The sequence below is a fragment of the Pomacea canaliculata genome, linkage group LG6 (genome assembly GCF_003073045.1).
Source record: "Pomacea canaliculata isolate SZHN2017 linkage group LG6, ASM307304v1, whole genome shotgun sequence".
In the NCBI taxonomy this organism is placed as follows: domain Eukaryota; kingdom Metazoa; phylum Mollusca; class Gastropoda; order Architaenioglossa; family Ampullariidae; genus Pomacea; species Pomacea canaliculata.
This window is the reverse complement of record NC_037595.1, coordinates 21,976,061-22,048,149: the sequence shown is the minus strand read 5'-3', so window position 1 is coordinate 22,048,149 and position 72,089 is coordinate 21,976,061. Positions and strand designations below refer to the sequence as shown.

At 38.8% G+C, this 72,089-nt stretch overlaps 5 protein-coding genes and 1 pseudogene across 5 annotated transcripts; 2 read left to right on the top strand and 4 right to left on the bottom strand.

Annotated features, from left to right (window-relative positions):
* The first annotated feature begins 15,243 nt into the window (after positions 1–15,243).
* Positions 15,244–15,723, top strand: LOC112566949. Its single transcript, XM_025243379.1, has one exon. It carries the CDS (start codon positions 15,244–15,246, stop codon positions 15,721–15,723), a length of 480 nt encoding a protein of 159 aa, XP_025099164.1.
* Positions 15,724–30,873: 15,150 nt separating this feature from the next.
* On the bottom strand, positions 30,874–33,185 carry LOC112567331 (annotated as a pseudogene).
* A 1,773-nt stretch (positions 33,186–34,958) lies between these two features.
* On the top strand, positions 34,959–41,528 carry LOC112566948 (zinc finger protein 239-like). The gene is made up of 5 exons (XM_025243378.1): positions 34,959–35,827; positions 36,323–36,422; positions 36,743–36,767; positions 36,946–37,019; positions 41,448–41,528. Exons 1-5 carry the CDS (start codon positions 35,004–35,006, stop codon positions 41,526–41,528), a joined length of 1,104 nt encoding a protein of 367 aa, XP_025099163.1. The 5' UTR covers positions 34,959–35,003.
* A 1,199-nt stretch (positions 41,529–42,727) lies between these two features.
* On the bottom strand, positions 42,728–44,830 carry LOC112567232. The gene is made up of 4 exons (XM_025243847.1): positions 44,707–44,830; positions 44,022–44,271; positions 43,516–43,761; positions 42,728–43,251 (listed from the first exon to the last, which is right to left on the bottom strand). The coding sequence occupies exons 3-4, from the start codon at positions 43,602–43,604 to the stop codon at positions 42,774–42,776; spliced, it is 567 nt and encodes a 188-aa protein (XP_025099632.1). The 5' UTR covers positions 43,605–43,761; positions 44,022–44,271; positions 44,707–44,830; the 3' UTR covers positions 42,728–42,773.
* A 6,897-nt stretch (positions 44,831–51,727) lies between these two features.
* Positions 51,728–53,896, bottom strand: LOC112566947. Its single transcript, XM_025243377.1, has 4 exons — positions 53,720–53,896; positions 53,025–53,274; positions 52,488–52,734; positions 51,728–52,205 (listed from the first exon to the last, which is right to left on the bottom strand). The coding sequence occupies exons 1-4, from the start codon at positions 53,894–53,896 to the stop codon at positions 51,728–51,730; spliced, it is 1,152 nt and encodes a 383-aa protein (XP_025099162.1).
* A 6,831-nt stretch (positions 53,897–60,727) lies between these two features.
* On the bottom strand, positions 60,728–63,189 carry LOC112567201 (probable G-protein coupled receptor frpr-1). Its single transcript, XM_025243802.1, has 4 exons — positions 63,000–63,189; positions 62,306–62,555; positions 61,783–62,029; positions 60,728–61,237 (listed from the first exon to the last, which is right to left on the bottom strand). The coding sequence occupies exons 1-4, from the start codon at positions 63,171–63,173 to the stop codon at positions 60,760–60,762; spliced, it is 1,149 nt and encodes a 382-aa protein (XP_025099587.1). The 5' UTR covers positions 63,174–63,189; the 3' UTR covers positions 60,728–60,759.
* Between the last annotated feature and the right edge of the window lie 8,900 nt (positions 63,190–72,089).

The window sequence follows — 72,089 nt, the reverse complement described above, 5'->3', positions numbered from 1 at the left end:
CGATATAATCGCTTACTTAAAGACTCAAACATGAAAAGTAAAAAGCTTAGTGCTAACCTATATAATAATAATAATGATAATATAATGCAAAGTTTGTAAAGCGAAACTCCATATAATATTTTCTCTTTAATGAATATAAATAATAATACCAAGTGGTCACAGCTTGCACCCTGATTTCACGTATTTAGAGAAATTTAAGACAAAGTAATTTTTCATATAATGTGTGTGTTTTTATTGTGGCTCGAATTCCATATCCACTGCTATACTCAGTACATGCTTTCCTTTACAATTATACGCCTTTTCCACATTTCTGTGAACAGAGAATTACAAATTCTTAAATATTACAGGATTATGCCATGGGATCACTATTCCAGAGTGCCTGTTGTCAACTCTCAATGTGGAAAACCATCAGTCATCTCTTTTGTAATCGCTGATTGTGTCTTTTACCTCCCCGTCTGGACGAGGCGACCTTTGCCCTTTAGAGTGTAAATATGTGCTTGTCGTCGTTGTATTGAGATGTAGTCGCAACAAATGTTGATGCTTCATTCTCATCAAATAATCGTAAGCTATAAAAGTATTTATATTTGATATTATGCTGGACGAATCCATATCAGTCAGTAACAGTAACCTCCAAAGAATTGAGAATATGAAGGTTTCTGTGCTGATAAGACATGATGAATGGTCTGGACTTTATCGTTCGAGGATGCATGTTTGCGTGAATTGAAGATATCGTGTACATGAAAGACATTACCACTTTGTTCATAAGCTAGACGAGATAAAAGCTGGACAAGGCAATTTTTTTTCTGGAAACGGAGCTAAACCCCCAAAAATGCTGTTGATAAGAACAAAAAAAAAAGAGTAACAGAGGACATTATGGAGCGGTTTTTTCTAACTTTAACCAGCTCAGTAAAACTATCAGCAACACTGTCGACATCTGATGGTGTCCTTTGGTTGACTGTGTTAGTGGCAGCATGTCGGTCTCTGTCCTCCAATGTCGAACGCATCACCATGATGAACGTTATATTTGCTAGACAGATGTGTCTACTAAAACAACAATTAGTAGATGTAACAGAATAAAATTATTTGAAAAAATGTAAATACTAAATCACGTGTCCGCACACTCCAATGGCCATATATATATATACTTTTAGACATAAGTACTTTTAAAATATTCTCATAAGGGGTTTCGGATAATCGTAGTCCTTTTCCAGACTATCTACACCTAATTTCTGCGACAGCACCAGATGGAGTTGAACATTTTAACTAAGCGAGGCAGGAGGAAGCCTCAGTATATTTGTACTTAGCAACTTGTATTGCTGCTATTAGACTAGGTCAAAAACATCAACAAAGTATTCAAATTTCCTTTTACAGTAGCCTAGCTTGGAAGGGTGTCTGAACTCAGACAAGGGTAAGGGCAGGGATACGATGACGACGGGGACCACAACTAACCTGCAGTCCTAGATTAATAATTGTAGGTGTGTGCTTGGAGCACTTACTTCTTCACACATGACAGAATGTCCTTTAACGTAGTGCGAAACCGTGACCCCATGTGGTAATAGATGACAAAGTGCAAGGATGCGGTCACCATCCGTAACATGGAAACGATTCTCCACAGTACGGAGAAGAGGTTGTAGTAAGGGCCTGAGTTGCTGAGCTCCTTCACCAAGTACAGCGACAACTGCAGCACTACCTCGGGCGAGAAGCAGACGATGAACAAGAGAGACGACGCCAGCAACATTTTGGTGGTCGCCACTTCTTTCTTTCGAAATTCGCGAGGAATCTTGTGACTGTTGTGGTTTGTGGGAACTTCCCACGGCTCCGTGTAGGTGGCGCCACGAAGAGGCTTGGTACAGCTTGATGACTGTGAGGATGGAGGTGATGATGATAACAAACTGAAGGACGATTGTGAAGACAACAGTGTAGACAAATACGTCCATAATATCGAATACATATTTGTGGTCCAAGTAAAAACTGAAATACAAAAAAATATCTTAACAATAAAACAACATTTATATACTTCTTTATCAAAAAGTTTTCATTAATCGTCCTTGTACCTTCTCAATGTAGTACGTATTCTATTACTTGGTATATCTCTTTTGTTCTCTCTTCTTTTTTATCACTACCGTTATTTTGTCTCGTTTTTTTTAAATCGGTTTCCTTCTCTTGGTTGTTTGTGGTTTTGTGTAAAGATTTTTTTGGTTGTTGTTTATTGATATATTTGTTACCAATTAATTCATCCGATGGGTTTTTTCTTTTTTTGTTTCTTTTTCTTTATCATGAGCAGCCAAAAAAGCCGTAAAAGAGATCACAGACACAGTGAGAGAGGGCGCAGAAACATCAGGGCATAAAAGAAAATATAAGAAAAGACAAGCAAAAAAATGGAGCTGGCAAAAGAAAATAAAGAATAGATAGTTAGAAGTTATAGAGTTAAATAATTAATATTAATAGTATTCAGAGTTTGAAGTCCTCACCTGGTGTAGCTGCTGGCCAAGTCCGTCTCGTTAGTGAGAGGATCAAAGACACAGGTAAAGGTGTGCTTGTGACCGGCGATGAGGTTCATGCCGCCTACAAGAAACACTCCCACCACCCCGATAACGGCCGCCATGCTGGAAGTCTTGAGGTATTTCTGAGCCTTGAAAGGGAGGAACACACACAAGCACCGCTCGCACGCGATGACACACGTGATAAACTGAGAAGTTTTGCTGAAGCCAATGAAGCCTGTGTTCGAATGACACACACACACAAAAAATATTGATGGTCATTTGTCTGTTGTCATGTGGTTGTCAGGAAGATTTTGTTTAGCCGACGGTGTATTTAAGGTTTGATTATGAACGAGAATCTTCAGTATAATTAAATTAGTTTTTTGTTCTTGAGGAATACGTAATACATCCCAAAAAGAAACTACAGGAAGAGAAATGTTTCAGTACTGACCTACAATGTTTTCCTCGAAGACACCTGGAATTTTAATTAAAGCCCTGTACATTTGTTCAAAATTTCGTAGGAACTGCGCAGTGAGGGCCACGAGGTCTATCAAAGACAACACAAACAAACACATGTTGATCCTCTCCCCTATTCCCTGTCTGTAGAAGACAGCGGCGTTGAGGATGTTGGCTGGGAATCCGAAGAGGAACAGAAGGGGCGTGGCCGTGGCGTTGAGGATGATTCGAACCAAGACCTCAGCCTGCTCCAGAAACATATAAGAGAGGAACTTGTTAAGATAAATTGTCAATCTTATTGAATTGCTGGTACTGTTTTCATCAGGTTTAGTGTTTTGTGGGCGAGTGTGGCGAGAGTGGAAATTAAATGATGACTGAAGTGGGGGTTGACTAATGTTTGATAGCGTGCAAGTCACGGTCTTTGGTATCACGTTCATGTCTTGGGAAAAGAAGATGAGGGTGAGTAGTAAGCATACTAAACTTTAGGTGTATAATACTTCAGTATGTATATCCTGTCAACTAACAACACTATCAGTTGGTCACATTCTCAATACAGTACAAATCGAATTATTTCATGTGTAATTAAACGTACTAAACGTACTCACGTAATTGACATTTACAATTTTATTTGGGAAATAAATTTGTTCTTTTATTAGACAAAGTAAAGCTTTTTTCTAACCTCCAAATCTGCTTACCTTACGGTTGACGAGGTCGTATGGGTTTTCCCAAGGTTTGTTGCTATCTGACCGGACCACGATGCAACCTTCTGGGACGTAAGACAGAGATCCGCCGCTAGAGGACAGAGTGACTGAGGTTCCGTCTCCTGGCCCCACAGAGGTAGTCACGTGATACCAGCTGGCCTCTAGCATCGTAGTTATCTGCACAAAACTCATTCATTCTGATCAAGTTTATTACAAACTGTCACCCAATTATACGGCTTTATTGTGAAGTGTCGGTATCACCGTCAACATATGTTTATTTAGTTGACTGTCCCGGTCTATCGTGTCTTAGATTATGTTGAAGATGATATACAATCGTCTCACACAGATAACGAAAAATCTCTTCGTGGAAAAACAGGTTACTGTTAGAGCTGGCAGGAATACTGTTGAAAAAATCTTCAACAACTGAATCTTTATTATACAACCCCATATACAGGGTCAAGATCTGTATAACTACTTTATTGACTTTAAGGAAGAATTAGAAAGATTTTGGCACGAGGAAATGTTGCATGTGATGCGGAAATTCAACAATAAAAAGGACATAGTCCGAACCATACAACCGCTGTTCACCACGTCTCGGAACATTAAGAGAGAGAGAGAGCTTTCATAAGACGGTGTCTTTGAACACCTACACTAAGAAAATTATGCAAGACTGCACATTAAGAGCACCACACCTCTGTACATATCGGAGGAAAACAGCCAAGTAGCCTTGCTAATGAGATGTATGCTATACCAGGCAGCAATAGTGAGTTGCAGGCTCTCACAGGTAGACTCAGCTCCACTACCATAATCTTACTTGACACGACACCCGACCACATACAGTCCAAAAGGGAAGGAGGCCATCAGAGGAGGACATCGACGGGAGCTGAATACATTTAATTAGTAGACTGGCTGAAAGTCTGTTGAGATGGTCGCAGGATGGGTCACTGTAGCCCATTCACCATAGCTGTGAGTCATCGTGTTCCTCAACAACTGGTTGCAGTTAGGAGAGAGAGTAGTAATAATAGTCGGAATACCTTTCTACTTTTCCAGACCTACTTGTACACAACCTTCAAGATAAACACAATATATTATGACCTGTGCCAGATTTGTAACACTTCAAGTAGTTTAGAGTTTGATGGCTAACTCTTAGCTGTCTACTAAATTATTTGAAATAATGAGCATCGTTTGTTGATTATAACACGCTAATAAACAGCTCTCGCTGAGCAAATCTTTCTCCACTTTCCAGAGGTACTGATAACATTTAAAGATGGTGCAGTAGGAAGTCGAACCATATAAATGTGAGCATTATGGTTGACATGGATGCTGGAGTGGGAAATGATAACATCAACAAAAAACTCAACATGGGAAGACATGGAGTCGGCGTCTTCACCAAAGGTCGGGAGCTCTTCACAGACTTTCTTCACTTTCAATGACCATGTCATGGGTAGCACTGTGCTCCCACGCAAAATTAATACACATGACAACTTGGACTTCCCCTGATGGCTAGACAGAAAAACAGATTGGCCATATAACAGTTGCTCGAAGGTGAAAAAGGAGTCTTCAAGATGTCTGATTGAGGAGAGGTGCAGATGTTGCTTCAGACCAGCAGCTCCTAGTGGAAACTTCAAGATTAAGCTGGTCATTCATTGATCCAGCATGCAGACCACACCGCAGCTTCAGTGCTCAATGCCTCGAGGCCAATAAGATAGGGGACATTTGTGGCTGTGGGGTCAGGAGTGGGTGTTTGGCCCTTTCAGGATTGAGGAGTCGGAGGAGGAACGCTGTTTGACGCTCGGGAGCATTTGGAGGACGGCCTGTGCAGATGTTCTGAGAGTGAGGCAACCGACATTCGCGTCCGCTGGTGAGGTGTTGTTACGGCACTATGCTCCTCGAGGAGTAACAAGGAATAAACTAAGCTTTTAACCAATGTTATAAGATTCTGACAACGTTAGCTGATAAATAAGTTTTCACTCTTTCCGGATATGTTAATAATCAAATTTAGACTTAGATGCAGAAACAATTTGACTAAGATGCAGAGAGAAATTGAAACTTACTTTCAAATTGAAAAATTTTTCCCCCTTGTTGAACCAATAACTCTTTATGCCTAACGACTGAGGCCGACGTCAAGTAGTCGACAGTAAGTAAAGCTTACATGATGACATCAAAAGAAAACCACTATTTATAGGTTGTTGTGAGTCAATATTGTGCCGCGCCTCTGATAATGAGTGGCAACAGGGGACAAATGATGGAGTGTACACTAGATGTAAAAATATTTTTATTGTGAGATTATTTGCTTTTTTATGATTCCTCTGTCATAAACACTCCTCCCTGCACTCTCATTAGTGAAGTTAAAAACTGTGCGTGTTTCTGAATATATTCTTCAAATACAGTTGAGGACAACTTTTCTCGAAGTAAGGTAATTGTCAAATGGTTTTCGGCTGTAACAATTGCCTTAGTTTACAGTTTGTCTTGAAAATAATTTTTCCAAGATATAATAATATTTTAAGTTTTTGTATCTGGCGGCAGCAAAATTCTCTATGGCATACTTATCTCTGAGTCACAAAATTTTTGATCAACACTTGCCTGTAACCACTGCTGCTTTAGAAATATTACTCGTAATTTACCGCATAAGTATTTATCTTATAATGTCTCTTATCAGAAGGAAAACAATTTTCAAAAATACCCACAGCTAACAGACCTGATTTTATTCCTTATTTGAAAGCAATTGTATCCTCTTGATGTTAGCTTTCATTTCTTTACCAGTTGACAGAATTGATGTCCGTGTTGGCTGAGGTTTTCTTGTTGGTGAAAAGTTTAAGTTGATCTAAATAAGCCATGTTCAGGCTTCATGTTAACATGTATGCGCATTGACCAGTTTAACTCCATTAAAACAATTATTTTTATTTTTATACTTTTGGATTCTTATGTAGTGGTTGTATAACAGCTTCTGACAATGTCTGTAGCTACTGTCCATATATGATAGAATATATGTAACCGAGTGGTAGGGGGTTATATATCTACTGACCAATTCATCAACATAATAGTAACAGTTTTTCTTAATTGCTTTTATCGGGGTCCTCACCTACATCACCAATGTCGACTGCAGATGAGTGGAATTGTTAATTTTCAAATATTTGATTGAATATGTTGCTAACGTTTGCTTCAAGAATAACTTTTAATTCCTTTCCTAATTAATGTAGGGAGAAAGAATTTTCAGGCGCTGTGCTAAAGGGTATCAAAACACAAGATTCTTAGTTTTTCTGTCACGGATCAGTTTTTTGTTTTGTTTTTTGTTCGTTTGTTGTTGTTGTTTGTTTGTTTTTTGTTTTGTTTTTTTTGGTTTTTTTTTGCTGCGCAATGAGCATTCTTCTTAATGGATACCTGCACATTATAAATAGACATCATCATCATCCGTGCCTAAATTTTTTTTAAGTTATATTAACCCCTTATCTGTTTGTGAACTGCAAGGGTAAATAACACGTAATGGAGAATGAGTGAGAATGTCAAAGAGAAAGGGGAGATCACTCTAGCGAAAAATAGAGAAGAAGCAGACGGCATCGGCGGACAATAATAGAAGAACTTTGTGTGTGAGCTAAGAGGAAAAGAGTAGATGCCAGCTCTTTCGAAGAACTTCCTTGCCTATCCAAGGTTTTCTCGTGTACTGGCAAATTGTGTTGGAGCCCGTCTGAAGGAGGATTAGATGTAGACGAGTCATCGATCACGTTCGGTGAAACACCGAGTACATGTAGTGTGTGGGCTCTGTGTACTGTTAGCTTCGTATTGCCATCTTGGTACCGCTACTGTGACTGTGTGAACCCCTCCCCGACACGGCCATTGTGTACAGCCTCGGACTGTCATCTGTCGCCGATCTACATGAAATTTGCTACCCTCTCGGGAAAGGAAAATCCGCCTCTAGTAGATTACCAGTGTGATTTGTGTTATTCGTAGTCTGACTGTATTGCAAAGGGCGGCCACCCTACAAACTGTGAGTATGGTTTGCAACTGATACACCGCGGACTAAAACATTGGAAACTGTTTTTAATTTATATGAACTGAGAGATTGATATACCTATCTAATTAAAAATGCAGACTTTTGCATTATTAGATGGTTACTTGTCATACATGGTTTTGACCATCTTTTCCAAAGAACTGAGCGTTGACACGTTGTTATAAATAGATCTTTATTCTACCTCGTACAATCTTGACCAACTTATTAACATCATGTGCACAGCCTCAGGCAATGGTTGTATTTTGTGTTGCAAGAACGCGTACGGATGTCGTGTGTGTGTTGCTAGTGTGAATGCCGACGTCCGTAACATTCTCTCAGAAGTAAAACAATGTTGTTTTTTTTAGCTAAATATTGTTTAAACTTTCTCTGCGTTATCTACATTATTCGTTTGAGTCGTTCTGACATTGGATTTGTGTAGAAGTTTATTCACATCTTAATGTGAGTTAAACAATGGTTATTATAACTACATATCACAGGATTTGCTTCTATTTCTTTGTTTCTTTCTTTTTCCACTTTCTTGTCTATTGTTGTTACTTTTTTTCTGACAGTTTAAAGAAAAATTCCTTTCGTGAAGTATGGTCAATCCCGTTTTCAATCAATTTTCAAGAAAACAGTTATGAAACGTGAACTCATTATTTACATGTTCTGCTGGAGAGAGGCACCTTTCCTCTAATGAAAGTGTGCCTGACTATTTCACAAACTTGACGAGCAATAATCTGGCATTATAATAAACATTATTAAACTCTCTTTTCCTTTACCAAATGACCGCCTCCAGGTATTACAAAATATTTTGATAGCAGATTGCTGAAAACATGTGAGATATCCCTTGATGACAAGCAGATCAAGTTGACAGCGCCATCCTAACATCTATACTAGCGGTTCTCAACCTTTTACTAGTGACACCACCCTGACGAACAAATGTAAGTCCTCGCGACCCCCTTAGCCAGCAATGTAAGCTAATTTCACTAATACCGGTATAAGAAACGCGCCCCACAGGTTAAGAATCGTACAATCTATTGTACAATCGTACAATCTATACATTGTAATCCAGATACAGAACTCCGGATACCCGGATACTAATTGACACAAAGTGTACTTCCTCTCTTTTTCTTATATCTCACACACACACACACTGGATATAAACACACACAAACACACACAAATCGTAAACCTTTTAATCAGTACAATGACTACTAAAAAAAAGCACTTGATTGTAATAAGGATCACAGGCACACTGTTTAATTATAATCACTTCAAATATACAAATATGTTGCCTTTAATTTTATTCAGTGTAAAACATTTTAATATTTGCTCTTTAATCTCTATTTCGACTGCAGCTGGCACATTCTCTTATTTCTCGTCCTTCAAATTTATTAAGGTTTTATAATTTGATAAAAAAAAAGAGTTTAATTTTGATCAAAATGCTTAATGTTTAATTTAAATCAGTTGAGGATATAGTGACACCTGACCATCAAATGTAACTAAATATATTTCTCTTTAATAAGTATAAAGAATGAAACCTAGTGATCACAGCTTGCACCCTGATTTCCTCCAATTTAGGGAAATTTAAGACGAAGTAATTTTTTTTTCATATAATGTGTGTGTTTTTATTGTGGCTCGAATTCCGTCTCCACTGCTATACTCAGTACATGCTTTCCTTAAAATAATACACCTTTTCCACACTTCTGTGAACAAAGAATTACAAATTCTTAAATATTACAGGATTATGCCATGGGATCACCATCTCAAGAGTGCCTGTTGTCGACTCTCAAAGTGGAAACCCATCAGTCATCTCTTTTGTAGTCGCTGATTGTGTCTTTTCCCTCCCCTACTGTACGAGGCGACCTTTGCCCTCTGGAGTGTAAATATTGGATTATAATCATTGTGTTAAAATATAATCGCAACAAAGGTTAATGTTTCATGAAATCACTGTAAGATATAAAAGTATTTAAGTTTGATGTTATGTTGGACGAATCAACATCCATCAGTAACAGTAGCCTCGAAGGAATTGAGAATATGAAGGTTTCTGTGCTGTTATGACATGATGAAGCTTCCAGACCTTATTATTCTGGAAGGTATGTTTGAATGAATTGAAGATATTAGGTGTTGGAATATTTCAAAGAGCGTCAGACATTTTACGTTTATATTATGGTCTATGGGTCGAATCTACTTAATACGATAACATGTCTATGGTCATACAGATTTGTGAATACGGCTCGGGATTTTAAATTACTATTCGTTGATTGTGTGTCTGGAAAGACATGTACAGTACTCATCTTTATGTTCAGAGTCTACCAACACCAAAACAAAAAACAACGATCGTAAGGTCATCATGATATTTCACATCCATGATTCCCAATTAAACTGTTTGCTATATTTATTTTATTACTTGTCCTAGGGGGCCCCAAGCATTTATAGATGTACCATGATAATATTATTTGCAAAAATGTATGTACTAAATAACATGTCCTCACACTCCAATGGTTATATATACTTTAAGACAGAAGTACTTTTTAAATATTATCATATGCGGTTTCAGATCAGCGTATCGACAATTTGCGCAGTAAAATAGCTCGCAGTTTCTTCTCATAGTATAAGTATATTCTTATTCGAATTGATATCTGTCATAAAAAATCTGTTACAATCTGGTATCAGTTATAATAAAGCTTCCGTTTTTCCTCATGGCGCATGGTACTTTGAAAATTTACCTGCTGAAATCTTTTTCCCGACTCTCTACACCTCATTTTTGTGACAGCACCAGATGGAGTTGAACATTTTAACTAAACGAGGCAGGATGAAACCTCAGTATACTTGTACTTAACAACTTTTATTGCTGCAGTTAGATTAAATTAATAAAAGTTATAAAGTATTGAAATTTTCTTTTACAGTAGCTGAGCCTGAGAGGGTGTCTGAACTTAGACAAGTGTAAGGATAGTGATACCACGTCGACGGAGAACTTAGCTCAACTGACCTTCAGTCCCAAATAAATGATTGTAGGTGAGTGCTTGGAAAACTTACTTCTTCACACATGACAAAATATCCTTTAACGTAGTGCGAAACCGCGACCCCATGTGGTAATAGATGACAAAGTTAAAGGACGCAGTCACCATCCGTAACACATTAACGATTCTCCACAGTACGGACAGAAGGTTGTAGTAGCGGCCTGAGCTGCTCAGGTCATTCACCCACCACAGCGACAACTGCAACATGACGACAGGCGAGAAGAAGACAATGAACAAGAGAGATGAAGCTAGCAACATTTTGGTGGTCGCCACTTCTTTCTTCGAAAGTCTCGACAACTCTTTTGACTGTTGTGTTTTGTTTAAACTTCCCACGGCTCCGTGTAGGTGGCGCCACGAAGAGGCTTGGTACAGCTTGTTGACTGTGAGGATGGAGGTGATGATGATAACAAACAGAAGGACGATTGTGAAGACAACAGTGTAGACAAATACGTCGATAATATCTAAAAAATATTTGTTGTCCAAGTAAAAGCTGAAATACAAAAATAAATATCTTATTATTAAAAGAAAATTCAATATACTTCTTTGCCAAAGAATTTTCATTATCATCATTCTACCTTTTTTCTAATTTCCAGTTTGTACCTTATCAATGTAGTACGTTTTATTATTATTTCTCCTTCTTTCTATGCGCCCCCAGTGGAGCATTGGGCCGCAACCACATACCGCCATCCGACACAGTTCTCTGCGTCCCTTTTAAGTTGGGACCATGTCATGCCAGCTGTCTCTTCCTTCGTGTGGACTGATCTCCACAACTGAATCTCCCAACCTTGCGCCTCCCTGTGGGTTCCATCTCAAAGCTTGTCTTCTTAAATTGTCGGCTGGCTTTCGTAAGGTGTGACCAATCCAGCCCCACTTCCACTTCTTGATGTTTTGGCTGGTTCTCTCCCACAGCTCTGTATTGGAGATCTTCTCGGGCCATCTGATGTTGAGTATGCGGCGCAGACATCTGTTGACAAATGTCTGTATCTTGTTGGTGAAAGCATTTGTCACTCGCCATGTCTCCGATCCATATAGAAGGACTGACTTTACATTTGTATCAAAGATGCTCATCTTGGTGTGTAGAGACGATGCCTTGGAGTTCCAGATAGGTCGTAGAGTGTGGAATGCAAGCCTGACTGTGAATTCGCCTTTTTACATCTTAATCTGAACCTCCATCTTTGTTGACTATGCTGCCAAGGTAGGTTAAACGGTCAGACTCTGTAATACGTTCTACATGTAGTTGTATTGGGGCTTCCGTGTGCGGAAGTTTTGCCGCCGGACGTTTCGGAGTCGGACGTTTTGCCGAACGGACGTTTAGCCAACAGACTTTTTGACGCATTATGTCAGAGAGAGAGAGAGCTTACTTAGTTCTCAAAGAATGAAAGTAACTACTAGATTACACAATAATTCTTTATTTCAAACAAATTTTACACACAAACTTCACAGACAGTTCACTTTGATTGTCACAGATTATGCGCAACAGCTTTGAGATACATTGATACAATGGCGAGAGAAATGTGTGAGCTAACGGTTCACATGAGGAGGGATAGTGAGAGAGAGTTCACTGATACATTGATACAATGGCGAGAGAAATGTGTGAGCTAAGGGGCGTCACACACTTGACTTCGGCTAAAGGTCCCACGTGAAATGCCGAAATGTTCGTCGGCAAAACGTCCGGCTCCGAAACGTCCGGCGGCGAAACGTTCGGCGACGAAAAGTCCGTGTACCGGGCTTCTTGCTTGTTGTTGATCTGCATTACCTCCGTCTTCTTGTCTTCTTGATGTAGATGGTCAGGCCATTCATTGTTGCTTCTTCTGCGAGCCGAGTGAGCTTTGTCTTATGTACGTTGCTGCTTGTGGGACAACAGGCTCATGTCATCCGCAAAGTCGAGATCCTCAGGTTGGATGCCGAAGGACCACTGAACGCCCGTTTTGCTGTTACAGGTTGTTCTTCTCATGATCAGGTCTATGACGATCAGGAAGATTGTCAGTGAGAGAATAAAACCTTGCCTCACGCCAGACCTCACTGCGAAGGAGTCCGTCAGCTTTAAATAATCAATGTTAATAATTTTCAGAGTTTCATCACTCACCTGGTGTAGCTGCTGGCCAAGTCCGTCTCGTTAGTGAGAGGATCAAAGACACAGGTAAAGGTGTGCTTGTGAGCGGCGACTAGGTTATTGCCGACTAGCAGCAACACGCCCACCACCCCGATAACGGCCGCCATGCTGGAAGTCTTGAAATATGTCTGAGCCTTGAAAGGGAGGAACACACACAAGCACCGCTCGCACGAGATGACACACATGATAAACTGAGACGTTTTGCTGAAGCCGTTGAAGCCTGTGTTCGAATAACGAAGAAAAAGAGAGAAATTAATGGTCGTTTGTCTGTTGTCATGTGGTTGTCAGAAAGATTTTGTTTAACCGACGAAAGCGATTTCTTGTAAACTTTTGAGTGTTTAAGCGAGTGTATAAATGCATGCTAACGTTCGTAAGGGTTTGCACAGTGTATTTATGCTTTGATTATTAGCGAGAATCTCCAGTATAATTGCTTATTTGTGCTCTTGTGGAATACTTAATACATCCAAAGAAGAAACTATAGGAAGGGAAATAAGTTCAGTACTGACCTATAATGTTTTCCTCGAGAACACCTCGAACTTTGATTAACGCCCTGTACATTTGTTCCAAATTTCGTAAGAACTGCGCTGTGAGACCCACGAGGTCTGTCAAAGACAACACAAACAAACACATGTTGATCCTCTCCCCTAGTCCCTGCCTGTAGAAGACAGCGGCGTTGAGGATGTTGGTTGGGAATCCGAAGAGGAACAGAAGGGGCGTGGCCGTGGCGTTGAGGATGATTCGAACCAAGACTTCAGCCTGCTCCAGAAAAAATATCAACAGGGAAACTTGTTTAGATTATTTGTCCATCTTATATAATTTCTAGTACTGTTTTCATCATTTCTACTGTCTATGTGGCGGGCGAGTGTGGCGAGAAGTGGGGGTTGACTAATGTTTGATATCGTGACGTCACGGTCTTTGGTATCACGTTTGTGACTTGGGAAGAGTAAGTAGTCTTTAAGTGTAAAACTTAAGTTTGTATGTCCTGTCAAATAACAACATTATCACCTGCTTACCTTCTCTGTACAATACACAGAGCCTTATTTATTGTGCAATTAAACGTAATCGTTTATTATTCACAGTCCTATGGAGGAAATAAATTTGTTCTTTCATTAGATAAAGTAAAGGCTTGTGCGCAAGTCTGCCTACCTTATGGCTGACGAGGTCGTATGGGTTTTCCCAAGGTTTGTTGCTATCTGACCTGACCACGATGCAACCTTCTGGGACGTAAGACAGAGATCCGTCGCTAGAGGGCAGAGTGACTGAGGTTCCGTCTCCTGGCCCCACAGAGGTGGTCCCATGATACCAGCTGGCCTCTAGCATCGTAGTTATCTGCACAAAACTCATTCTTTCTTTTCAAATTTATTACAAAATTTTAACCAAGCATACAGCTTTATTGTGAAGTGTCGGGATCACCGTCAACATAAGTTTATTTAGTTGACTGTCCCGGTCTATCATGTCTCATCTTATGTTGAAGGTGATATACAATTGGGGCAATTTACCTTTTAGTGGTGTGGGGGATTGCGCGCATTTTCAATCCACAGAGCTATGTAGGCAGGAGCCTTATGCGCCTGGCAGGTCCAACCAATCCGAAAAGGTTTGTCATTGGAGAGAACAGATTAAAATGTTGCACCCTGGCTCTCCATGTTGGGGGTTTTGCTTTGGGCTAACAACTCACTCATGTAAAACCAAAAGCTGTTGCAGAATTTGCAACAGTACCACAAATGGCCAGACCGTACTAACATAAGGAGAAACCATTATTTACTCTGGCCACAAGGACCTGGACCACGATCACACCCAGGGAGTAGCACTGTTAATATCAACAGAGGCAACGTGGGCACTGATGACCTGGGAGTCAGTCTCACCGTGGCTCACGTCAGCGGGATTTGGTGCCAAAGGAAGATCACCATAATCCAATGCTGTGCTCCAACAAATGCAGCAGAGGAAGAGGAAAGGGAAGACTTCTACACTCTCTGCTTGACTGCCCACCAGGAGGAGATCTAGAGGTCATTATGGGAGACAAGAATGAAGTCTTCAAGATGCCCGATTGAGGAGAGGTGCAGATATTTGTTTCAGACCACCAGCTTCTAGTGGCAGTCTTCAAGATTAAGCTGAAGGTCTTCATTGATCCAGCAGGCAGACCACACCGTGGCTCACTGCTCAATGCCTCGGGGGGCAAGAAAATAGGTGAAATTTGTGGCTGTGGCGTCTGGGATTTGTGTGGGTCCCTTTAAGGAGGAGTCGGTGGAGGAACGCTGGTCGACCCTCGGGAGCATTTGGAGGACGGCCTGTGCAGATGTTCTGGGAAGGAGGGAGGGAGAACGCGGGGGATGTATGGCTCAAGGGGCCTGGGCAAGACTGACTCAAGAAAAGGACGTCGTGCTGCTGTCAATCCCCTGTGATTCTGTCGGGGTAGACTCTGCAGATGCTGGGGGATGGTCGCTGGACGGAAGGCTGGGACCGGAGCGGGCGGGGTTTCGACAGGATGGATCGTTGCGCTGACCGCACTGCCACCGTCTGTGTTGTCATTGTGCGGTATGTTGGGTGGCGGTCCCCCCTCTGTGTGGCTTTTGTGGACTTCGGGAGGGCATTAGGCAGTGTGGGCACGGACATCGTCTTGGGGCTGGGGGTCCACTGTGTCATTCCACCTGTGCTCATGGGCGTCATCTGGGGGTTGTGCGGGGTCTCATCCTGCCAAGTTGTTCACAGTGGCGGACTCGCTGGACCTTTTGTGGTGATGACCGGCGTGGGACATGGTTGCATGTTGTTTCCAGCGGTCTTCCCGATGGTCATGGGCTGGATTGTGCGCGGGACAACACAAGACAACACCGGTATCCAGTACAACTTCAGCAAACAGCTAGAGGATCTGGACTTTGCAGATGACATCAGTCATATATCTCATCTACAACAACATGCACAAACCAAACTGAGTAAGCTAGCCGAAGAAGCAGAGGGAATTGCTTAAAGGTCAACGGAAAGAAAACCGAAGTGATGAGATTAAACAACAGCAGGAACTCCCAATCCAACTTCGAGAAGAGAACATCCTAGAAACAGACCGCTTCACTTATCTGGGGATCTTTGTCAACAAGGACGGTGGAGCGGATGATGATATCAAAAGCTGCATAAACAAGGCCAGGTATACTTTTAACAGACGTGCCCCATCTGGAACTCCAGAGCATTATCCCTCCACGGTAAGACCCGCATCTTATGCACCAATGTGAAAGCAGTCCTACTGTATGGTTCTGAAACCTGGAAAGTGACAAACACCATCAACGACAAGCTCCAGACCTTTACCAATGGATGCCTTCGCCATATTCTGGGAATAAGATGGCATGAAAAGATCTCCAACAGCAGCCTGTGGAAAAAACTCAACCAGAATGCCACTAGCCAAGACATCGAAAAGCGTAAATGGGGCTGGATAGGACACACCCCGTGCAAACCAGCTCCTCGAGGAGTAACAAGGAATAAAATAAACTTGTAACTAATGCCAGTTGTAAAAGTCTGACAGAACTTGCTGCTACAAAGGTTTTGGTTATCCCCGGCTATGTTAACAATCAAATTCAGACTGAGATGCAGAAAGAAAGTGAAACTTACTTTCAAATTTCAAAAAACATTCACTCTGTTCAACTGAAAACTCTTTATGCCAAACCAATGAGGTCGACATCAGGTAGTCGACAGTAAGTAAAGCTTACATGATGACATCAAAGGAACACCGAAATTTATAGGTTGATTTGAGTCAATATTGTGCCGCGCCTCTGATAATGAGTGGCAACATGGGACAAATGATGGAGTGTACACTAGATGTAAAAATATTTTTATTCTGAGAATATTCACTTTTCTTAGGATTCTGTTTTCATAAACCCTCCTGCACCGAACTCTCATTAGTGAAGTTAAAACCTATGTGTGTGTTTGTCTGTGTTCTTTAAATACATTTGAGGACAACATATCTCGAAGTAAGGTAATTGTCAAATGTTTTTCGGCTGTAACAATTGCTTTAGTTTACAATTTGTCATGAAAATAATTTTTCCATTACATTAAAATTTTTTCAGTTTTCGTAACTGGTGGAAGCAAAATTCTCTGATGCATAATTATCTGAGCCACATGATTTTTGAGCGACACTTGCCTGTAACCACTGCTGCTTTAGAAATATTACTCGTAATTTATCGCATAAATATTTATCTTCTAATGTCATCATTATATATTCTTATAATATCAGAAGAAAAACAATTTTTAAAAATATCTGCATTTAACAGACCTGATTTTATTCCTTATTTGAAAGCAATTTTATATTCTTGATGTTAGCTTTAGTTTCTTTACCAGTTGACAGAATTTATGTCCGTGTATGTGTTGAGGTTTTCCTTCTTAGTGAAAACTTTAATTTGATCCAAATAAGCCATGTTCAGGCTTCATGTTAATGTGTATGAGCATTGACAAATTTAACTCTATTAAAACAATTATTTTTATTTTTATTCTATTGGATTCTTATTTAGAAGTTGTATAACAAGCATCTGACAATATCTCTAGGTACTGTCCATATATGGTTGAATATATCTACTGACCAATTCATCAACATAGTAGAACCAGTGTTTTCTTAATTGCTTTTATCGGGGTCCTCACCTACATCACCAATGTCGTCTTCAGATGAGTGGAATTATTAATTTTCAAATATTTGATTGAATATGTTGCTAACGTTTTCTTCAAGAATAACTTTTAATTCCTTTCCTAATTAATGTAGGAAGAAAGAATTTTCAAGCGCTGTGCTAAAGGGTATCAAAACACAAGATTCTTAGTTTTTCTTTCATGGATCAGTTTGTACCTAAATTTTTTAGGTTAGATTAACCCCTTATCTGTTTGTGAACTGCAAGGGTAAATAACATGTAATGGAGAATGAGTGAGAATGTCAAAGAGAAAAGGGAGATCACTCTAGCGAAAAATAGAGAAGAAGCAGACGGCATCGACTAACAATAGTAGAAGGAGGTTGTGTGTGAGCTAAGAGGAGAAGCGTAGATGCCAGCGAAATTCCTTGTCTATCCAAGGTTTTCTCCGTGTACTGGCAAATTGTGTTGGAGCCCTTCTGAAGGAGGATTAGATGTAGACGAGTCATCGATCACGTTCGGTGAAACACCGAGTAGTGTGTGGGCTCTGTGTACTGTTAGCTTCGTATTGCCATCTTGGAGTACCGCTACTGTGACTGTGTGAACCCCTCCCCGACACGGCCATTGTGTACAGCCTTGGTGTGTCATCTGTCGCCGAGCTACATGGAATTTGCTACCCTCTCGGGAAAGGTAAATCCGCCTCTAGTAGATTACCAGTGTGATTTTTTTATTCGTATTCTGAGTGTACATGCAAAGGGCGACCACCCTACAAACTGGGAGTATGGTTTGCAACTGATACACCGCGGACTAAAACATTGGAAACTGTTTTTCAGTTATATGAACTGAGAGATTGATATACCTATATAATTAAAAATAGAGACTATTGCATTATTAGATGTTTACTAGTCATAGATGGTTTCGACCATCTTTTCCAAAGAACTGAGCGTTGACACGTTGCTATAAATAGATCTGTATTGTATCTCCTACAATCCTGCGAAACTTATTAACATCATGTGCACAGCCTCAGGCAGTCGTTGTATTTTGTGTTGAAAGAACGCGTACAGATGTCATGTGTGTGTTGCTAGTGTGAATGCCGGCGTCCGTAATATTCTCTCTGAAGTAAAACAATGGTTTTTTTTAGCTAAATATTGTTTAAACTTTCTCTGCGTTATGTACATTATTCGTTTGAGTCGTTCTGACATTGGATTTGTGTAGAAGTTTATTCCATCTTAATGTAAGTTACTACATATCACAGGATTTGCTTCTCTTTCTTTGCTTCTTTCCTTTCCACTTGATTGTTGTTGTATTTTTTTTCTGACAGTTTAAAGCAAAAATCCTTCCGTGAAGTATCGTGAATCCCGTTTTCAATCATTTTTCCAGAAAACAGTTATGAAACGTGAACTGACTATTTACATGTTCTGATGGAGAGAGGCACCTTTCCTCTAATGAAAGTGTGCCTGACTATTTCACAAACTTGATGAGCAAAAATCTGGCATTATAATAAACATTATTAAACCCTCCTTTTTCCCTTTACCAAATGACCGCCTCCAGGTATTACAAATTATTTAATAGCAGATTGCTGGAAAACATGTGAGATATCCCTTGATGACAAGCAGATCACGTTGACAGCGCCAACCTAACATCTATACATTGTAATCCAGATACAGAACTCCTGATACCGGGATACTAATTGACACAAAGCGTACTTCCTCTCTTTTTTTTTTTTTATCACACACACACAGGATATATAAACACACAAAAAAACGGGAAACGTTTTAATCAGTACAGCGACTACTGAAGAATACCCCTTAATTCTAATAAAGATCACAGGCAAAGTGTTTCATTATAATCACTTCAAATATACCAATATGTTGCCTTTTATTTTATTCAGTATAAAAGATTTTAATATTTGCTCTTTAACCTCTGTTTAGACTGCAGCTGGCACATTCTCTGTTTCTCGTCCTTCAAATTTATTAAGGTTTTATAATTTGATAAAAAAAAGTGTTTAATTTTAATCAGTTAAGAATATAGTGACACCTGGCCATCAAATGTAACTAAATATATTTCTTTTTAATAAGTATAAAGAATGAAACCGAGTGATCACAGCTTGCAGCCTGATTTCCTCCTATTTAGAGAAATTTAAGACAAAGTAATTTTTCATATAATTAATGTGGCTCGAATTCCGTCTCGACAGCTACACTGTATATGTTTTCCTTTAAAATTATACACCTTTTCCACACTTCTATGAACAAAGAATTACAAATTCTTAATCATTACAGGATTATACCATGGGATCTCTATCTCTAGAGTGCCTGTTGTCAACTCTCAAAGGTGAAACCCATCAGTCATCTCCTTTTGTAGTCGCTGATTGTGTCTTTTACCTCCCTGTCTGAGGCGACCTTTGCTCTTTGGAGTGTAAATATTGGCTTCTCATCGTTGTGTTAAAATATACTCGCAACAAATGTTGATGCTTCATTCCCATGAACTCACTGTAAGCTATAAAAGTATTTAAGTTTGATATTATGTTGGACAAATCAACATCCATCAGTAACAGTAACCTCGAAAGAATTGAGAATATGAAGGTTTCTGTGCTGTTATGACATGATGAACCATCCAGACTTTATTATTTGGGGATGCATGTTTCAATGAATTGAAGATATTTGGTGTTGGAATATGTCGAAGAGCGTCAGAGCATTTTACATACATATTATTAATATTATGGTCTATGGGTCGAATCTACTAAATACGATGTTCTTCAATAACATGTCTATGGTCATGCAGATTTGTGAACACGGCTCGGGATTTTAAATTACTATTCATTAATTGTGTATCCGGGAAAGACAGGTACAGAACTCATTTTTATGTTCAGAGTCTACCAAGACCAAAATAAAAAACAAAGATGGTAAGGTCATCATGATGTTTCACATCCATGATTCCTAATTAAACTGTTTGCTATATTTATTTTATTTTTTGTCATAGGGTGCCTCAAACATTGATAGATGTCCCATGATAATATTATTTGCAAAAATGTATGTGCTAAATCACATGTCCGCACACTCCAATGGTTATATATACTTTTAGACAGAAGTACTTTTTAAATATTCTCATATGCGGTTTCAGATCAGCGTATCGACAACTTGCAGAGTAAGCAGCTCAAAGTGTTCTTCTCATAGTATCAGTATATTCTAATTCGAATTGATGACTGTAATAAAAATCTGATACAATCTGGTATCAGTTATAATAAAGCTTCTGTACTTTTTCCTCATGGCTCATGGGATTTTTAACATTTACCTGCTGAAATTCTTTACCCGACTCTCTACACCTCATTTTTGCGACAGCACCAGATGGAATTGAACATTTTAACGAAACGAGGCAGGAGGAAACCTCAGTATACTTGTACTTAACAACTTTTATTGCTGCAGTTTTTTTTTTTTACAGTAGCTGAGCCTGAGAGGGTGTCTGAGCTTAGACAAGTGTAAGGATAGTGATACCACGTCGACGGAGAACTTAGCTCAACTGACCCTCAGTCCCGAATAAATGATTGTAGGTGAGTGCTTGGAACACTTACTTCTTCACACATGACAAAATATCCTTTAACGTAGTGCGAAACCGTGACCCCATGTGGTAATAGATGACAAAGTTAAAGGACGCAGTCACCATCCTTAACACAGAAACGATTTTCCACAGTACGGACAGAAGGTTGTAGTAGCGGCCTGAGTTGCTGAGGTCCTTCACCCAGTAAAGCGACAACTGCAACATGACGACAGGCGAGAAGAAGACAATGAACAAGAGAGATGAAGCCAGCAACATTTTGGTGGTCGCCACTTCTTTCTTCGAAAGTCTCGACAACTCCTTTGACTGTTGTGTTTTGTTTAAACTTCCCACGGCTCCGTGTAGGTGGCGCCACGAAGAGGCTTGGTACAGCTTGATGACGGTGAGGATGGAGGTGATGATGATAACAAACAGAAGGATGATTGTGAAGACAACAGTGTAGATGAATATGTCGATAATATCTAAAAAATATTTGTTGTCCAAGTAAAAACTGAAATACAAAAATAAATATCTTATTATTAAAAGAAAATTCAATGTACTTCTTTATCAAAGAGTTTTCATTATCATCATTCTACTTTTTTTCTTATTGCCAGTTTGTACCTTATCAATGTAGTACGTTTTTTATTACTTCTCCTTCTTCTTCCTATCCGTCCGCAGTGGAGCATAGGGCCGCAACCACATACCCAGTGTTGTCCATAGGAATGGGAATCCCATGGGAAACGTCCCATGGGATGGGATGGAACGGGACAGCACACATTTGTATTTCCCATGGTAGTCGATACTTGATATTGCAAAATAAATTTACTGTTATTTCATTCATCAAGGATTTAAATCTTTCCTCTGAATCATCTATTGTATGTGAAGTAGCAGGAATTATAGAACAAAAGCCGAAAAGTTGTTTTCAGTGTTGTCCATAGGATTGTTAATACCATGGGAATCCCATGGGAAACGTCCCGTGGGATGGGACGGGATGGGACAGACATAAATTGCCATGGGACGGGATGGGATGGGATAGAAAAATATGTCCCATGGACAACCCTGCACATACCGCCATCGGACACGGTTCTTGTCGTCCCTTTTAAGTTGGGACCATGTCATGCCAGCTGTCTCTTCCTCCCTGTGGACTGATCTCCACAACTGAGTCTCCCAACCTTGCGTCTCCCCTGTGGGTTCCATCTCAAAGCTTGTCTTCTTAAATTGTCGGCTGGCTTTCGTAAGGTGTGACCAATCCAGCCCCACTTCCGCTTCTTGATGTTTTGGCTGGCAAGTTTTTGGCTAGTTCTCTTCCACAGCTCTGTATTGGAGATCTTCACGGGCCATCTGATGTTGAGTATGCGGCCCAGACATCTGTTGACGAATGTCTGTATCTTGTTGGTGATGGCATTTGTCACTTGCCATGTCTCAGATTCATATAGAGGGACTGACTTTACATTTGTATTAAAGATGCTGATCTTGCTGTATAAAGACAAAGTTTTGGAGTTCCAGATAGGTCGTACGGTGTGGAATGCAAGCCTAGCTTTGTTAATTCGCCTTTTTACATCTTCCTCTGAACCTCCATCTTTGTTGACTATGCTGCCAACAGGGCCGTGCTTAGGGGCAGGCGGACGAGGCATCTGCCTAGGGCCCCGCGCTTCAAGGGGCCCCGCGCTTTTGATTGTAACCTATTGACGAACGTTAGAAATAAATTAATCGTAGGCTTATGTTGTAATGTGTATGCAGCGTGCTGTCAATGATAAAAGACAAGATATCCCTGAGGAAAAAAGTGACTTTAGATCCCAACTAAAACCGTGTGATCGTGGCGTGAGGGCCCCGCACATGCCCTTTGCCTCGGGCCCCGCGGGGGCTAAGAACGGGCCTGGCTGCCAAGGTAGGTGATATGGTCAGACTCTGTAATACGTTCTCCATGTAGTTGTATTGGGGCTTCTTGCTTGTTGTTGATCTGCATTACCTCCGTCTTCTTGATGTAGATGGTCAGGCCATTCATTGTTGCTTCTTCTGCGAGCCAAGTGTGTTTTGTCTGTACATGTTGTTGCTTGTGGGACAACAGGCTGATGTCTTTTGCAAAGTCGAGATCCTCAGGTTGGGTGGCGAAAGTCCACTAAACGCCCGTTTTGCTGTTAGAGGTTGTTCTTATCATGATCCAGTCTATGACGATCAGGTAGATTGTCTGTGAGAGCATACAACCTTGCCTCACTCCAGTCCTCACTGCGAAGGGGTCAGTCAGCTTTCCGTTGTGTATTACCTGGCATGTTGAGTCCTCAAACAGCTGCTGGATGATGGCAATGAACTTCAATGGAAATCCGTGATGCTTCATCAGTTTCCAGATTGTTTCCCAGTCTACGGAGTCAAAAGCCTTCTCAAAATCCACAAAAGTTCTGGATAATGGCGACTGCCATTCGATAGACCGTTCGATAATATTTTGTTGATTCGCGATTTTTATTATTTGGTATATCTCTTGTATTCTCTCTTTCTTTGTTTATTTCTGCCCTTATTTTACTCACTTTTTTTCTATCACTGTTTCCTTCTCTTGTTTGTTTGTGGTTTTATGTAGCGATTTTTGTTTTGTTTTATTGATACATTTTATACCAATTAATTCATCAGATGGATTTTTTTTTTTTTTGCTTTCTTTCTTTTTTCTCTGTTACGAGAAGCCAGGGAACCCGTAAAAGAGATCTTTTTCAAACACACATACACAGATGTAGTGAGAGAGGGTGGCAGAAACATCAGGGAATGAATAGAGAATAAGAGAAGACAAGCAAGAAAATAGCTAGAGGAAAGAAAATAAGGAATAGATGGAAGTTAAAGAGTTAAATAATTAATATTAATAATTTTCAGAGTTTCATCACTCACCTGGTGTAGCTACTGGCCAAGTCCGTCTCGTTAGTGAGAGGATCAAAGACACAGGTAAAGGTGTGCTTGTGACCGGCGTAGAGGTTATTGCCGACTAGCAGCAACACGCCAACGACCCCGATAACGGCCGCCATGCTGGAAGTCTTGAGGTATTTCTGAGCCTTGAAAGGGAGGAACACACACAAGCACCGCTCGCACGCGATGACACACATGATAAACTGAGAAGTTTTGCTGAAGCCGTTGAAGCCTGTGTTCGAATAACGAAGAAAAAGAGAGATATTAATGGTCATGTGTCTGTTGTCATGTGGTTGTAAGAACGATTTTGTTTAATCTGACGAAAGCGATTTCTTTTTAACTTTTGAGTGTTGAAGCGAGTGTTTGAATGCATGCTAACGTTCGTAAGGGTTTGCAGAATGTATTTAAGTTTTGATTATTAACGAGAATCTCCATTATAATTGCTTATGTTGTGCTCTTGTGGTCGTGGAATACTTAATACATCCTAAGAAGATGAAAAGGAAGGGAAATAAGTTCAGTACTGACCTACAATGTTTTCCTCGAGAACACCTCGAACCTTGATTAACGCTCTGTACATCTGTTCCAAATTTCGTAAGAACTGCGCTGTGAGACCCACGAGGTCTGTCAAAGACAACAGAAACAAACACATGTTGATCCTCTCCCCTATTCCCTGCCTGTAGAAGACAGCGGCGTTGAGGATGTTGGCTGGGAATCCGAAAAGGAACAGAAGGGGCGTGGCCGTGGCGTTGAGGATGATTCGGACCAATACTTCAGCCTGCTCCAGAAAACTTGTTTAGATTATTTGTCCATCTTATTGAATTGCTAGTACTGTTTTCATCGTTTTTACTGTCTATGTGGCGGGCGAGTGTGGCGAGAGTGGAAAATTAATGATGACAGAAGTGGGGGTTGACTAATGTTTGAAAGCGTGCATGTCACGCTCTTTGGTATCACGTTTGTGACTTGAGAAGAGAAGATCAGGGTGAGTAGTCTTTAAGTGTAAAACTTAAGTTTGTATGTCCTGTCAAATAACAACATTATTAACTGCTTACCTTCTCTGTACAATACACAGAGACTTATTTAATGTACAAATTAAACGTAATCGTTTATTTGTCATTCACAGTCCTATGGGGGAAATAAATCTGCTCTCATTCGATAAAGTAAAGGCTTGATCGCACCTCCAAGTCTGCCTACCTTATGGCTGACGAGGTCGTATGGGTTTTCCCAAGGTTTGTAGCTATCTGACCGGACCACGATGCAACCTTCTGGGACGTAAGACAGAGATCCGTCGCTAGAGGGCAGAGTCACTGAGGTTCCGTCTCCTGGCCCCACAAAGGTAGTCCCGTTATACGAGAAAGCCTCTATCATCGTAGTTATCTGCACAAAACGCATTCTTTCTTATCAAGTTTAGTACAAAATATTACCCAAGTATACAGTTTTATTGTGAAGTGTCGGGATCACCATCAACATAAGTTTATTTAGTTGACTGTCCCGGTCAATCTTGTCTCAGCTTATGTTGAAGGTGATATACAACCAATTTGGGCAATTTACCTTTTATTGGTGTGGTGGCTTGCGTGCCTTTTCAATCCACAGAGCTATGTCGGCAGGAGCCGAACAGGTTTGTCATGGAGAGGAAAGACTAAAATGTTGCACCCTGGCCCTCCATGTTGGGTGTTTTGCTTTGGGCTAACAACCCACTCATGTAAAACCAAAAGCTGTTACAAAAACCGCTACAGTACCACAAATGGCCAGACCGTATTAACATAAGGAGAAACCATTATTTACTCTGGCCACAAGGCCTGGACCACGATCATACACAGGAGTAGCACTGCTAATATCAACAGAGGCAACGTGGGCACTGATGACCTGGGAGCCTGTCTCACCATGGCTCATGTCAGCGGGATTAGGTGCCAAAGGAAGATCACCATCATCCAATGCTGTGCTCCAACAAATGCAGCAGAGGAAGAGGAAAGGGAAGACTTCTACAGTCCCCTGCAGTGGCCGCCCACCAGGAGAAGATCTAGAGGTCATTATGGGAGACATGGATGGAGTCTTCAAGATGTCCGATTGAGGAGAGGTGCAGATGTTGTTTCAGTCCACCATCTCCTAGTGGCAGTCTTCAAGATTAAGCTGAAGTCCTTTATTGATCCAGCAGACCACACCGCAGGTTCAGTGCTTAATGCCTCGGGGGGCAAGAAAATATGGTGAAATTTGTGGCTGTGGCGTCTGGGATGGGTGTGGGTCCCTTTGAGGAGGAGTCGGTGGAGGAATGGTGTCGACGCTCGGGAGCATTTGGAGGACGGCCTGTGCAGATGTTTTGGGAATGAGGGAGGGAGAACGCGGGGGATGGATGGCTCCAGGGGCCTGGGCAAAGACTGACTCAAGAAAAGACTAAAATAGACGCTTCACCCATGAACTGACAGAGGAAGCAGAGACAACAGCTATACAGGGAAAAATGAAGCGACTATATCACGCGCTCTGTCAGCCAGGAACATCAACAAAAACAAGCCAGTGAAAGGTAAAGAGGACAAGACCATAACAAACGATGCAGTACAAAGAGACCGCTGGATGGAACACTTTAAAGAGATCCAGAATCGACCTCGTCTATTATCTTTATCTGACATACGACCAGCAACTGAACAACTTCATGTCAACACCATTCCTCCCACTAAGACAGAAATCATCAAAACTATCAAAAGCATGAAATGTGGCAGAGCGGCAGCCCCGGATGGCATGCCCACAGGGGCAATGGGACACACCCGGAAACGGCAGCAACGGTTTTGCAGCCCCTTCTACACGGGATCTGGGAACTTATAGAGAGCTGGTCTCGGCAGGCTGGAGGCTTGGCTACCCGGTGGGATTGCCGGGGAGGGGGATCTCTCTCAGTGCAACAGTTGGCGGGGCGTCGTGGTGCTGTCCATCCCCTGTGAGATTATGTCGGGGTTACTCTGCAAATGTGAGAGGGAATTGCTTAAAGGTCAACGGAAAGAAGTCCGAAGGGATGAGAATCTACAACAGCAGGAACTCCCAATCCAAATTCAAGAAGAGAACATCATAGAAACAGACCACTTCACTTATCTGGGGATCATGATCAACAAGGAGGGTGGAGCGGATGATGACATCAAAAGCTGCATAAACAAGGCCAGGTATACTTTTAACAGCCTACGTCCCATCTGGAACTCCCGCGTATTATCCTTCCGCAGTAAGACCCGCATCTTATGCACCAATGTGAAAGCTGTCCTACTGTATGGTTCTGAAACCTGGAGAGTGACAAACACCATCAACAACAAGCTCCAGACCTTTACCAACCGATGCCTACGCCATATTCTGGGAATAAGAAGGCCTACAAAGATCTCCAACAGCAGCCTGTGGATAAAACTCAACCAGAATGCCACTAGCCAAGACATCAAAAAGCGCAAATGGGGCTGGATAGGGCACACCCCGAGCAAACCAGCTCCTCGAGGAGTAACAAGGAATAAACTAAATTTTTAACTAATGCCAGTTGTAAAAGTCTGACAGAGAGTGCTGCTAAAAAGGTTTTGGCCGTCCCAGACTATGTTAATCATCAAATTTAGACTAAGATGCAGAAAGAAATTATAACTTACTTTCAAGCTGAAAAGTTTTTCACCTTTGTTGAACAAATAACTCTTTATGCCGAACCACTGAGGTCGACATCAGGTAGTTGACAGTAAGTAAAGCTTACACGATGACATCAATGGAAAACCGTTATTTATAGGTTACTTTGAGTCAATAATTTGTAGTGCCGCGCCTCTGATAATGAGTGGCAACACGGGACAAATGATGGAGTGTACACTAGATGTAAAAATATTTTTTATTCTAAGAATATTCGCTTTTTTTAGGAATCTGCTTTCATAAACCCTCCTCCCCGCACTCTCATTAGTGAATTTAACAACTGTGCGTGTGTGTGTGTGTGTGTGTGTGTGTGTGTGTATTTCAGTGTGTGTATTCTTCAAATACATTTGATGACAACTTATCTGGAAGTAAGGTAATTGTAAAATGTTTTAAGGATGTAGCAATTGGCTAATTTTACAATTTGTCATGAAAATAATTTTTTGATGACATTAAATTTTTTCAGTTTTCGTATCTGGTGGCAGCTAAATTCCCTGATGCATAGTTATCTCTTAGTCACATAAATTCTGAGAGACATTTGTGTAACCACTGCTGCACTGAGATATTACTCGTAATTTACCGCATAACTTTTTATCTAATAATGTCTCATAAGAAGAAAAACAATTTTCAAAAATAGCAACGGTTAACAGACCTGATTTTATTCCTTATTTTTGATAAAAAAAGCAATTTTATACTCTTGATGTTACCTTTAATTTCTCTACCAGTTGACAGAATTTATGTCCGTGTGTGTGTTGAGGTTTTTCTTCTTAGTGAAAACTTTAATTTGATCCCAATAAGCAATGTTCAGGCTTCATGTTAACAGGTTTGAGCAATGACCAATTTAACTCTAATCAAACAATTTATTTTTATTTTTAGGCTATTGGATTCTGATATAGTGGTGATATAACAGATCTTACCATGCCTAGAGGTACTTTCCATATAAGGTTTAATATTGTCTACTGACAAGTTCATCGACATAGTAGTACCAGTATTTTCTTCATTGCTTTTATCGGGGTCCTCATCTCCAATATCAATGTCGACTGAAGATGAGGGGAATCATTAATGTTAATATATTTGGTTGAATGGGTTCCTAACGTTTGCTTCAAGAACAATTCTTAAATCCTTTGCTAAGTAATTTATGAAGAAAAAGTTTTCAGGCCGTGTGCAAAAGGGTATCAAAACACGACATTTGTAGAACATCTTAGTTTGTCTCAGAAGTAAAACACAATGTTTTTTAGCTAAATTGTGTGTAAACTTTCTCTGTGTTATTTACTGTGTTTGTTTGAGTCGTTCTGATATTGGATTTGTGTAGAAGTTTATGCACATCTAAATGAGAGCTGAACAATAGTCATTATAACTACAAATCACATCAATTGCTTTTCTCTCTTGTTTCTTTCTTTTTCCACTTGCTTGTGTATTGTTGTTGGTTTTTTTTTTTCAGACTGTTTAAAGTAAAAAAATCCTTCCGTGAAGTATCGCGAATCCCGTTTTCAATCAATTTTCAAGAAAACAGTTATGAAACGTGAGCTGACTATTTACATGCTCTGCTGAAGAGAGAAAACCTTTCCTCTTATAAAAGTGTTCCTGTTTCGCGAAATTAATGAGCAAAAATCTGGAATTAAAAAAAAACATTATTGAACTCTCTTTGTTCTCAGATCAGGGAGAGAGAGAGGTTGTAACTGGACGGTAGCCTGCTTCACACAAACAGGTTCCGCTCCTGCTATACTGGGATCTCTTCTTCTCAGCGAATGGAGGAACAGATTATTGAGTATGAAAATGTCATAGGATGAACACGCGAGGAGAAAATCATAAACATCAATGAACACCAAATAATAATACTCCAAATCACAACCATGTTTATCTTCTTACAACAATACAACACTTTTACTGTGCTAACAGGCTACCCTTAGGTTTGGAAGCTGACTTAACCCCTCCTTCCGATGTTCCCAAACATAACATTGTTTCCAAACCACCCACCGCCTTCAATTTTTTTGTCCCTCAAGTTGTTAATCATACAAACTTCTTAGGTACAAAAGTCAAACATTCACCAAGAGGAGAAAGTGCGATTGGAAAAGAATGTGTGTGTGAAGGCGGGTGTTTAGTTAATAAGTCAATCAATTATTTTTTTATTGTCTACAACTGACTCTCTGTAAGAGCATCTGTGTTAAATAATAGAATAAACCATGTTCCATTTATTTAATGCCAGAAAACATATTTTACAACTGTCCACAACTCAAGACTAACTTCATCAGAGAAGACATACAACGACCATCTCCTCTTTGCCTGTGACAAGTTAACGCTCCTGTTACAGATGACGGAGGAAGTCAATTTTCTGATCGGCTGCAGTCCTTCGAGATGTTGTTAATCGCTGCCGCTCCGACGCCGCGCCGCCTTCCGCCTGTTCGCTGTCCGTCTCCTTGTCTCGCCTCTGTCGTCGCAGCTCTGTTTGTGCTGGCAATCAGCCTCCGGTGCCCTTTTCGCACCAATCTTACATATGCATCAGCAGATCGCTTTTCGCGATCTTTCACAATCGTAACTTTTCTTTTCTCGCATGCATCAGCACTTCTTGCCAAAAACCTAACAAGCGCTGGTCTACCGGCCCTCTACATTAAAATGGTTAATAAATGTTAATAATAAAATGTCAATTATTATTATTATTAATAAATTGTGTATAAATTCGGATGAAAATGAGTGGGGAAAAAAAGGACGGAGGGAAAGTGTTTTCAGGAGAATTGCCATATAAGCAAATGTAAAAAGCTAACTTCATTTATGTAAGTTACAAGACTATGGGTAGGGCAGATCCCTGCAGTCTGTATTTCAATGCGCAGATATACTTCTTTATTGTGTATAACAGGAAGTAATGAGAAATTATTGATAGTTCTTGTATTTTTTGACATGGATGGCATGCTTTGCTGGTGGAGGTTTGTGTACTATTTTAGAGAAGTTTTATTTCCTTAGCTATATATTGCTTGTATGCATAATTATTGAGTGTGCATATGTTATAAATGTATATATTCTTTAAATTGAATTGTGTATTATTCTGTGAGTATTCTATAACTCTTTTACATTAAAATATTGTAGATAAATGTGTATAGAATACTTTTTTAAAGTTTAACCTTCTGTAGATTTCAATATTATTTATCATGCTATTTTGGAGGGTTGGTGGGTCGGTGAAGAAAGTTATTAATGCTTTACCTTCATGGAGTATAAATCATCAATGTGCGGTAAAGTCGCCATTGCTTTTAAATTTTTATTTTTTAATTTGTATGAAATAAAATTAATTGTTGAAGCTGTCAGGCGTCAGGTTTATAAAGATCTTTTCACATAGAGTGGAGTGACTGCAGCAGACTTCAGAGGGCGTTTTAATATCATTTAAGACACTAGACTGGAAGTAGTTGATATCATGTGTACAGCTTGATGAGAAGTAAACCAGAAGTAAGTGTGAAAGTCCTTGAACAAATTGTCAATGGGTTTAATCAGACAACTCGGACAGCACAATGTCTGCCATGAAGAGGGAGGCACAGGTCCTCATGTGCTCTCAACATTAAGAGTGAAACAAGAACAGTAGATGATACAGAAGAAGACCTAAGTACTGATGTAATGCTTTCAATTAGCTTTGACTCAAAGAAGACAAATTCCTTATACGTTAGTTTTTGTGCAGCCTGATACCATCTCTGATCAGGAACTGCATCACAAAAAAATAAAATAAAAATGATCAGGCTGCATGCAGCTGGAATCATGAGAATGTTGTGAAATTGGAGTTAAACTTTCAAGATGCTTCTTGTTTAATTAAAACTGAGCTTGAACACTTAAAAAAAGGATCAGGCTACACAGACTCAGCATTAAAACTGTAAGCTTGAGAATGTTGTTATGAATGTTGTTGAGTACAACTCTCAAGAGTCTGCTTCTTCAGTTAAAACTGAGAAACATTGTCTTCACCCAGTAAAGACAGAATGGCTATGCGGGAACAAGCTTTGCCACATAATAAAGACTGACACAGAAGCATACAGTGAACACAAGAAAGCTTGGAACTTACAGGCAGACAGAAAAATGAAATTCCTACAGTACATTTGCATCCAAGCCAAAAATGACCTCACCAGTAAATACTTCAATGAAAATACTCTTTTTCTTTATAAAAAAAAAAAAAACAGCTGCTGAATGTTTATATAGTTGACTACTAAATCCAAAACAAGTTATATTTGTTAACTTCCAAACTCATGTTTTTAAATGGGCATAATCTTGATAACTGTAACGAAATGGATGTTTCAAAACTGGTTTCTTTTGTGATAACACTAAATCACAGTTCCTAAAGGATCACAACTGTCTGGTGATTTTAAGTTCTATGTATCGCAGTAAGCTCATTTTTAAAACTGCCATTCACACACAGCAATAGTCCAGTTTTGTTTCATGCTTGACTATTGAGGGTGGGGAAAAAAAGCTCTAACGGTCTTGACAAAGGACACATCACCACAGAGGACAAATTATGTTGTATAATATATAGGCACATAAATTCTTGTGTGGAGATAAGGCTTAGTCCTAATCATACATATGCCACAGTTATCATATGACTTTCTAATGATAAAGGTAATGAACATTTATGATGATACTGTACTTCTAATGACTGATTCCCCAAGATTAATTTCTCAAAAGATTTCTGACATGTGTCTCTGAGCACAGAGAAATCAACAAAGGAATCTCATACTGTTCATCAAGAAGATTCTTTGTTGATGGCATACAGTGCTTCTTCAGAGGCAGATTCTGGGCAGTGTACAAATCTTGTTATGCATTCGCTTTCTGCTGTTTAATATTTACATGTAATACTGAACCATCACGAAATATCGTTTTCTTCTGTGTTATTGTGTTAAATCATTGCTATGCATGCCATGAGTGAGGTCACTGCATCTCTTACATGCTTCTAAGCAATAACTGCATTGCTATTTTAAGGATACAACCACCATAAAAAAGTACTTGATACAGTAAGAAAAAAGGCAGCGAGTGTGGGATAGCTACACATGACTGGTTAAAAATGGCAGGAATGTGATTCTAGCTGAGAGGCCTCTACTGTGAGCAGCAAGCATAGAACATGTGAAACCTTGAAACTGGTAACTAGCTTCCAACCGTGAATCCCATCTCCTCGAGTATGCTCTTCAGTTCATCTGTGTCCTCCTGCAGCAAATCCTGAGCAGCAAACAGTTTTCTTGCTTGTCTCCTGAACCTCTCCTCCCAAAAGAAACTCGTCCAGCATGAAAAAGGCCTTCTCAAAGTTAAAAATGATGTCCAGTTCACACACACTGCCAAAATATTTGTCCTAAAGCTCTACATAGCGATGGATAATTTCCAGGGTCAGCAGCTCATTATCTTCTGGCTCACTGGCACAGCAAAAGTACAAACTGGCATACCTTTTGTATACAATTTTGAGGTCTTTCCATTCAAGGAAACTGCACATCTTCGGTTTCCGTGACAATACAAGGGTGACCAGTTCTCTGACAATCTTTTTCTTTATCTGGGTGTGCAACATACCATTTATGAAAACGTAGTTTGCCTTGTCGGCTAAACAGAAGCATAAACTGCATCATCTTGAAAGCGCTGGTAGAACTGCTCCACGTGCTTTCTACTGTCTGAAATTCTTTCATCGTGTAGGTGCTTATGGCAAAAGCAAGGTCCTCCACAACATCTTCATTTCTGGTGCACGTCAAGTCACCGTGGTCCAAGGAAAAAAAGGTGCTCAATCTAAATAATTAATGAAATGCAGGGATTTCTATCACAGACCAATAGATGACATAGATGACAATTTGTGATGTTGTTTGCCTACAGGTGAATGAACAGATAGTAGTATCAGCTGACACGGTACTAGGAGGATGAAGAAACTGCAGTTCAGACACATTTCGTTGCAGTCTGCAATGCCAACGCATTTTTTTTTAATATATACAAGACATATAAAGTATCGAAATTTCATTGACCATTTGACAGAGATCCAAACTGCCATGATAAATCTTTACACCTAACTGTACGTGTGTGTTAAATGTCTGTGTACGTATATGTATGCCTGCCCTTGTGAGCAAAAGAAAAATCTTGGATCTCCTCGACAGACAATAAAGTCTGATTTGATTTGTGCTTCGGCAGTTCGTATAGGCCAGCAATGTCGATCGCATTTAATTTTTGCTTCGTACACGACGCTGATTGTTGTGGTACAGGAGAAGTTATTTTCTTGTCCAAATTGTCGGGAAAATAGAGATCTATTTCCAATTACTTCGGACAATGGCGTGGAAACTTCTTTGTCCTCCACCTGAGCCTCGGCCATTAAATTGTGTACCACGTGATACGCATCGTTGCGGCTCTCTATACAAATTTTAGCACATAGGCGGTAACTCTTGTAAAAAGAAAATACGGAGTTGCTGTTCTTAGTGATGAAAACTGATTTCAAACTTCGATCGACATGGATTCATGGTGTGACTACACTTTCTACGTCCACAAGTTCCACCTACACGGTATGCCTTTTTCCTCTAATTCTGAGCACGGACAGAAATGATTTATTTATTTTACTTTCTTGTTTCTGTTCTGAGAGGTTAAATGCCTGGATTTTCAGCAGTTTGTCCGACCCACTAAAGATGGCGACGGCTTTATTCAATATAGCCAGTACCACAAAATCTTAGAAAAAAAAAATAGCGTAAAATTCAGTAATTTTACAGAATTTCCTACTGACTAAGTACCTACGTGTTTCAACAAAGCCGCAGCAGTAAAAGCTTTTTTCTTTCATTCTAACAGAGAGAGCGACTAAGTGAAATCTCCCATGCTTTTAGATGTTTTCTTATAATTTCCATGACAACTGAATCATTACAATTGTCATGTTTCAGGTCTGATAAGATTACAACAGACTCAGGAGGTCTTCTATTGTCACTAGAAAGAATAGAGTTGATGAAGCTGAGATATTGAGCTTCATGGAAAGTTAGTCAACAGTAAGTGTAAAAGTACTTTTACCCAAAAGACAATAAATACAATCAGTAATTTTTGGAGAGCACAAAGATGTTTGCCATGAAGAGCGAGATGCAGGTCACATGTACACTCATAAAGACTGAAACGAAATATATGGCTGAGGCACAAGAAGACTTGAGCAATAATGTAATACCTAAAGCAGAAAGTTCATTTTGCCCTGATTATAATGAGTCAAAATGTTTACAGAATGATTTCATGCAGCATGACAGTATCTTTGGCCACGAGCTCCATTATATAAAAATTGATCCAGCTGCACAGACAAACTGGAGGTGTGAGAATGTTCTGAAAGTGGAGATGAATTCTCAAGATTCCACTTCCTTCATTAAAATTGAACAGCAGGACAGTCACATTGTGAAGATAGAATGGCCAGGTATGACTGAGCATAATCATATAAGTAAAGACTGAGAGATCATGGCCTGGCCAGGATGCAATTTCTCAACTTGATAGTGATAATGAATTTCATTGGAACTGCCAATGTGATACTTATGAAATGAAGACACAGTATGCAAAAGGACCAGTCACTTCTGAGGTCAAGCATGAAACTCACTCTGGTCAAGGCGAAGGTTCTGCAGTAAAGTCAGAGCAGACAAAATCACACACTCAGTCCACAATAATGGAGCACTTGAAGGCACAGAGTGTACCACAGGAGGTGGAGTGGAATTGCAGGAAAAATAAAGATATTTTAGCATGTATATCATCACCTGAACTTCAAGATATGGATCTTGCTGGATGTAAAAATACACAGGTGATGGATATTGTGACTGAAAGTCCTCAGCAGGAGAGAAATGTAAACGTGACAGAAGGAAGCTTCAGTACTGAGTCAGAAAAACAGCACCCTAGTAGTGATATTGAATCTGATAAGTGCAAAGTGTGTATTTCATCATTGCATTTTCCATCCTTGCACAAAAAACACATGTCGAACCACACTGATAAACCACACAAGTGCAGAGTATGTAAAGCTGCCTTCAAAAGATTATCTGATTTGAAAAGACATATGCAGGGTCACCGTGATAAGAAGCCTCACCAGTGCAGTATATGTAATGCTTCATTTAAAAGATCATATGTTTTAAAAGAGCACATGACGGTTCACAATGATGACAAGCTTCACCAGTGCAGTTTATGTAAAGCTGCATTTAAAACATTATCCCATTTGAAACGACATGCGCAGGTTCACAGGGATGAGAAGCCTCACCAGTGCAGTGTATGTAAAGTTGCATTTAAAAGATTATTCGATTTGAAACGACATGCGCAGGTTCACAAGGATGAGAAGCCTCACCAGTGCAGTGTATGTAAAGTTGCATTTAAAGGATTATCCGATTTGAAACGCCATGCGCAGGTTCACAGGAATGAGAAGCCTCACCAGTGCAGTGTATGTAAAGCTGGATTTAAAAGATTATCCCAATTGAAAGAACATACTCTGGTTCACAGGGATGAGAGGCCTCACCAGTGCAGTGTATGCAAAGCTGCATTTAAAACATTATCCCATTTGAAAGGACATGCACAGGTTCACAGGGATGAGAAGCCTCACCAGTGCAGTGTATGTAAAGCTGCATTTAAAACATTATCCCAATTGAAAGAACATACTCTGGTTCACAGGGATGAGAGGCCTCACCAGTGCAGTGTATGCAAAGCTGCATTTAAAAGATTATCCGATTTGAAACGCCATGCGCAGGTTCACAGGAATGAGAAGCCTCACCAGTGCAGTGTATGTAAAGCTGGATTTAAAAGATTATCCCAATTGAAAGAACATACTCTGGTTCACAGGGATGAGAGGCCTCACCAGTGCAGTGTATGCAAAGCTGCATTTAAAACATTATCCCATTTGAAAGGACATGCACAGGTTCACAGGGATGAGAGGCCTCACCAGTGCAGTGTATGTAAAGCTGCATTTAAAACATTATCCCAATTGAAAGAACATACTCTGGTTCACAGGGATGAGAGGCCTCACCAGTGCAGTGTATGTAAAGCTGCATTTAAAAGATCATATGTTTTAAAACAGCACATGACGGTTCACAGGGATGAGAGGCCTCACCAGTGCAGTGTATGTAAAGCTGCATTTAAAAGATCAAATGTTTTAAAACAGCACATGACTGTTCACAGGGATGACAAGCCTCACCAGTGCAGTGTATGTAAAGCTGCATTTAAAAGATTATCCATATTGAAAGAACATACTCTGGTTCACAGAGATGAGAGGCCTCACCAGTGCAGTGTATGCAAAGCTGCATTTAAAACATTATCCCAATTGAAAGAACATACTCTGGTTCACAGGGATGAGAGGCCTCACCAGTGCAGTGTATGTAAAGCTGCATTTAAAAGATCATATCTTTTAAAACAGCACATGACGGTTCACAGGGATCAGAGGCCTCACCAGTGCAGTGTATGTAAAGCTGCATTTAAAAGATCAAATGTTTTAAAACAGCACATGACTGTTCACAGGGATGACAAGCCTCACCAGTGCAGTGTATGTAAAGCTGCATTTAAAAGATTATCCCATTTGAAACGACATACGCAGGTTCACAGGGATGAGAGGCCTTAGCAGAGCATGGTTTGTTAAGCTGCATTTAAAAGATTATCCCATTTGAAACAACATATGCTTGTTCATAGGGATGAGAAGCCTCACCAGTGCAGGGTTTGTAAAGCTGTAGTTGAAACATTTTCCTATTTGAAACAACATAGGCAAATCCACAGTAGCAAGAACCCTTACCAGTGCAACATATGTAAAGCTGCCTTCAAAAAATCAAATGTTTGGAAACAGCATGACAGGATCACAGTGATAAGCCTCACAAATGCAGTGTGTGTAACATTGCCTTCAAAAGTTTATTTCATTTGAAACAGCAATTGCGGGTCCATAGAAATAACAAATCTTGCCGTTGAAGTGTGTGTTAATCTGCTTTTAACTTCTTTAATTGGTTTGAAAAGACACAATCTAATTCATAATTATGTTGAATCTTACCCGTCCAGTGTATGTAAAGCTTCTTTTAGACACTTATCTACTTTCAAAAGACACAAGGTGAGTCACGATGATTCTAAACCTCACCAGTCCGATGTGTCTAAAGTTGCTTTCAAGTCCTCACCTGCTTAGAAAATGGACATGCTAATCTACAGTGATGTGTCAAGTGCACTGTGTGTAAAGTTGCTTTTAGGTGTTCATCTACTTTAAAAACACAGATGATGACCTATGATGGTCTTTGCTGTTACCCGTGCATGCTAGGTAAAGCTGCTTTGAAGTTCTTATCAAGTCATCATCCTTGCAAACTGTGGAAAGCTCATTTTAGATGATCTATTTTGAAAACAGGAAGGCTGATCCCTAGAAGTTTAAACCTTCCTAGTGCCATATTTGTAATGCTGGGATTAGGTCATTCAATTTCAAACAACACATGCTCATTTGTTGCTGTGTTACACCTCACCAGTGCAGTTTGTGTAAAGCTGTTTCAGGTCATTTCTTTGGCTTAAAATATGACATTGTGATTCACTGTGATCCTAAACCTCCTCAGTTCACTTCAAGAGACTGTTTGAGAGCAGAGTATTTGAAAATGCATATAATAAGCTACAGAGATGCGAGATGTTAAACCTTACCTTTCCAGTGTGTGTAAAGCTGCTTTAAGGGACTTGTCCTCAATCAGATACGGGTATCACCTGGCTGTAAGAAATTCAGCAATGATTAAGTTGCAGCCGTTTAAAGTATATCATATTGACATATGTATATTCAACATTTTTTTATTATTTAATCACAGCTAATGTGTTAAAATTAAGGGATGGGAGCTGGGGTTGTGTGGGGGGGGGGGGGGAGAAGAAAATAGTAATTGATGGAAAGATGGAAAGGAAGTCAGAGAGTTGAAGGGAGCAAATAATTTATGTTGTAGACATTGAGGCACTCATCTTGGTTTTCCTATTGTTGGCTTTTCCTTGCATTTATTTTCTTGTGGATTGTTTTGTCTTTATTTCTTGTTCAATTATTTGTTTTGCTGCAAAATGAAGTTCTCCCTATAGCATTTGTTAAAACAGAAAGTACTACTTTTTCTGTAAGGTATCTAATACAGTGGGTTTTACATATAGTGATTTACATTTATTGCATGGACACTGTTTTACTGATTTTTTTTTTAAGTTTTAATGTTTGCAGAGCACTACAATTGATATAGACCTAATAAAGGCAAAATGTTTGGATAGAAGGTTTTTTAGCTTCCTGATTCTTTTTGTTCATTGGAATTGATGGCATAATAATTGCAATCTGTATTTTTTAATGAGTATCCCTTGATTTGCATATGAAGATCCTGTTCCTACTGAAGGATAAATTACTCCAAATGACTGAATAATTTACATCTGCTTGTAAGAATTTCTTATTATGAGTTAATTGAGAAATTTATGTTTGCAGTGTTCAAATAATGAAACAATTTTCAGTAGATACATTGTTTTGTTTGACTTTTATGATAAAAATGTGACATTCCCAGTTCTAGTTTATAGAGCATGAATTTGCAGGTTTTCTTTTGAGATATTTTGCAGTGAACATGTTGGACTGGTGTTCATTAAAGAAACTATCAAATGCAGTTTGAATGATTTTTTTTTTACTTTGCAAAATGGTAATTAATAAAAACAATTCAAGAAAATTACTTAAGGGGCCTTCAAGGAGTTGTCATTAAGCAATAGCAGAGAAGAAGAGAGAATGAATGAAAGAAGGAAATAAAAATGTCACATTCATCTCATGTCACATTCATCCTTCTGTGTGACATTTTTTCGACATAACTATAAGCACTCTTAAAATTAACTTCATTATTATTAGCAATTGATCCTTGACCTGGTCTTGTTACTAGCGATGTTCATATGTATGAGTAGTATGTATGCGTGTGCGTGATTTATACTTGCATATGTTGTAGGCTGATAAGTAGGGATACACTAGCTAGCCTTGACCACCTCTTAAGCAGATTGAGGACAACAAATGTAGAGTTCAAAAACCTCTTGTATATACTAGTTATATCTAAATTCCGTCTACAGGAACCTTTTCTAGCAAAACGAAAGTCATGAAAGTCCAGCGTTTGAGTGGAAACAGATGAGCTTATGCAACAAGGAGGGGGAAACCGTAGCTGTCTGCTTTCTGACGTGTCTCCTTTCCCAATCAATTTGGAGGTGTAGCCTTAAGCTGCTTGTAAAGAAAGCTATTAGCAGATGACAAAGCAGTCAGGTCACACAAGTTGAAACCTTTAACTGTAATTTATAATTCTACCTCCACTCATTTGTAAATGAAATATCCAGTCTGCTAAGGAATGCAAACGTTATAGACATTTGCAATACATCTACAAAAAAATAAGGCAAACATTCAGGACTGGCAAAATGAAACAAGCTCAAGTTCAGACCTGGGCAAAGGCCGGCCCGCCTCCTGTCTCTGACCGGCCCGCCCGCCAGTTTATATACCATATATACATTATTGGGTAAAACTGAGTTAACTATATTAGTCCGGCCCTCTATAACCATCCCAATTTCTCATGCAGCCCCTTGGGAAAATTAATTGCCCACCCCTGCTCTAAGGGGAGATCAACACTCATTGTGTCGCTGTCACTCATTCTTTTACAGTCCGTTACAATGGCTGCAGTAAATTGTAGATAACAAACAAATCTTTCTCTGTTACTTATTCATCTGCATGTGTACGAGTGTGTGACTGCGGTTTTATGCATGTTTATGAATTTTAACACGTTCAAACTGGTATCTAAGCAATTAAAGAAGTACGGAAACTTCGATATAATTACTTACTTTAAGACTCAAATGTAAGGAGAGAAAAAAGCGTAGTGCTAACCTAATTTTTTAATAATAATTATTATTATTATAAATGCAAAATTTGTAAAGCGCATACTCATACTCATAAGGAGCATGTTCTTAGCGCCTATCAACAAGAACGAGACACGGACAGCATACAAGGGACAGAAAAACAAATAAATAACATATCAGCTATAAAAGAATAAACAACGGTACTTAACAAATACAGAAAACACAAAGAGGAACCTAATAACAAAATTAAAAACTGAGAGTAACATGATATTGCAAAAGGAAAGGTGTGGAAAAGCATTATGGGAAAGGGGTTAGGAGTAATGTTTACCTGGGAAAACCATGGAACCTTAAATAATGTCTGTACATGTGCTTAAAATGTTCAAAGAACTATACCCACGAGGTCTGTCAAAGAAAACACAAACACAGCTTTATTCTCTCCACTAATCCCTGATGTAGAAGACACCAGTGTTGAGGATGTTGTCTGCGAATATTTCGCTCCCTGTAGGAAGTGTGGAGTAATCACATGAACGATTTTATTCTGTACTTTTGACAGCCTCCACAACAAATTACTTCTGAGCAGATTATTAGAAAACATGCGAGATATCCATTGATGACTAGCAGATCAACTTTACAGCGCACCTAACATCTATACATTGCAATCCAGATACAGAACTTGGGATACGGATACTTACTGACACAAAGTGTACTTCCTCTATTTTTCTCGCATCACACACACACACACTGGATATATAAACACACACACACACAAAATCGGGAAAACCTTTCAACGGTACAGTGACTACTAAAAAAGTAGCCCTTATTTGTAATAGGGTCACAGACACAGTGTTTAATTATAATCACTGCAATATACCAATATGTAAACCTTTTATTTTATTCGGTGTAATAGATTCTGATATTTGCTCGTTAATCTCTATTTCGACTGAAGCTGCACTATGTCTGTTACTTGTCCTTCGAATTTATTAAGACTTATAATCTGTTAGAAGTTGTTTAATTTCAATCAGTTGAGTAATATAGTGACAGCTGGCCATCAAATATAACTAAATAAACCATTTTCTCTTTAATAAGTATAAAGAATGACACCGAGTGGTAACAGCTTACACCCTGATTTCCTTGTAGTTAGAGAAACTTAAGACAGAGTTATTTTTTATATAATTTGTGTGTTTTTATTGTCGCTTGAATTCCGTCTCGACTACTAGACTCAGTACATGATTTCTTTTACACTTATATACCTTTTGCACTTCTGTAAAAAAAAAGCATTAAAAATTCTTAAATATTACAGGATTATGCCATGGTATCACCATCTGCAGAGTGCCTGTTGTCAACTCTCAATGTGGAAACCCATCAGTCATCTCTTTTGTAGTCGCTGATTGTATCTTTTAGCTTCCCATCTGTTCGAGGCGACGTTTGCCCTTTGGAGTGTAAATACTGGCTTGTCGTCTTTGTATTGAGATATAGTCGCAACAAATGTTGATGCTTCATTCCCATGAAATCACTGTAAGCTATAAAAGTATTTAAGTTTGATATTATGTTGGACAAATCAACATCCATCAGTAACAGTAACCTCGAAAGAATTGAGAATATGAAGGTTTCTGCGCTGTTCTGATATGATGAAGGGTCTTGACTTAACTAGTGCGGGATGTATGTTTGCATGAATTGAAGATATTAGATGTTGGAATATTTCAGAGTGTCAGAACTTTTTATTAGATATTAATATGATGGTCTACGGGTCGAATGTAGTGAATACGATGTTCTTCAATAACATTTCTATGTTCTTACAGATTTGTGAACCTGGCTTGGTATTTTAAATTACTATTCGTTGTGTGTCCAGGAAAGACACGTACAGTACTCATCTTTATGTATAGAGTCTACCAAGTCCAAAAATAAAAACAAAAATAGTAAGGTCATCATGGTATTTCACATCCAAGGTTCGCAATCAGAATTGTTTGCTATATTTCCTGCAAACATATTTTATTATTTGTGGTAAGGGAGTTCCAAACATTAATAGATGTACAATGATAACATTATTTGAAAAAATGTAAGTACTAAATCACATGTCCGCAGACTCCAATGGTTATATAATTATACTTTTAGACATCAGTACTTTTTAAATCTTCTCTTATGCGGTTTCGGATCAGGGTATCGACAATTTGCAGAGTAAAATAGCTTCAAGTGTTCTTCTCATAGTATCTGCATATTTTAATTCGAATTGATGACTGTAATAAAAATAATTTTTAGCCTGGCATCAATTATAATAAAGTTTCCATATTTTTTCCTCATGCCGCATGCGACTTTTAATACACGTACCTGCTGAAATTCTTTACCCGACTCTCTACACATCATTTCTGCTACAACACAAGATAGGAGTTGAACATTTTAACTATGCGAGGTAGAAGGAAGCCTCAGTATACTTGTACTTCATAACTTTTATTGCTGGAATTAGATTAAATCAATAAGCTCAACAAAGTATTGAAATTTCTTTTTACACTAGCCGAGCTTGAAAAAGTGTCTGAACTTAGACAAGGGTAAGGCAGGGATACGACGGCGACGGAGACCACAACTGACCTTCAGTCCTAGATTAATGATTGTAGGTGTGTGCTTGGAGCACTTACTTCTTCGCGCATGACAGAATGTCCTTTAACGTAGTGCGAAACCGTGACCCCATGTGGTAATAGATGACAAAGTGCAAGGACGCGGTCACCATCCGTAACACGGAAATGATTCTCCACATAACGGACAGAAGGTTGTAGTAGCGGCCTGAGTTGCTGAGGTCCTTCACCAAGTACAGCGACAACTGCAGCACTACCTCCGGCGAAAAGCAGACGATAAACAAGAGAGACGACGCCAGCAACATTTTGGTGGTCGCCACTTCTTTCTTCGAAAGTCTAGTGAAATCTTTTGATTGTTTTGCTTTGTCGGAACTTCCCACGGCTCCATGTAGGTGGCGCCACGTAGAGGCTTGGTGCAGCTTGATGACTGTGAGGATTGAGGTGATGATGATAACAAACAGAAGGACGATTGTGAAGACGATAGTGTAGACGAATATGTCGATAATATCGAAAACATACTTGTGGTCCAAGTAAAAACTGAAATAAAAACAAATAAATCTTAACATCAAAAGAAAATGTAATGTTTTATTATCTTTGGTTTGTTTCTTTTTTTCTTTTATGAGTTAAAAACTCGTAAAAGTGATCTTTTCAAACACACATAAACAGAAAAAATTATGGTGGCAGAAACATCAGGGAATGAGTAGAGAAATAAATGAAGACACGTACATAAATACCTAGCATAAAGAAAAAAAAAAATGGATAGAGTTAAAGAGTTAAATAATTAACAGTTTGATCCCTCACCTGGTGTAGCTGTTGGCCAAGTCCGTCTCGTTAGTGAGAGGATCAAAGACACAGGTAAAGGTGTGCTTGTGACCGGCGATGACGTTCATGCCGCCTAACAGCAACACTCCATAACCCCGATAACGGCCGCCATGCTGGAAGTCTTGAGGTATTTCTGAGCCTTGAAAGGGAGGAACACACACAAGCACCGCTCGCACGCGATGACACACGTGATAAACTGAGAAGTTTTGCCGAAGCCAATAAAGCCTGTGTTCGAATCAGACATATAAAAAGATATTAATGATCATTTGTCTGCTTTCATGTGGTTGTCATAAAGATTCTGTTTAATTGAGTATTCAAGCGACTGTGTGAATGAATGCTAATGTTCGTAAGGGTTTGCACAGTGTATTTAAGGTTTGGTTATCAACGAGAATCTCCAGTATAATTAAATTACTTTTTTGTCGTTGAGTAATGCTTAACACATCACAAAAAGAAACTACAGGAAGAGAAATAAGTTCAGTACTGACCGACAATGTTTTCCTCGAGAACACCTCGAACTTTAATTAACGCCCTGTACATTTGTTCCAAATTTCGTAAGAACTGCGCTGTGAGACCCACGAGGTCTGTCAAAGACAACACAAACAAACACATGTTGATCCTCTCTCCTATTCCCTGTCTGTAGAAGACAGCGGCGTTGAGGATGTTGGCTGGGAATCCGAAGAGGAACAGAAGGGGCGAGACGGTTGCGTTGAGGATGATTCGAACCAAGACCTCAGCCTGCTCCAGAAACATATCAACAGGGGAACTTGTTAAGATAATTTGTTCATCTTATTGAATTGCTAGTACTGTTTTCATCAGGCTTACTGTCTGTGTGGTGGGCGAGTGTGGCGAGAGTGGAAATTAAATGATGACTGAAGTGAAAGTTGACTAATGTTTGATAGCGTGCACATCATGCTCTTTGGTATCACGTTCATGACTAGGGAAGAGAAGATGAGGGTGAGTAGTCTGCATAATAAACTTTAACTTCAGTAGGTATGTGCTGTCAACTGACAACATTATCGGTTGGTCACATTCTCAATACAATTCAATGCGACTTATTTCATGTGTAACTAAACGTACTCATTTAATTTGTCATATACAATTTAATTGTGAAATAAATTTGTTCTTTTATTAGATCGAGTAAAGGATTTTCTCACCTCCAAGTCTGCCTACCTTATGGCTGACGAGGTCGTATGGGTTTTCCCAAGGTTTGTAGCTATCTGACCGGACCACGATGCAACCTTCTGGGACGTAAGACAGAGATCCGCCGCTAGAGGGCAGAGTGACTGGGGGTTCGTCTCCTGGCCCCACAAAGGTGGTCCCGTTATACGAGAAAGCCTCTAGCATCGTAGTTATCTGCACAAAACGCATTCTTTCTTATCAAGTTTATTACAAAATAATACCCAAGTATACAGTTTTATTTTGAAGCGTCGGTATCACCTTCAACATAAGTTTACTTAGTTGACTGTCCCGGTCTATCGTGTCTTGGGTTATGTTGAAGGTGATATACAATCGTCTCACACAGATAACGAAAAACCTGTTCGTGCAAAAACAGGTTACTGTTAGAGCTGGCAGGACCATTGTTGAATAAACCATGAACACTGAATCTTTATCATAAAACCCCACTAGCACTTTAAAGATCTGTACAGTTATGTTATTGATTTTAAGAAAGTATTCGACAGATTTTGGCACGAGGAAATGTGGCATGTGATGCTCACATTCAACATCAAAAAACCATACAATCGCTGTTAACCACATCTTGGGACATTAAGAGAGAGAGAGCGCGCTTTCCTACGACGGTGTCGTTGAACACCTACCCTAAGAAAATCATGCAACACTGCGAGAGCACCACACCTCTGTACATATCGGAGGAAAACAGCTATGTAGCCTTGCTAACGAGATGGATACTATACCAGGCAGCAATAATGAGTTGCAAGCTCTCACAGGTAGACTCAGCTCCACTACCATAATCGGAATAAGTTACTTGACACGACACCCGACCACATACAGTCCAAAAGAAAGGAGCCAATCAAAAGAGGACATCGAGAGCGGCTGAATGAATTTAATGAGTAGATTGGCTGCCAATCTGTTGAGATGGTCGCAGGATAAGCCCACTGTAGCCCATTCATAATAGCTGTGAGTTATTGTGTTCCTCAACAACTGGTTGCAGTTAGGAGAGAGAGAGTAAGAATAATAGTCGGAATACCTTTCTACTTTTGCAGACCTACTTTTTCAGGACTGAGGAGTCGGTGGAGGAACGCTGGTCGACTCTCGAGAGAATTTGGAGGATGTTAATAATCAAATTTAGACTACGATGCAGAAAGAATTTGACTAAGATGCAGAGAGAAATTGAAACTTACTTTCAAATTGAAAAATTTTCCACCCTTGTTAAACCAATAACTCTTTACGCCGAACCACTGAGGCGAACATCAAGTAGTCGACAGTACGCTTACATGATGACATCAATGGAAAACCTCTATTTATAGGTTGCTTTGAGTCAATATTGTGCCGCGCCTCTGATAATGAGTGGCAACATGGGACAAATGATGGAGTGTACACAAGATGTTGAAATATTTTTATTCTGAGAATATTTACTTTCTTATTAAGATTTTGTTTTCATAAACACTCCTCCCCGCACTCTCATTAGTGAAATTAAAAACTGTGTTTGCTTATGCGCGTGTGTGTGTGTGTGTGTGTTGTCTTCAAATACAGTTGAGGACAACTTATCTCGAATTAGGGTAATTGTCAAATAGTTTGCGGCCGTAACAATTACCTTATTTAAAAATTTGTCATTAAAATAATTTTTCCAAAACATTATAATATTTTAAGTTTTCGTATCTGGTGGCAGCAAAATTCTCTAAGACATACTTATCCGAGTCAAATAATTTCTCAACGACACTTGCCTGTAACCACTGCTGCTTTAGAAATATTACTCGTAATTTACCGCATAAATATTTAACTTATAATGTCTTTTATCAGAAGAAAAACAATTTTTAAAAATATCTGCAGTTATCTGCAATTTTATCCTCTTGATGTAAACTTTAATTTCTTTACCAGTTGACAGAATTGATGTCCGTGTGTGTTGAGATTTTCTTCTTGGTGAAAACTTTAATTTGATCCCAATAAGCCACGTTCAGGCTTCGGGTTAATATGTTGAGCACTGATCAGCTTAATGTTACTCCAATCAATTTATTTTTATTTTTAAGCTATTGGATTCTTATGTAGTGGTTGTATTACAGATTCTGACAATGCCTCGGGGTACTGTCCATATATGGTTGAATATATATACTGTCCAATTCATCGACCTAGTCGTACCAGAATTTTCTCAATTGCTTTTATCGGGGTCCTCATCTCCATTACCAATGTTAATTGCACGTGAGTGGAATTATTAATTTCAAAATATTTGGTTGAATAGGTTGCTAGCGTTCGCTACAAGAACAATTTTTCATTTATTTAGCTAAGTAATTTAGGAAGAAAGACTTTTCAGGCCTTATGCAGAAGGCTATCAAAACACGAGTTTCTTAGTTTTTTTACAGACCAGTCCGTGACTCCTTCTTTTTAGGTTAGATTAAACCCTTCATGGGAGATTACTCTAGCGAAAAATATAGAAGAAGCAGACGGCATCGACGGACATAAGAATAGAAGGAAGTTGTGTGTGAGCTAGGAGGAGAAGAGTAAATTGCATCGCTTTCGAAGAAATTCCTTTGCTAGCCAAGGTTTCCTCCGTGTACTGGTAAATTGTGTTGGAGCCCTTGTGAAGGAGGATTAGATCTAGACGATTACTCGATCGCCTTCGGTGAAACACCCAGCAGTGTGTGGGCTCGGTGTACTGTTGGTACCGCTACTGTGACTGTGTGAACCCTCCCCTACACGGTCATTGTGTACGGCCTTGGAGTGTCATTGTTGGCGAGCTTCACGAATTTTTCTACCCATCGGAAAGGAAAATCCGCCTCTAGTAGATTATCAGTGTGATTTGTGTTCTTCGTATTTATATCAAAGGGCGGCACCCTACAACTGTGAGTATGGTTGGAACTGATACACGCGGATTAAAACTTTAGAAACTGTTAAGTTATGTGACTAAGAGATTCATATACCCATATAAATTAAAAATAGAGACTATTGCATTATTACATGTTTACTTGTCATAGATGTTTTGACCATCTTCTCCAAAGAACTGAGTGTTGAGACATTGTCGTTATAGATAGATCTGTATTCTCTCTCGTACAATCCTGAGAAACTAACATCACTTGGACAGCCTCAGGCAATCGTTGTATTTTGTGTTGAAAGAACGCATACTGATGTCGTGTGTGTGTTGGTAATGTGAATGCTGACGTCCCTGTCATTCTCTCAGAAGTAAAACAACGTTTTTTTAAACTAAATATTGTTCAAACTTTCTCTGCGTTATCTACATTATTCGTGTGAGTCGTTCTGACATTGGATTTGTGTAGACGTTTATTGCATCTTAATGTGAGTTAAACAATAGTCATTATAACTACATATCTCAGGACTTGCTTCTCTTTCTTTGCTTCTTTCTTTTTCCACTTTCTTGTCTATTGTTTTTTTTTATGACTGTTTAAAGCAAAAATCCTTCCGTGAAGTATCATGAATCCCGTTTTCAATCAATTTTCAAGAAAAAATATTATGAACGTGAGCCTAATATTTACATGTTTTGCTTGAGAGACACCTTTCCTCTAATGAAAGTGAGCCTGACTATTTCATGAACTTGTGCAAAAGTCTGGCATTATAATAAGCATTACTGAACCCTGTTTGTTTCTTTTACCAACTGACCGCCTCCAGTTATTACAATTAATGTAAATGCATTGGGTCTTATTTTCACTTTTATCTCTAATGACAGGTAACTCCATTCCATTAAAGCATTATTCATCCTTAAGTGATGATTATTATTTTACAGTTTTGGGGTTTTAATTTTTTTACTTTTAAAATTTTACTGGACTGTTCATCCCGCTGATAATAAGAATGACCATATTACACAACATAAACAAACATACAATATTAAGTTAAAATATAATCAAACCCATACAGCATCCAAAAGAAACATAAACAAACACATATTATATTAGACACAAACGTAAACAAACACACAGTCTATTCACCCAGCTACTTAGTGGTAGTAATCCATGGAAAAGGATTATCATCTTACAGATCAAAAGAGAGAGAAATAAAGAGTGAGCGAGTAATGAAAGGTTGTAACTAGACGATAGTCTGCTTCACACGAACAGGTGCTACCGACCCGCTATACTGGGATAGTCTCAACTAGTGGAAGGACAGATTATAGACTATGAAAATGTCATAGGATGGAGAAGTGAGAAAAAAACACCAAATGATAATACTACATAACACAACGATGTTTACCTTTTTACAGCAATACAACAATATTAATATCTTTAACTCATTGCTAACAGATAGACAAAGAGTTAGACATTAAACAAATATTTAGCCTGATGTTTAGTTGCAAAGCTGACAATGTTTATCTCGTATCTCCTTCTTTACTGCCAACCGACTAAGTCCATAAAAACCAATACAGAAAACATAAAGAAGAGCCAGATAACAAGAACAAGAGCTGAGAGTAACATGACATTGCAAAAGGAAAGACTAGCATTATGGGAAAGGGGTTAGGAGTAATGTTTACCTTGTAAAACCGTGGAACCTTAAATAACTTTTTGCACATGTGCTTAAAATGTTCAAAGAACTGTGTTTTAAGACCCACGAGGTCTGTCAAAGAAAACATAAACACAGCTTTATTTTCTCCCATTTCCTGATGTAGAAGAAAGCGGCGTTGAGGATGTTGGTTGTCAATATTCTGCTCCCTGTAGGAAGTATGGAGGAATCACCTGAACCATTTTATTCTTAACTTTTGGCAGCGTCCACAACAAATTATTTGTTAGCAGATCGCTAGAAAACATGTGAGATTTCCCTTGATGACAAATAGATCAAGTTTACAGCTCAACCTAACACCTATACGTTGTAATTCGGATACAGAGTTCCAGATACCGGGATACTTACTGACCAGTGAACTTCCTCTCTTTTTCTCAAGTATCGCCACACACACACACACCACACAGGATATATAAACAACAACACACACACCACACACCACACACACCACACACACACCCACACCAACACCCACCACACACACACACACACACAAAAATCTGGAAACTTTTAATCAGTACAATGACTTTACTAAAAAAAAGTAGCCCTTAATTGTAATAGGGTCGAAACACCTTTGTTTATTTATTATATCACTGCAATTAAATATACAATATGTAACTTTTTTTTATTCAGTGTAAGATTCTGATATTTGCTTCTTCAATCTCTATGTTAGAAGCGCATCTGGCACATTGTGTGTTACTCGTCCTTTCGAATGTTATTTTGACTTATAATCTGCTAGAATGATTTAGTTTTATATCAGTTGAGGATATTTGTGGATAACCAGGGTTGTCCATGGGACATATTTTCTATCCCACCCCATGGCATTTCTGTCCTCTTATCGCTATCCATCCCTACTTGTAATAACTTCTATGGACAACACTGCTTGTATGGCAAACAATTTTCGCACTTGCTTTAGCGCATGGGAACCTTATGTTCATTTACCATAATTTACTTACTGCAACTGTTAATTTAGCGTAAATTTATTTACATTATCAAGTATCGACTACCTGGGAATACAATGTTGCTTCGCTGCATGGGAGTTTCCATGGATCCATGGTATAACATTCCTATGGACAACACTGGTGATACGCTGACCATCAAGTATAGCTAAATATACCATTTTCTTTCTTTATAAGTTAAAGAATGAGCACCGAGGGATCCAGCTTACACCCTGATTTCTTTCACATTTAGAAGAATTTAGGCAAAGTTATTTTTTATATAATGTGTGTGCCTCTAATGTGTCGACTCGGAGACTCACGTACATGCATTCTTTTAAGTATATACACCTTTTCCACACTTCTGTAAAAAACTGGCATTAAAATTCTAAATATTACGGATATGCATGGATACCATCTCCAGAGTGCTGTTGTCAGTCTTCAATTTGTGGACACCATTCTGTCATCTTCTTTGTGTAACACAAGTATTTAAGTTTGATATAATGTTGGACGAATTCCCATCCTTCAATAACAGTAACCTTCAAAGAATTGAGAATATAAACTTTCTGTGCTGATATGATATGATGAAGGGTCTTGACTTACCTACTCGGGATGCATGTTTGCGTAAATTGAAGATATTAGGTGTTGGAATATTTCAAAGAGCGTCAGAACATTTTACGTAGATATAATTAATATTATGGTCTATGGGTGGAATGTAGTGAATACGATGCTCTTCAATAACATTTCTATGTTCTTTCAGATTTGTGAACATGGCTTGGTATTTTAAATTTCTATTCGTTGATTGTGTGTCTAGGAAAGACAGGTACTCATACAGTACTCATATTTATGTTAAGAGTGTACCAAGACCAAAATAAAAAACAAAAATAGTAAGGTTTTCATCATATTTCACATATAAGGTTTACAATCCTAATTGTTTGCTATATTTACTGCAAAACGTATTTTACAATTTGTGATTGGATGCCCCAAACATTAATAGATATACCATGATAAAATTATTTGAAACAATATAAGTACTAAATCACATGTCCGCACACTCCAATGGTTATATAATTATACTTTTAGACATAAGTACTTTTCAGATTTTCTCATATGCGGTTTCGGATCAGTGTATCGACAATTTGCACAGTAAAATAGCTCGCAGTGTTCTTCTCATATTATCTGTATATTTTAATTCGAATTGACGACTGTAATAACAATCTTTTATAGCCTGGTATTAGTTATAATAAAGCTTTAGTATTTTTTCCTAATGCCGCATGGGACTTTTAACACTTACCTGCTGAAATCCTTTTCCCATTTTCTACACCTCATTTCTGCTACAGCACCAGATTTAGTTAAACAATTATAACTACGCGAGGCAGGAGGAAGCCTCAGTATACTTGTACTTAATAACTCTTATTGTTGGAATTAGATTAAATCAATAAAATAAACAAATTATTGGAATTTTCATTTACAGTAGCCGAGCTTGATAAAGTGTCTGAACGTAGCTAGGGATACGACGACGACGGAGAGCACAACTAACCTGCAGTCCTAGATTATTAATTGTAGGTGCGTGCTTGGGGCACTTACTTCTTCACGCATGACAGTATGTCCTTTAAAGTAGTGCGAAACCATGACCCCATGTGGTAATAGATGACAAAGTGCAAGGACGCGGTCACCATCGGTAACACGGAAATGATTCTCCACATAACGGACAGAAGGTTGTAGTAGCGGCCTGAGTTGCTGAGGTCATTCACCCAGTACAGCGACAACTGCAGCACTACCTCGGGTGAGAAGCAGACGATGAACAAGAGAGACGACACCAGCAACATCTTGGTGGTCGCCACTTCTTTCTTCGAAAGTCTCGACAAATCTTGTGACTGTTGTGCTTTGTCGGAACTTCTCACGGCTCCGTGTAGGTAGCGCCACGTAGAGGCTTGGTACAGCTTGATGACTGTGAGGATTGAGGTGATGATGATAACAAAAGGAAGGACGATTGTGAAGACGACATTGTAGACAAATATGTCGAGAATATCTAAAACATATTTGTGGTCCAAGTAAAAACTGAAATAAAAATAAATAAGTCTTAACATTAAAAGAAAATGGAATGTTTTATTTTCTTTGGTTTGTTTCTTTTTCTTTTTTTATACGCAGCTAGGGAACCCGTAAAAGAGAATTTTTTCAAACACACAGACAAGATTAGTTAGAGATAGTAGCAGAAACATTATGGAATGAGTAGAGAAATAAGAGAAGACAAGTACGCACAAAAATGGATATCAGAAAGAAAATTTAGAATAGATATAGTTAAAGAGTTAAATAATTAATGTAAACAGTGTGATCCCTCACCTGGTGTAGCTGTTGGCCAAGTCAGTTTCGTTAGTGAGAGGATCAAAGACACAGGTAAAGGTGTGCTTGTGACCGGCGATGAGGTTCATGTCGCCTACAAGAAACACGCCCACCACCCCGATAACGGCCGCCATGCTGGAAGTCTTGAGGTATTTCTGAGCCTTGAAAGGGAGGAACACACACAAGCACCGCTCGCACGCGATGACACAAGTGATAAACTGAGAAGTTTTGCTGAAGCCAATAAAGCCTGTGTTCGAATCACACAGAAAAAAGAGATTTATTAATGGTCATTTGTCTGTTGTCATGTGGTTGTCAGTAAGATTTTGCTTAACCGAAGAAAGAGATTTCTTTTTTAACTTTTGAGTGTTCAAGCGAGTGTAAGAATGAATGCTTAAGTACGTGAAGGTTTACACAGTGTGTTTAAGGTGTGATTATAAACGACAATATACAGTATAATTGCTTACTTTTTTGTTTTTAAGGAATACTTAATACATCCCAAAAAGAAACTACAGGAAGAGAAATAATTTCAGTACTGACCTAGAATGTTTTCCTCAAGAACACCTCGAACTTTAATTAACGCCCTGTACATCTGTTCAAAATTTCGTAAGAACTGAGCTGTGAAGCCCACGAGGTCTATCAAAGACAACACAAACAAACACATGTTGATCCTCTCCCCTAGTCCCTGCCTGTAGAAGACAGCGGCGTTGAGGATGTTGGCTGGGAATCCGAAGAGGAACAGAAGGGGCGTGGCCGTGGCGTTGAGGATGATTCGAACCAAGACCTCAGCCTGCTCCAAAAAGAGAGGAACTTTTTAAGATAATTCATCCCTCTTACTGAATTGCTAGTGCTGTTTTTATCAGGTTTACTGTCTTTGTGGCGGACAAGTGTGGCGAGAGTGGAAATTAATGATGACATAAGTGAGGGTTGACTAATGTTTGATAGCGTGCACGTCACGCTCTTTGGTATCACGTTTGTGACTTGGGAAGAGAAGATGATGGTGAGTAGTTCGCATACTAAACTTTAAGTGTAAAACTTCAGTATGTATATCCTGTCAACTGACAACATTATCAGTTGGTCACATTCTCAATACAATGCAACCCGACTTATTTCATGTATAATTAAACGTACTAAACGTACTCACGTATTTGTCATTTACAATTTTATTTGGGAAATAAATTTGTTCTTTTATATGATAAGGTAAAGGCTTTTTTCTCACCTCCAAGTCTGCCTACCTTATGGTTGACTAGGTCGTATGGGTTTTCCCAAGGTTTGTAGCTATCCGACCGGACCACGATGCAACCTTCTGGGACGTAAGAGAGAGATCCGTCGCTAGAGGGCAGAGTGACTGAGGTTCCGTCTCCTGGCCCCACAGAGGTATTCACATGATACCAGCTGGCCTCTAGCATCATAGTTATCTGCACAAAACTCATTCATTCTAATCTTCGAGCATTAAGAGGGAGAACGCTTTCCTACGACGGTGTTGATAAACAACTACACTAAGAAAATCATGCAAGACTGCGAGAGCACCACACCTCTGTACATATCGGAGGAAAACAGCTATGTAGCCTTGCTAACGAGATGGATGCTATACCAGGCAGCAATAATGAGTTGCAAGCTGTCACAGGTAGACTGAGCTCCAGTTCCATAATCGGAATAAGTTACTTGACACGACACCCTACCACACACAGTCCAAAAGGGAAGGATGCCATCAAAGAAGGGTGGACATCGAGGGTGGCTGAATAGATTTAATGAGTAGATTGGCTGCCAATCTGTTGAGATGGTCCCAAGATAAGCCCACTGTATTCATAATACAGTCGGACCTCGATAAGTCGACCTTCCCTAACTTGATAACCTCCCTATATCGAATTGTTAGTTCCGGGCAAAATACCTGCGCCTATTACGCCATTTTCCTTAACTCGAAAACTCCGTAAGTCGAATTTTTTTTCGGGTCCCTTTGAGTTCGACTTATCGAGGTCCGACTGTAACTGTGAGTAATCGTGTTCCTGAACAACTATTTGCAGTTAGGAGAGACAGTAGTAATAATAGTCGGAATACCTTTCTACTTTTGCAGACCTACTTGTCCACAAGCTTTTAGAAACAGTTGGAGAGATAAACACAATATATAATGACCTGTGCCAGAATCGTAACACTTCAAGTTATTCAGAGTTTGATGGCTAACTCTTATCTGTCTACTAATTGTTTGAAATAAGGAGCATCGTTTGTTGATTATAACACGCTAATAAACAGCTCTGGCTAAGCAACTCTTTCTCCACTTTCCAAAGGTACCGATGACATTTAAAGATGGTGCACTAGGAAGTCGAACCATATAAATGTGAGCAAACAATCACTGTATACACTACACTCGGCTGCGACAATTACACCTCTTTTACGATTACATTTGAAAGTTCTTCCCTCTGTTGGGGCAACGATCTTCTAGACTACACATGCTTGTTTAGCAGGCTCTTACAACAGGACTTTGATGATATTCTGGATAAGTTGGCCTTAGAAATGCTCTAGATATACTTTGCTCATTAACTAATAATAGGGGCGATTGTCGCCGATTTCGCGCCTTGGCGATCAACAAATCTGATTCTACGGAAGCCTTGTGCTCCTGGCAGGTCTAACCAAGCCGAACAGTCCTGTCAGGGGAGAGGCCAGACTAAAATGTTGCACCTGGCCTTCCAGGTTGAGAGTTTTGCTTTGGGCTAACAACCCACTCCCGTAAAAACAAAAGCTGTTACAGAAACCGCAGCAATACCACAACAAGGGCCTGGTCGGGAAGATTCCTCTCTTGAAGAGCTTATGACGTGCTGGTGAAAGCCTTAGGGAAGCCAGTCCGCCGACTCATCTTTCGACGACAAAGGCAAGAACCAGTATTGTGCTCCCACGCAAAAATATACACAAGACAACTTGGTCTTAGCCTGATGGCTAGAGACAAAAACAGATTGGCCATATAACAGTTGCTCGAAAGTGAAAAAGGAGTCTTCAAGATGTCCGATTGAGGAGAGGTGCAGATGTTGCTTCAGACCACCAACTCCTAGTGGAAACTTCAAGATTAAGCTGAAGTCATTTATTGATACAGCATGCAGACCACACCGCAGGTTCAGTGCTCAATGCCTCGGGGGCAATAAGATAGGGGACATTTGTGGCCATGGGGTCAGGGATGGGTGTTGGGCCCTTTCAGGACTGAGGAGTCTGTGGAGGAACGCTGTTCGACGCTCGGGAGCAGTTGGAGGACAGCCTGTGCAGATGTTGTGAGAGCGAGACAAAGGACATCGGAACCACATGGGCCCAGCTGAAGGGGGCTGCCTAATTTCGAGTCCGCTGGTGAGGTGTTGTTATGACACTATGCTCCTCGAGGAGTAACAAGGAATAAACTATGCTATTAACCAATGCCAGTTGTAAGATTCTGACAACGTTAGCTGATACATAGGTTTTGGCTCTTTCCGGCTATGTTAATACTCAAATTAAGACTAAGATGCAAAAAGAAATTAACTAAGATGTAGAGAGAAATTGAAACTTACTTTCAAATTGAAAAAATTTTCCCCCTTGTTGAACCAATAACTCTTTATGCCAAACCACTGAGGCCGACATCAAGTAGTCGACAGTAAGTAAAGATTACATGATGACATCAAAAGAAAACCACTATTTATAGGTTGCTTTGAGTCAATATTGTGCCGCGCCTCTGATAATGAGTGGGAACAGGGGACAAATGATGGAGTGTACACTAGATGTAAAAATATTTTTATTCTGAAAATATTTGCTTTTTTTAAGATTCTGCATTTATAAACACTCCTCCCCCGCACTCTCATTAGTGAATTTAACAAATGTGTGTGTTTGTATATGTGTGTGTGTTTTCTTCAAATACAGTTGAGGACAACTTTTCTCGAAGTAAGGTAATTGTCAAATGTTTTTCGGCTGTAACAATTGGCTTATTTTACAATGTTTCATGAAAATAATTTTTTCAAGACATTATAATATTTTAAGTTTTCGTATCTGGTGGCAGCAAAATTCTCTGATGCATATTTATCTGAGTCACATAATTTCTGAGCGACACTTGCCTGTAACAACTGCTGCTTTAGAAATATTACTCATAATTTACCGCATAAATATTTATCTTATAATGTCTCTTATCAGAAGAAAAATATTTTTTAAAAATATCTGCAGTTAACAGACCTGATTTTATTCCTTATTTGAAAGCAATTTTATCCTCTTGATGTTAGCTTTAATTTCTTTACCAGTTGGTGAAAACTTTAATTTGATCCCAATAAGCCATGTTTAGGCTTCAGGTTAATATGTATGAGAACTAATCAGTTTAACGTTATTCCAATCAATTTATTTTTATTTTTAGGCTATTGGATTCTTATGTAGTGGTTGAATAACAGCTTCTGACAATGCCTAGGGGTACTGTCCATATATGGCTGACTATATCTACTGTCCAATTCATCGACATAGAATTTTCTTAATTGCTTTTATCGGGGTCCTCATCTCCATCACCAATGTCGATTGCACATGAGTGGAATCTTTAACTTTCAAATATTTGGTTGAATAGGTTGCTAACGTTTGCTACAAGAATAATTTTTAATTTACTAAGCTAAGTAATTTAGGAAGAGAGAATTTTAAGGTCCTATGCAAAAGGGTATCAAAACACGAGTTTCTTAGTTTGTCACGGACCAGTCCATGCCCCTATGTTTTTAGGTTAGATTAAACCATTCAAGGGATATCACTCTAGCGAAAAATATATAAGAAGCAGACGGCATCGACAGACATAAGAATGGAAGGAAGTTGTGTGTGAGCTAGAAGGAGAAGAGTAAATTGCAGCGCTTTAGTAGAAATTCCTTGCCTAACCAAGGTTTTCTCCGTGTACTGGTAAATTGTGTTGGAGCCCTTGTGAAGGAGGATTAGATCTAGACGATTACTCGATCGCCTTCGGTGAAACACCCAGCAGTGTGTGGGCTCGGTGTACTGTTGGTTACCGCTACTGTGACTGTGTGAACCCCTCCCCTACACGGCCATTGTGTACGGCCTTGGAGTGTCATTTGTTGGCGAGCTTCACGAATTTTCTACCCCATCGGGAAAGGAAAATCCGCCTCTAGTAGATTACCAGTGTGATTTGTGTTCTTCGTATTCTATATCAAAGGGCGGCCACCCTACAAACTGTGAGTATGGTTGGGATCTGATACACCGCGGATTAAAACTTTAGAAACTGTTAAGTTATGTGAACTAAGAGATTCATATACCCATATAATTAAAAATAGAGACTATTGCATTATTACATGTTTACTTGTCATAGATGGTTTTGACCATCTTCTCCAAAGAACTGAGTGTTGAGACATTGTCGTTATAGATAGATCTGTATTCTATCTCGTACAATCCTGAGAAACTAACATCACTTGGACAGCCTCAGGCAATCGTTGTATTTTGTGTTGAAAGAACGCGTACTGTGTGTTGGAAGTGTGAATGTCGGGCAAAATATTCTACCCGCTGCTTGGCGGGTAGTAATCCATAGAAAAGGTTTACCATCTTACACATCAAAAGAGAGAGAAATAAAGAGTGAGCGAGTAATGTAAGGTTGTAACTAGACGATAGTCTCCTTCACGCGAACAGGTGCTGCCGCCCCGCTATACTGGGATCTGCTCGTCTAGACTAGTGGAAAGACAGATTATAGACTATGAAAATGTCATAGGATGGAGAAGTGAGTAGAAAATATAAACATCAATGAGAACCAAATGATAATACTACATAACACAACGATGTTTCTCTTTTTCTCATATCACACACACACATATAAACACACACAAAAAAAATCCGGAGAACCTTTAATCAGTACAATGACTACTAAAAAAAGTACTTAATTGTAATAAGTATCACAGACACAGTGTTTAATTATAATCACTGCAAATATACCAATATGTTGCCTTTAATTTTATTCAGTGTAAATTATTCTCATATTTGCTCTTTAATCTCTATTTAGACTGCAGCTGGCACATTGTTCCTCGTCCTTCAAATTTATTAAGGTTTAATAATTTGATAGAAAATGTTTAATTTTAATCGGTTGAGAATATAGTGATAACTGGCCATCAAATATAGCTAAATATACCATTTTCTTTTTAATAAGTATAAAGAATAAAACCGAGTGATCACAGCTTGCACTCTGATTTCCTCGTATTTAGAAAAATTTAAGACAAAGTAATTTTTCATATAATTAATGTGTTTTTGTTGTGGCTCGAATTCCTTCTCGACTGCTAGACAGTACATGCTTTCCTTTAAAATTATACAGCTTTTCCACACTTCTCTGAAGAATTACAAATTCTTAAATATTACAGGATTATGCCATGGGATCACTATCTCCAGAGTGCCTGTTATCAACTCTCAAAGTGGCAATCCATCAGTCATCTCTTTTGTAGTCGTTGATTGTGTCTTTACCTTCCCGTCTGTACGAGGCGACCTTTGCACATTTTAGTGTAAATACTGACTTCTCATCGTTGTGTTAAAATAAAGTCGCAACAAATGTTGATGCTTCATTCGCATGAAATCACTGTAATCTATAAAAGTATTTAAGTTTGATATAATGTTGGACGAATTCCCATCCGTCAGTAACAAAAACCTCCAAAGAATTGAGAATATATGAAGGTATCTGAGCCGATATGACATGATGAAGCATCCAGACTTTATTATTCGCGAATGTATGTTTGCATGAATTGAAGATATTAGGTGTTGGAATATCTCAAAGAGCGTTAAAATATTTTACGTAGATATTATTAATATTATGGTCTATGGGTCTAATCTAATTTATACGATGTTCTTCAACAACATATCTGTGGTCATACAAATTTGTGAACACGGCTGGGTATTTCGAACAACTATTCGTTAATTGTGTGTCCGTGAAAGACAGGCACTCATCTTTATGTCGAGATTATAGCAAGACCAAAATAAAAAACAAAGATGGTAAGGTCATCATGATATTTCGCATCCATGATTCCCAATTAAACTGTTTGCTATATTTATTTTATTACTTGTCGTAGGGTGCCTGAAACTTTGATAGATGTCGCATGATAAAATTATTTTTAAAAATGTATGTACTAAATAACATGTCCGCAGACTCCAATGGTTATATATACTTTTAGACATCAGTACTTTTTTAAATATTATCATATGCGGTTTCAGATCAGAGTTTCGACAATTTGCGCAGTAAAATAGCTCACAGTGTTCTTCTCATAGTATCAGCATATTCTTATTCGAATTGATATCTGTAATAAAAATCTGTTACAATCTGGTATCAGTTATAATAAAGTTTCCATATTTTTTCCTCATGCCTCATGGGACTTTGAACACTTACCTGCTGAAATCCTTTTCCTGACTCTCTACACCTCATTTCTGCTACAACACAAGATGGAGTTGAACATTTTGACTAAACGAGGCAGGAGGAAACCTCAGTATACTTGTTATTAATAACTTTTATAGCTGCAGTTAGATTAAATCAATAAAATCAAGAAAGTATTGAAATTTCCTTTTACAGTAGCAGATCTTGAGAGTGTGTCTGAACTTAGACAATGGCAGTGGGTAGCGTTACGACGACTACGGAGAACTTTTCAGAACTGATCTTCAGTTCTGGATTAAAGTGATTGTAAAGGCAAAATAAAAATGCTTAGAATCTCGCACAGAGTAGGATCCACTTGAACCTCGTCTTTGTTCGCGTCTGTTCATCTGGAAAAAGTTGAAGGTTTTGTAGCATGTTGTGTTTAATAAGAGAAATTACATAGGACTCTTTCGTTTGCTTAGACGAAGTCTTGTTCTCCGTCACGTGACCTTATGACATATGACCAAGACTGCTTACCAAGTGAAACAGACTGTTTTCTATAATTTTTAAAACTGTGCTTTGAAAAGTTCACTTTAAAACCTAAATTAACTCACGAGACATCACCGATCACGAGTTCAAACCCGAGCAATGATCACCGACACTTGCTGCCTTGGTCCTACGTCACACGAAGGTTCGTCTGCTTGACTATCTCGGAAAGCTATCGCGATTACTCGGTGGAAGGACATAACGGACGATTTTACTAGATTTTTTCGATTTTTATAAACATCTGCAACCGAAATAGTGCTAATAAGTAGTAATTAAGTGAGAAACGAATCATTTATTTCTTCTGTATTGTTCTCGTGCTCTGTAATTGTAACTAAATATATTTTTGAAACGTTTGACCTTCGCCACAGCCTTTTCACAACCCTTGAGTATCCCTTTAATGATTAATGAGGTGTGTGCTTGGAACAGTTACTTCCTCACGCATGACACTATGTCCTTTAACGTAGTGCGAAACCGTGACCCCATGTGGTAATAGATGACAAAGTTCAAGGACGCAGTCACCATCCGTAACACGGCAACGATTTTCCACAGTACGGACAGAAGGTTGTAGTAGCGGCCTGAGTTGCTCAGGTCCTTCACCAAGTACAGCGACAACTGCAACATGACGATAGGCGAGAAGCAGACGATAAACAAGAGAGACGACGCCAGCAACATTTTGGTGGTCGCCACTTCTTTCTTCGAAAGTCTCGACAAATCTTTTGACTGTTGTGCTTTGTGGGAACTTCCCACGGCTCCATGTAGGTGGCGCCACATAAAGGCTTGGTACAGCTTGATGACGGTGAGGATGGAGGTGATGATGATAAGAAACTGAAGAACGATCGAGAAGACGACAGTGTAGACAAATACGTCGATAATATCGAAAACATACTTGTGGTCCAAGTAAAAACTGAAATACAAAAATAAATATCTTAACAATAAAAGAAAATTGTAAAAAATTCTTTATCAAAGATTTTTCCTAATCGTCCTTCTTCCATTTTTCTGAGTATCGGTTTGTACCTTATCAATGTAGTACGTATTTTATTACTTGGTATAACTCTTTTATTCTCTCTTTCTTTATTTATTACTACCGTTATTTTGTCTCGCTTTTTTCCTATCGCTGTTTCCTTCTCTTGTTTGTTTGTGGTTTTGTGTAAAGATTTTTTCTTTATTAATATATTTTATACCCATTAATTAATCAGATGTAATTTTTTCCGGTTTGTTTCTTTTTTCTCTTTTATTAGCAGCTAGAGAACCAGTAAAAAAGAGTTTTTTAAACACACATACACAGACAAAATTAGTGAGAGGGCGGCAGAAACATCAGAGAATGAGTAGAGAAATAAGAGAAGACAGACAACAAAAATGGCTGGCAGAAAGAAAATATGGAATGCATAGAGTTAAAAGATAAAGAGTTAAATCATCAATATTAACAGTTTTCAAGTTCTTAGTCCTCACCTGGTGTAGCTGCTGGCCAAGTCCGTCTCGTTAGTGAGAGGATCAAAGACACAGGTAAAGGTGTGCTTGTGACCGGCGATGAGCCACATGCCGCCTAGCAGAAACACACCGATGACCCCGATAACGGCCGCCATGCTGGAAGTCTTGAGGTATTTCTGAGCCTTGAAAGGGAGGAACACACACAAGAACCGCTCGCACGCGATGACACACGTGATAAACTGAGACACTTTGCTAAAGCCAGTAAAGCCTGTGTTCAAATCACACAGAAAAAAAGAGATATTAAATTTCTTTTACGTTGTCATGTGGTTGTCAGAAAGACCTTGTTGTAACCGACAAAAGTGTTCTTTAAATTTTGAGTGTTGAAGCGAGTGTAATGATGCATACTAATGTTCATTAGGGTTTGCACAGTGTATTTAAGGTTTCATTATTTATGAGAATCTCCAGTATATTTGCTTATTTGTTCTCTTGTGGAATACTTAATACAAAAATAAACTACAGAAAGGGAAGTAAGTTCAGTACTGACCTACAATGTTTTCCTCGAGAACACCTCGAACTTTAATTAACGCCCTGTACATTTGTTCCAGATTTCGTAGGAACTGAGCTGTGAGACCCACGAGGTCTGTCAAAGACAATACAAACAAACACATGTTGATCCTCTCCCCTATTCCCTGTCTGTAGAAGACAACGGCGTTGAGGATGTTGGCTGGGAATCCGAAGAGGAACAGAAGGGGCGTGGCCGTGGCGTTGAGGATGATTCGGACCAAGATCTCAGCCTGCTCCAGAAAAATATCCAGAGAAGAACTTGGTAAGATAATTCGTCCCTCTTATTGAATTGCTAGTACTGTTTTTATTAGGTTTACTGTCTGTGTGGCGGGCAAGTGTGGCGAGAGTGGAATGTGAATGATGACTGAACTGATAGTTCACTAATGTTTGATAGCGTGCACGTCACTGTCTTTGATATCACTTTTCTGACTTGGGAGAAGTAAATGAGGCTTACTACTGCGCATGCTAAACGTTAAGTGTAGAACTTCAATTTGTTTGTCCTGTCAAATGACAACATTATCAGTTGGTCACGTTCTCTATACATTACATAGCGACTTATTTCTTGTGCAATTGAACTTAATAGTTTATTTGTTATTTACAATCCTATGGGGGAAAGAAATTTGTTCTTTTCTTAGATCAAGTAAAGGCTTTTTCTAACCTCCAAGTCTTCCTACCTTATGGCTGACGAGGTCGTATGGGTTTTCCCAAGGTTTGTAGCTATCTGACCGGACCACGATGCAACCTTCTGGGACGTAAGACAGAGATCCGCCGCTAGAGGGCAGAGTGACTGAGGTTCCGTCTCCTGGCCCCACAGAGTTATTCCCGTGATACCAGCTGGTCTCTAGCATCGTAGGTATCTGCACAAAACTCATTCATTCTGATCAAGTTTATTACAAACTGTCACCCAATTATACGGCTTTATTGTGAAGTGTCGGTATCACCTTCAACATATGTATATTTAGTTGATTTCCCGGTCTATCGTGTCTTAGCTTATGTTGAAGGTGATATACAATCGTCTCACACAGATAACGAAAAAACTGTTCGTGGAAGAACAGGTTACTGTTAGAGCTGGCAGAACCACGCTTAAATAAATCTTCAACAACTGAATCTTTATCATAAAACCTTATCAACGCGGTAAAGATCTGTACAGTTATTTTATTGACTTTCAGAAAGCATTCGACAGAGTTTGGCAGGAGGAAATGTGGCATGTAATGCGGACATTCAACATAAAAAAGGACATAGTCCGAATCGTACAATCGCTGTTAATCACGTCTCGGAACATTAAAAGGGAGAACGTTTTCCTACGACGGTGTCGTTGAACACCTACACTAAGAAAATCATGCAACACTGCGAGAGCACCACACCTCTGTGTATCGTAGGAAAACAGCCAAGTAGCCTTGGTAACGAGATGGATGCTATACCAGACAGTAATAGTGAGTTGCACGTTCTCACAGGTAGACTCAGCTGCACTACCATAATCTTACTAAGTTACTTGACACGACACCCTATCTCAGACAGTTTAAAAGAGAAGGAGGCCATCAAAGGAGGACATCGAGGGTGGCTGAATACTTTTAATGAGTGGAAATAAGCCCACTGTAGCCCATTCATCATAGCTGTGAGTCATCGTGTTCCTCAACAACTGGTTGCAGTTAGGAGAGAGAGTAGTAATAATAGTGGGAATACCTTTCTACTTTTGCAGACCTACTTGTCCACAAACTTCAAGAGACAGTCTGAGAGATAAACACAATATATTATGACCTGTGCCAGAATCGTAATACTTCAAGTCGTTCAGATTTGATGGCTAACTCTTAGCTGTCTTCTAAATTTCTTCTGAAATAATGAGCATCGCTTGTTGATTATAACAGGCTAATCAAGAGCTCTGGCTGAGCAACTTATTCTCCACTGTTTCCAGAGGTACTGATAACATTTGAAGATGGTGCAATAGGAAGTCAAACCACATAAATGTGAGCAAACAGTCACTTTCTACACAGTTCTTCCCTCTGTTAGGACAACGACCTTCTGTACTACACATGCATGGTTAGCGGACTCTTACATCAGGACTGTGATGATGTTCTGAAAAAGTTGGCTGTAGAAATATTTTAGGTCTCTCTCTCCCGACTTTATGATTAGTATACTTTGCTTAGTAATTAATGCCGCTTCTGACAGCGTTTTCTGTTGAAAATGTTTTGGCTCCTTTCGGCTATGTTAATAAATGTGACGCCTCCATGTTTTTAGGTTCCTCTTCGCTGTTTGTGAACTACGAGTGTAAATAACACGTATTGGAGAATGAGCGAGCCATCGGGAAAAGGGAGATCACTCTAGCAAAAATATGGAAGAAGCAGACGGCATCGGCGGACATGAGAATAGCAAGACGTTGAGTGTGCGTTAAGAGGATAAGAGTAGATGCCAGCGCTTTAAAAGAAATTCCTTTCCTAACCAAGGTTTTCTTCGTGTACGGGTTAATTGTGTTGGAGCCCTTCTGAAGGAGGATTAGATCTAGACGATTCCTCGATCGCCTTCAGCAGTGTGGTGTTGTAGCGAGACAGTTTTTCCACCCAAGAAACTTTTTCCAAGTGAGGTATGCGTCTTGTTGTAAGGACAGAACCGAACTCTCAGCGAGAGCCAATGGTCTGAGGATACTACAAAATGAAATTTAACAGTTGAGAAACACATGAAACTTTTAGGTTCAAATTATTACAGCTTACAAAGAGATGTGGATAGCGGACTATTTTCTTTTGATATCACTGCGCGAGTGGGTGTTTGATCGTCTGCTAAAGAGTAACTACAAGTAACTACAAGTCAAATTTAAATAAAAATAACATGAAAAAGCTAAACACATACAACTAAAAATTTATTTTTGGTTATGATAAAAAAATACCAAGAGAATGTTTGCTAAATCATTCAGCAACACTAGAAAACCCAGCTTCTGCATTCCTCGCTTGGAAAAAGTTTCTTGGGTGGAAAAACTGTCTCGCTACAGTGTAAGGCTCGGTGTACTGTTAGCTTCGTATTGCCACCTTGGAGTACCTCTACTGTGACTGTGTAAGCCCCCTCCCCTACACGGCAGTTGTGTACGGCCTCGGAGTGTCATCTGTCGCCGAGCTACACGGAATTTTCTAACCACTCGGAAAGGAAAAACCGCCTCTAGTAGATTACCAGTGTGATTTGTGTTACTTGTATTCTGACTGTAGATGCAAAGGGCGACCACCCTACAAACTGTGAGTATGGTTTCGAACTCCTACACCGCGGACTAAAACATTGAAAGCTGTTTTAAGTTATGAGCCGAGAGATTCATATACCTATATAATTAAAAGTGGAGACTATTGCATTGCTAGATGTTTACTTGTCATAGATGGTTTTGACCATCTTCTCCAAAGATCTAAGTGTGGAGACATTGTCGTTATAGATACATCTGTATTTTATCTCCTACAATCCTGAGCAAGTTATTAACATGATGTGGACAGCCTCAGGCAATCGTTTTTTTCTATGTTGAAAGAACGCGTACGGACGTCATGTGTGTGTGAGAGCCGGTATCCGTAGCAATAATTAAATTCAGACTGAGAGGCAGAAAAAAATTGGAACTTACTGTCAAATTTAAAAAGTTTTTCACCTTTGTTGAACAAATAACTCTTTATGCCGAACCACTGAGGCCGACATCAGGTAGTCTACAGTAAGTAAAGCTTACATGATGACATCAAAGGAAAACCGTTATTTAAAGGTTGCTTTGAGTCAATAATTTGTAGCGCCGCGCCTCTGATAATGAGTGGGAACAGGGCAGAAATGATGGAGTGTATACTAGATGTAAAAATGTTTTTATTCTGAGAATATTTTCTAAGGAATCTGCTTTCATAAACCCTCCTCCCCACACTCTCATTAGTGAAGTTAAAAACTGTATGTGTGTTTGAGTGTTGGTGTGTGTATATGTGTCTGTCTGTGTGAGTGTGTTCTTCAAATACATTTGATGACAACCTATCTTGAAGTAAGGTAATTGTCAAATGTTTTTCAACTGTAACTATTGGCTTATTTTACAATTTGTCATCAAAATAATTTTTCCAAGACATTATAATATCTTCAGTTTTTGTATCTGAAGGCACCAAAATTCTCTAAGACATATTTATCTCTGAGTTACATAAATTCTGAGTGACACTTGGCTGTAACTCTTGCTGCTTAGAGATATAATTTGTAATTTACTGCATAAATATTTATCTTATAATGTCTCATCAGAAGAAAAACCATTTTCAAAATATCTGCAGTCAACAGACCTGATTTTATTCCTTATTTGAAAGCAATTTTATCCACTTGATGTTAGCTTTAATTTCTTTACGAGTTGACAGAATTGATGTCCGTGTGTGTGTGTGTGTGTGTTGAAGTTTTTCTTCTTGTTTAAAACTTTAATGTGATTTGAATAAGCCATGTTCAGTCTTCATGTTAATATGTATAAGCACTGATCAGTTTAACATTACTTCAATCAATTTATTTTTATTTTTAGGCTATTGGATTCTTATGTAGTGGTTGTATAAGAGATTCTGACATTGCGTCAGGGTACTGTCTACATATGGTTGAGTATATCTACAGACCAATTCATCAACATAGTAATACAAGAATTTTCTTCGTTGCTTTTATCGGGGTCCTCATCTCCATCACTAATGTCAACTGCAGATGAGCGGAATCTTTAATTTTCAGATGTTTGGTTGAATAGGTTGCTAACGTTTGCTACAAGAATAATTTTTAATTCTTTTGCTAAGTAATTTTTAGTAAGAAGGAGTTTTCAGGCCGTGTGCAAAAGGGTATCAAAACACGAGATTTGTAGAAGATCTTAGTTTGTCTTAGAAATAAAACACAATGATTCTATAGCTAAGTGTTGTTTTAACTTTCTCTGTGTTATTGACAGTATTCATTTGAGTCGTTCTGACATTGGATTTGTGTAGATGTTTATGCACATCCTAATGAGAGTTGAGCAATAGTCATTATAACTACATAGCACAGGAATTGCTTTTCTCTCTTTCTTTCTTTCTTTTTCCACTTGCTTGTCTATTGTTGTTGGGTTGTTTTTTTTTCGACTGTTTAAAGTAAAAATCCTTCAGTGAAGTATCGCGAATCCCGTTTTCAATCAATTTTCGAGAAAACAGTTATGAAACGTGAACTGACTAATTGCATGTTCTGCTGGAGAGAGACACCTTTCCTGTTATGAAAGTGTGCCTGACTATTTTACGAACTTGATGAGCGAAAATCTTGCATTACAATAAGCATTATTGAACCCTCTTTGTTCTCTTTTCTAAATGACTGCCTCTAGGTATTACAATTAATGTAAATGCATTTAGTCTTATTTTCACTTTTATCTCTAATGACAGGTAACTCCATTCCATTAAAGCGTGATTCATATTTGAACAATGATTCATATTTTACAGTTTTGGTGGGATTTATTTTTACTGTTAAAAATTTTACTGCACTGTTGATCACGCTAGTAATTTGAATGACAATATTACAAAACATAAACAAGCATACAATATGAAACAAAAATATAAACAAACGCAGTCTATTCACCCAGAAAGCTGCAGTCGATGCGCTCTCTTGACTCCTTCAGACATGTCAGCCCCGTTGTTATTGATGTCCTTTGTTACAATGTCACAAACTGTCGATTTATATTGCTAGGCTGAATTTGATAAATAAAATTTCAGTTAAATTAACCTATGTAAAATAAAAATCTTCTTGAAATGGACATCTAGCTTTAAAAATATAGATATTTATGTTGCAAAATTAGCAATCAATTGAGCAAATAAGTGTCGACAATTTAAAGCGGATGAAATCAATGAGAGGCTAGTACATAGGTCATTATGTATGAGTATAAATATGTAATGGAGGTTTATCATAGAAACTATGTTAATCTTTAATATATCAAATTGATGAACTCAAAACTGTGTGATGAAAGATCCGTCTAGGGAAGCCAACTACAAGTTGAGACGTACACAGAGACCTGAAGGAAAACCAGTCTTCACATGCACAACAACTTTTCTCTCCAGACCATGAACACATCCATGCATCATCTACACATGTCAATTCATCCCTTCTACCCATACAACACTAGCACATCTCTCCACTGTAAGTCAGATGGTATTGAACTGCCGCTGGTGTATATGATAGACGTTGATGTTGTTATGACACTATCAACATTAGGGGTCTGGTAAAATATTCTACCTGCTACTTGGCAGGTACATGTCCGTAGAAAAAGTTTATCATCTTACAGAACAAGAGAGAGGGAGAAATAAAGAGTGAGTGAATGAATAATGGAAGGCTGTAGCTGTAGTCTGCTTCACGCAAACAGGTGCCACCACCCTGCTATACAGGGATCTCCTCTTCTGAGCGAGTGGAAGGACAGGTTATAGACTATGAAAATATCATAGGATGGAGAATTGACGAGAAAATATAAACATCAATGAGCACCGAATGATAACACTCTGTAACACAACCATGTTTACCTTCTTACAACAATATTATTTCTTTTACTGATTGCTAACAAATACACATAAGACTGCTAACACTAACCTTAAACAAATATCTAGTCTTATGTTTAGTTTGGAAGCTTACTCCCTCCTCTCGATGTTCTCAAACATAACTTTGATCTGGTTTTTCCTTCTCCGCTACTCACCCACTAATTCCATTATTGTTTTATCGTTCATCACCCACTGCCCCGCAATTTCTTTTGTCACTTAAGTTGTTAATCTTACAAGCTTCTTAGGTACATAAGTCAAATATCCACCAAGAGGAGAAAGTAAGTGCGATTGGAGAAGAATGTGTGTGTGAAGGTGGGTGTTTAGTTACTAATTAAGTATCATGTTATATATTAACGACATCAGTCAATCAATTAATTGTTTTACTGTTTATAGCTGACTCTGTCACAGCATCTGTGTTAAATAATGGGATTAAACCGTGTTCCACCTATTGTAATAGCCTGATCAGATATTTTACAACTGTCCACAACTTAGGACTAATTTCATCAGTGATGACATACAATGACCATCTCCTTATTGCCTGTGATAAGTTAATGATCTTCATGTCTTTACCGAAATTAAAATCAGTCTGTAGTAGGTGAAGCTATCTAGGTGATACACCTGATCTGTGATGTGTGTTTACAATCTGCACCAGTTGATACAGCATGATGAAGACGTCGTCACCGCAACGCCGTCATTTTGTATCAGCACCATCACAGTTTTACATGCGCTGGCAGATTCACACAAAAGCTTTATGAGTTGCTGAGCAGGTGAACTTGCTCCAAGAAAAGTAATATTTGATCAGTATAGCCTGATGCACTAAAGTGAGATCAACAGTCATTGTGTTGCTGTCACTCATTCTTACAATGGCTGCTGTAAATTGTATATAACAAACACATACTTTCCTGTTACTTATTCATCTGCATGTGTGTGACAGCGGTTTTATTAATGCTTATGAATTTTAACACGTTCAAGCTGGTATCTAAGCAATTTTAGAAGTGTGGAAACATATATATTCTCATACATTAAGACTCAAACAAAAGGAGAGAAACAAGCTTAGTGGTTACCTAAATGTTTTACTACTAATAATTTTTATTATAAATGCAAAATTTGTAAAGCTCATACTCACACTCTTAAGGAGCATGCTCTTACCACCTATGAACAAGAACGAAACATGGACAGCATACGAGGGACAGAAAAACAAACAAATAGCATATGAACTATAAAAGAATAAACAACTGTACTTAACAAAGAATAAAATCAAATACAAAATACATAAAGAGGAACCAAATAACAAGAGCTGAGAGTAACATGATATTGCAAAAGGAAGGGTGTGAAAAAGGACTAGCATTATGGGAAAGGTGTTAGGAGTAATGTTTACCTGGAAAACCATGGAACCTTAAATAATGTCTTGTACATGTGCTTAAAATGTTCAAAGAACTATACCCAAGAGGTCTGTCAAAGAAGATACAAACAGTTTTATTTTCTCCCCTAGACCCTGATTTAGAAAACAGCGGTGTTGAGGATGTTGTCTGAGAATATTTCACTCCCTGTGGGAAGTGTGGAGTAATCACCTGAACCATTTTATTCTGTACTTTTGACAGCCTCCACAACAAATTATTTCTGAGCAGATTATTAGAAAACATGGGAGAAATCCATTGATGAGTAGCAGATCAAGTTGACAGCACAACCTAACATCTATACATTGTAATCCAGATACAGAACTCGTGATACCGGATACTGACACAAAGCGTACTTCCTCTCTTTTTCTCGCATCACACACATACACTAAAAATATAAAACACAAAACAAAAGATCCGGAAAACCTTTAATCAGTACAATGACTACTAAGAAAGTAGCCCTTATTTGTAATAGGGTCAAAGACACCTTGTGTTTATTTATAATCACTGCAAATATACCAATATGTAAACCTTTTATTTTATTCAGTGTAAAAGATTCTGATATTTGCTCTTCAGTCTCTATTTCGACTGAAGCTGGCACAATGTCTGTTACTTGTCCTTCGAATTTATTAAGGCTTAATAATCTGATAGAAGTTGTTTAATAGTGACACCTGGCCATCAAATATAACTAAATATACCATTTTCTCTTTAATAAGTATAAAGAATGACACGGAGTGATCACAGCTTACACCCTGATTTCCTCGTAGTTAGAGAAATTTAAGACTGAATTTTTTTTAATATAATTTGTGTGTTTTTATTGTGGCTTGATTTCCGTTTCGACTGCTAGACTCAGTACATTCTTTGTTTTACAATGATACGCCTTTTCCACACTTCTGTGAGCAAGGGATTACAAACTCTTAAATATTACAGGATTATGCCATGGGATCACCATCTCCAGAGTGCCTGTTGTCAACTCTCAATGTGGAAACCCATCAGTCATCTCTTTTGTAGTCGCTGATTGTGTCTTTTACCTTCCCGTCTGTACGAGGCGACCTTTGCCCTTTTGGAGTGTAAATACTGGCTTGTCGTTGTGTTAAAATATAGTCGCAACAAATGTTGATGCTTCATTTGCATCAAATCACTGTAAGCTATAAAAGTATTTAAATTTGATATTATGTTAGACGAATTCCCATTCGTCAGTAACAGTAACCTCGAAAGAATTGAGAATATGAAGGTTTCTGCGCTTATATGACATGATGAAGCGTCAAGACTTTATTATTCTGGAAGGTATATTTGCATGAATTGATGATATTGGGTGTTGGAATATTTCAAAGAGCGTCAGAACGTTTTACGTAGATATTATTAACATTATGGTCTAGGGGTGGAATCTTGTGAATACGATGTTCCTCAATAACATTTCTATGTTCTTACAGATTTGTGAACATGGCTTGATATTTTAAATTACTATTCGTTGATTGTGTGTCCAGGAAAGACACGTACAGTACTCATCTTTATGTTCAGAGTCTACCACGACCAAAATGAAAAGCAAAGATAGTAAGGTCATCATGGTATTTCACATCCATGGTTCCCAATTACAATTGTTTGCTATATTTACTGTAAAACGTATTTTATTACTTGTCATAGAGTGCCCCAAACATTAATAGATGTACCATGATAAAATTATTTTAAAAATTAAGTACTATATCACATATCCGCACACTTTAATGGTTATATATACTTTTAGACATAAGTACTTATTAAATCTTCTCATATGGGGTTTCGGATCAGTGTATCGACAATTTGCATAGTAAAATAGCTCGCAGTGTTCTTCTCATATTTATCGGTAATTTGAATTGATGACTGTAATAAAAATCTG

Bases quoted from the DNA above. Each gene is read 5' to 3' on its own strand.
- LOC112566949 (XM_025243379.1), top strand. From the start codon at position 15,244: ATGGATCGTTGCGCTGACCGCACTGCCACCGTCTGTGTTGTCATTGTG.
- LOC112566948 (XM_025243378.1), top strand. From the start codon at position 35,004: ATGGAGCACTTGAAGGCACAGAGTGTACCACAGGAGGTGGAGTGGAAT. The intron at 36,423-36,742 runs CAGTGCAGTGTA...GACGGTTCACAG, and splicing joins ACAGGGATGAGAGGCCTCAC to GGATCAGAGGCCTCACCAGT. The intron at 36,768-36,945 runs GTATGTAAAGCT...TGGTTTGTTAAG, and splicing joins AGAGGCCTCACCAGTGCAGT to CTGCATTTAAAAGATTATCC.
- LOC112567232 (XM_025243847.1), bottom strand. From the start codon at position 43,604: ATGAACGTCATCGCCGGTCACAAGCACACCTTTACCTGTGTCTTTGAT. The intron at 43,252-43,515 runs GTGAGGGATCAA...TTTTTATTTCAG, and splicing joins TTGGCCAACAGCTACACCAG to TTTTTACTTGGACCACAAGT.
- LOC112566947 (XM_025243377.1), bottom strand. From the start codon at position 53,896: ATGATGCTAGAGGCCAGCTGGTATCATGTGAATACCTCTGTGGGGCCA. The intron at 52,735-53,024 runs GTCAGTACTGAA...ATTCGAACACAG, and splicing joins TCTTGAGGAAAACATTCTAG to GCTTTATTGGCTTCAGCAAA. The intron at 52,206-52,487 runs GTGAGGGATCAC...TTTTTATTTCAG, and splicing joins TTGGCCAACAGCTACACCAG to TTTTTACTTGGACCACAAAT.
- LOC112567201 (XM_025243802.1), bottom strand. From the start codon at position 63,173: ATGCTAGAGACCAGCTGGTATCACGGGAATAACTCTGTGGGGCCAGGA. The intron at 62,556-62,999 runs GTAGGAAGACTT...TTTCTGGAGCAG, and splicing joins ACGACCTCGTCAGCCATAAG to GCTGAGATCTTGGTCCGAAT. The intron at 61,238-61,782 runs GTGAGGACTAAG...TTTGTATTTCAG, and splicing joins TTGGCCAGCAGCTACACCAG to TTTTTACTTGGACCACAAGT.